Genomic DNA, 72,089 nt, shown 5'->3' with positions numbered 1-72,089 from the left:
CATGATGTGTATGTCCTCAAACACTTGGTTGGCAGTGTTCCCAAGAAACATTGAGCTGATAACAAAGGCGGGCACCACATCCACCATGTCCACACCAAGCTCTAGGAGCAGAGAAGAGCCGCTAACATTGGTGAGCACATCTTCGATAACTAGCTCAACAATAGGCTTTGTCATTTCACAGTCCATGTACCCTCTGCCCCATGCCAGTTGATGTAGTAAGTTGCCATGCATCTCAAGGTCAGATGGCATGTCCTCATCCCACACAACCTCACTAGGCATTTCATCAAACAACTCCCATGCATCGCCCTTTGTAGCCATCGGACCCCTGAATGTGATCGGCTTAGTCCGTGTTGCTGCATCATACTCAAGAGACATCTCATCAAACAACTTATCCATAGAATTCATGCCAAGCTCCAAGAGAATGGGAGTGCCTATGTCATAAGTGAGCTCGTCGTCAATGACTGGCTTGGCAATTGTTTTCCTCTCATCATCATACATGTACTCTCCACCCTCAGCTACTTGCTGTAGTAAACCATCAAGTGAGCCACGACTACACAAAAATTCATCATCTCACACCACATCCATTTGAGGCATTTCATCAAACATATTATGGGCGACATCATCAAACACCACCGATGTCATGGAAACCACCTGCTTGTGACATACCTGGGCTTCATGTGTATGGTGCTGGTGTGAGCACCGCCTCCTTGCCCCCCAGGTGGCAACAGTACTCCCTCCTCGCTATTCGTCGTCGACAGCAGCACCATCGCGAGCCTCACGACCACTTCAGTGGTCGCCTCTAGTTGTTTTGCCATCAGCCACTGGGCATGCCCCATCTGCTCTACTGCTTTCCCCGCCATCTTGACCTGCACCCAAAGATGCTGCTGTGTGGTGTCGATCTCCCCCACGCAGGCATACAACCGATCCAAGCCCTCTTGTAGTCGCGACCACCGATCATCAGACTGTGTCACCATCGCATCGGACTTGCCCCCAAGCCAAACACACTCAGACCCACGTCGAGGAACACTATCTCTGATATCAATTGTCATATCTCGTGACCACCGACGATTGTCGGGATGTGAGATGGATAGATAACTGCATAGGAGTTGCTAGTGGATAACAACCAGACCTTGGATCGCCAAGGCGTGAGAAGAAAATCGCCAAAGAGACCCTTGGAGAAGAAGAACATCAAAGGGCAATTTCTATTTTATTTCATCCATTTGTTGCTCGTTTTGGGTTGAGCACTTTGTAGACTTGTCCTGGATTTTCACTTGGGTCCCATGGTTGATGGACCCACTTGTCAGTCAAAGTAGTTGACATCTTGCTCTCCATCACGAGTGTTACAGACAGGTACACGAATGGATGGATGTTTTTGGGGAAAATTTATTTCCAAAAGTTATGTGATTTCCTCCTAAATCTATTACAAGAGTCTATTCTTAAACTCTATTTAACAGAGCTTCAGCTTCAATATCTATGTAGGATAAAATAAAATAATTTAAATATTTATTTTAGTTCAAAATAAGAACAAAAAATCTAAATCAAAGACCTCGCTCTACTCATAGCTTTAGCTCTAAAATTTTTTATATCTAGGAATTTTTAGAGCTAGTTCTGCTAAACAATCCTTTGTCATATAAGTGCATGCGCTGTGACAGGTACAAGTAGGCTACCAGATAACAGACCAGAACGATTGGCTATGAGCTCAGGTGCAGGATTGGGCACAAGACAAACAAGGGAACATACTAAACAGCAACCTCAACAACTCTGCCTCCAATGATCCACAAAGAAAACGAATTTGCAAACAAAACCAAGGACTCTCGAACCCTTCTCCACCATTTCCTCCACTGCCGAGCGCCTGATGGAAGCAGCAGTGGCTACTACCTCATCTCTGGTGCTCTTCTCTAGCCCCAGAAGGTCACCACATGCCTCCCGTTCTTCCCTCGTGTTGCCACGGCTTCCCTGCAATGGCTCCTCCTCCTCCGGTGGAAAGCAGCGACAGCTGATTTGCCTCGCTGTACTAAGGCTGAACAGCAAGAAGAGCAGCATCCTGAGGTGTTCGTCCAGTGTCACTGGCGGCTCATCAACTTTTGTATCTTCAGAAAGATGGCTTCTTGATCCTGCAGGTTTGCCACAACCTATATGATTGTCCAATTCTTCTGAAATTATGTTGTGTCCTATTCAATTGATGCTGTCTGCAATTTAGCACTACTACAGCTCTAAATATTTTTCTGCTATACTGTGCCTGCCTTGTCAGATTATTGTTCGAAAAAACGACATTGTTAGTAGCTCTGCGTTCTTCATCCCGGTTGTGGTATACGAAGTATTCCTAGCTACAATACAAGTTGAGAAAAATGTGCAAGAACCCTTCTTGCATGCCTCTTGCAAGACAGAACTTAGCATCATTCTGGTTCTTGCATTCTCAATTTCAGGTGACGGCGATTGGCGTCATATCGGCTACAAAGTTCCACGCCCCGGCGCGTTCGAGATAGCCTCTGTATGTACTGTCAATATCTGTTCATCGTCATCCTCTTTTTGTGCATTACCAACAACTAATATTTAGCAGCTTAGCAGCCAGAACATATGCACTGTAACTGCAAAATGTTGCTAGTCACCTTGACAAAAGGAATTGTGGTGTCCACTCCAGGATGCGGTCACCGTTGGTCGGGTTGCTGACAAGGCTGACATCGTCCTCCCCGTCGCCACAGGTCAGTTCTTGCAAAATTCAGTCACTGACTATGTCTACACTCTGCCCACTTATCCATGGAACAAATAAGAAACCGTGAATGTAATGGAATGCTTTGGCAAATTCAGGAACCAGGATTGAATGAACTTGTTCGACAATAATCGGATGTTTGCATTTCCTGCCCGCATATATGTAGTTTCTGGCGCGCACGCTCGGCTGGAGAAGAAGGACGGGAGCCTGCTGGTGACGGACCTGGACAGCACCAACGGCACCTACATCAACGAGCGGCGGCTCGTCCCTGGCTTCCCCGTGCCCATTGACTCCGGCAGCCTCCTCATCTTTGGTTGGCACTAGCAGCAACAACTGAAATCTCTACTCGTTAGCCAAGAAAAAACTCTTGGTTGTGAACTGTGATTGATGGCATAAGGAGACTCTGGCACTCTGTGTATGATGCATTTGTTTCTTGCATCGCAGGTGACATCCACTTGGCCATGTTTCGTGTCAGGAAGATGCTGGTTGAGGCGCCCAGCGAGGCCGATGCAGCCGAACAAGAAACCAAGACCGAGGCAGTATCAACTGCAGTTGAAGATACTGCAAGTTAGCAAGTCCTGAAGCGTTCCGCGGTGCCCAACAGCAGTAGATCGTTCCAAATAAGCACAGATGCTATGCGTCGTCTCTCAGGATCCAGGAGCTCGACAAGAGTGTCAGTCATCTGTATTCTGTAACAAGAAGAAAAGCCCCAAAGCAACAACTACGGATGTAATAAAAATGTACACAGTGGATTCGGTTTCACCTGGAAATGCAACACCAACTACAAGTAACAAAGGCATCACAACATCAATAAGTATATTGAAAAACCGACAGAAGGTAACTACGATGTATCACGTCATGTTTAATAAAAGGCAGAATGTCTGAAATAAGAATGTGGGATCCTAAATGGAAAACACTGTTTGTTCTGAAGAGTAGAACCTAACAAATTCGCTGAATCTGATAACAACACAGAGTTGTGTAATTGATACAATCAAATGGTCCACGGAGCATAACAGCGGCACAGGGCAATTCAGCAAATTGCTTCATAGTAACAAATAGTGAAGAAAATTTTGCAACAGCTCGCTTGAGTTAAGGCAATATGAAAGTAGTAATGCATTTCTTCATGCCAACGTTGTACTGGGAATCACCTTTGACTTGCATTCTCACAGCAATTAATGGCCACCCGGGACTACTCCGGCACTACGAGGGCCGCGGCGTGACTTTCAGCCTTCTTATGCCGGCGGCAATTAATGCCGGTCGCGATAGGGGGAGGGGTCGTGCGTGGGGACTTTGGCATGCCCCAGGGCAACACATATGTGTTGGCTAATCCGGGGGCGGCGCAGCAGCAGACCCAGGTGATCAAGGAGAAAGGAGAAAGGAGAAATGAGAGGGCTTCTCTGACGATCGGACAGGCGGACGTTGTGTACGTGGTGCGTAATTCTATTATTTCTATTAAGAACATACAAATAGATAACTTATCTGTTACTCCTAAGCAATCTAACAACAAGTATATCAGGAAACCTAGCGACAAATCTTCTGAGCTTGATATGCATGAGAATGAGGAAGATATGAATGGAATTGATAACCACCTCAGTCACATATGTCATAGACTTAACGGAGGTCATCAATGAAGAGTATTTTGATCAAATGTGTTGTGATCTTAATGCTGTCCCACGAAAGAAAAAAATCCAATCCCAAAGGTAGAGGTAATCGCCTACCTAAGAAACCCAACACGCCATCCAAAATTAGTCTTTAATGAAAGAGATATTTTGGAATAGTAGAGGTCCGGGGACTTGGCTAAATACAACTACATTTCAGACTTGGTAAAGAAAAGACGGTTGGATTTTGTGGCTCTCATAGAAACATGAAGAAGCTCATGCCCTGATTCGCTTTTAAGACACCTAGGTGGTGGTTTAAATTTTCTAAGCACATCATGCCACCTCATGGGAGATCAGGTGGGATAATCCTCAGTGCGAACATGGCCATATTTCATATTGGGTCAAACATAGAAGGTGATTTTTATACAAATTTCCTTCTTAAAAATAAGGATGATGGCTTTGTTTGGGCATTATACGCAGTCTATGGCCCAGCTCAAAATGAACACAAAGCTACATTCCTGACCGAAATGACCAATGTCTGCAATAGTGAAGAGAAGCACTGTTAATGGGTGGAGACTTTAACATCATGAGAAAGCCCGAGGACAAGAGCAATGGACCCTTTGACTACAGATGACCTCGTCTGTTCAATGATATCATAGAGACATTGGACCTTCGAGAAATTGATATATCCGGTCGCCAATGCACATGGGCAAGTGCAAGGGATCCACCCACCTTTGAAAAGCTTGACAGTGTACTGCTGAGCACAGAGTGGGACTTAAAATATCCTAAAACATCTATTGAAGTCTTAGATAGGTTGAGATCAGACCATACCCCTCTTCTCCTAAGTACCGATACATCATCCAATCATGGTACACCACCATTATTCAAATTCGAATTAGGTTGGCTCATTCAAGATGGGTTCTATGACATGGTTGCAAATATATGACAACAAGAGCAGCGAGGTAACAATGCCATTCAAAGATGGCAGAACAAAATTTGGGCCCTCCGTCAATATTTAAGGGGATGGGCCAAACATGTTAGTGGTATGAACAGAAAAGAAAAGAAGCTACTTATCTCCAAAATTGATATCCTAGACAAGAAGATTGAACATACCCATCTATCAGTTTTTGAAATAGGATTCAAGCATTATCTCAATGAGCGATTAGCCCACCTCTTGACGGAAGAAGAACTTAAATTTGACCAAAGGGCTAAAGTGGAAGATCTACTAGAAGAAGATAATAATACCAAATATGTTCATCTAGTAGCAAATAGAAAACATAGGAAACAACAAATATATAAGCTGAAAGAGATGGAAGGTACCATTATCAAAGACCAAGAACTAAAAAAATATTACCAAATACTATAAAGGCCTCTTTGGGCCACCGGACAATAATCATTTTTCAATGGATGAGACAATTCGAGATGATATCCCTCAAGTGAGTGAGCAAGAAAATGAATTCTTGATTGCTCCTTTTTTAGAAGAAGAAGTCCGGCGTGCGATTTTTCAGTTGGAACATAACAAAGCACCTGGTCAAGATGGGTTCCCAGCGGAATTCTATCAGGTGTTTTGGGAAATTATCAAGGTCAATTTAATAGCCTTGTTTACGGAGTTCCATCGAGGTTTTTTTTACCTCTTTTTAGTCTTAACTTTGGAGTGATCACACTATTACAAAAGTTGAGAATGCCACTAGAATACAAGAGTACAAACCCATATTTTTGCTTAATGTTAGTTTTAAGATATTTACTAAAGTTGACATTAATAGAATTGAGGAGGTGGTTGACCAAGTGGTTCGAACGACTTAGACGACATTCATGCTGGGTCGAAATATTATGGAAGGAGTTATAATCCTACATGAGACCATTCATGAGCTGCATAAGAAACATTTGAATGGTGTGATTTTAAAGATTGACTTTGAAAAGGCATATGATAAAGTGGAATGACCTTTTCTGCAACAGAGTCTAAGAATGAAGGGGTTCTTAGATAACTGGTGCCAATGGATGCAGAATTTTGTATCTGGCAGGAGTGTAGGTATCAAAATCAATGATGATATTAGACCTTACTTTCAAACCCACAAAGGACTAAGGCAGGGTGATCCTATGTCCCCCATTCTCTTCAATATAGTGGTTAATATGCTGGCCATAATGATTGTCAGAGCAAAATAGAATGGACTGATTACGGGAGTTGTACCACATTTAGTGGATGACGGACTATCAATCTTGCAATATGTAGATGACACTATCATTTTCATGGACTACAATATGGAGCAAGCTAAAAATATGAAACTTCTATTATGTGTCTTTGAGCGGCTCTCTAGGCTTAAGATTAACTTTCACGAGGAAATTCTATGTTATGGGGAGGCAAAGGAAATGGAAGATCAATACATACATCTTTTTGGGTGCAATATAGGGTCTTACCCTTTCATATATTTGGGCATTCCCATGCATCATCACAAACTTTGCAATTGTGATTGGAGGAAGGTTGAAGAACGTTTCCAACAATGACTGAGTAGTTAAAAAGGCAAACATATGTCAGCAGGGGGTAGACTAGTATTGATTAACTCTGTCCTATCCAGTTTGCCAATATTCATGATGTCTTTCTTTGAAATTCCGCGCAGCGTTCTCAAAAGACTGGATTATTTAAGGTCTAGGTCCTTTTGGCAGTACGACAATCACAAAAAGAAATATATACTCGTCAAGTGGAATATCTTGTGTCAACCTAAAGACCAAGGAGGGTTAGGAATAATTGATCTGTCAACCTAAAATAAATACCTCTTAAGTAAATGGTTATTCAAACTCCTCACTGAAGACAGAGTTTGGCAGCAAATACTCAGGAACAAATACTTAAAGAGCAAAAACCTCACACAGGTGGATGGTCAACCGGGAGATTCCCATTTCTAGAGTGGACTAATGAAAGTCAAACATGAGTTCTTACAGTGATGAACATTCCAAATACGGGATGGAACCCAAATAAGATTCTAGAAAGATAAATGGTTTCCACAATTCTTAGTGAACAATACAACTTACTGATTGTGAGGAACAAAAATGCTACAATAGCGGATGTTATGAGCACTTTACCGCTCCACATATCATTTCGCAGACTGGTTATAGGAGACAAATTGGTAGCTTGATATGATTTAGTGTCTAAGCTAGTCAATATATAACTTACTGATGAAAGTGATGTTTTTAAATAGGACTTACATACTAGTGGACAATTTTCTGCCCGCTCTATGTATCGACGAATGATAAATACTGGCATTTACTTTCCCAATAGCTTTTTGTGGCATCTGAAACTCCACCTTTATAGATCAAGATTTTTTTTTTTGTATATACAACAAGGAGTAATCTTGACTAAAGATAATTTAGCAAAATGCAATTGGAATGGGGATCTGAAATATGGCTTTTGTAATCAATGTGAAAGCATACACCACTTGTTCTTTGATTACCATTTTACTAAATCTATTTGGCGTGTTATCAAAATTGCTCTTAATATTGACATACCTAGGAGTATCAGTGAAATGATAGGTGAATGGCTCAAAGATATTGGGCAAAAGCATAAGAATGTCATTTTGTCGGGGTAGCTGCCCTATTTTGGGCAATATGGCTATGTCAAAATGATATCACCTTTAACAAAAAAATCAATCATAACTTTTTTGCAGGGTATTTTCAGAGGAACCTATTGGCTAAGGTACTACAGTCTGTTGCAGAAGGAGGAGTACAGGAGCGCTATACGCATGTCATGCCAAAGATTGGAAGTAGTTGTGATGGATATCTTTGTCAAAAATCGGTGACGATTTAGTAATAGACTAGATGATGGCTGATTTGTTACCATGCAATTTATTTTCATATTTCCATTCCAAAAGCTATATTACTGCAGCAATGATATAATAATGAACCAGATTACATGCATTGAACAATGCAGAGACCGAAAACTATTTTCTTTATCGCAAAGAAGGTACACACTTTGGTTTTGGAAGATGAAGTACTACCAAGCTCCTCCTCCGGCCCCTCATCTAACAATCCGTAGATGAGGGATGTGGGAGATGAGGTACCAGTCCTCCTCAATCAAGCTGGGCAGAGCAGCCACTTATGTTCAGGGTTTGGAGGGAGGTGAGGCACTGCGTTAATGGAGGAAGGTTGGGTAGCCTATCGTGGTGAGCAATGGTTATGTATTGCAAAAACCGGAGTTTCCCTAGCCACTCGGGCAGCTTGCGGAGAGCAGAGCATTGCTCGATACATAGGGAATCGGGAGGGATGGGAGGCTTCGCATGCTCTCTAGCAACTCTACTAGGCCATGGCAGGAGAAAATCTTCAATGACTTAAGTGCCGTCAAATGTTGCAGAAGCTCCAACCCGCATCAATATCCAGATGATGACGATGGTGATGATGCAAATATCAATCTCATATCACGTAGACTTAACAACAGCAACTTAAAATCCACTTTTCATTAGATACAGACTCTTGCACATGAGACTTCACGGTCAATACCAGGTAGACTTCATTTGTGCGTGTAGGATTAGAAGGCGTATTTCCTATGTAGTCTGTAACATCCCGAGTTTTAGCATATAGATTATAGAAAAATTCATTTATTTCTATTTTTTAATTATTTTAAACAACTTAAAAGCAAGAATATATATATATTTGAATATATATATATATATATATATATATATATATATATACTTGTATGTGTATATTCAAATATATTAATTTGGCTATATATTACAAAGAGCACCAAATTAAATTCTAAATTAATCCCAGCAATAAATTGAGTCATATGCATTTTGGTTTATTTATTTTTATGGTTCTTCTAGTGGAGATTTGAATTTGAATGTCTTTCAAATTCAAATCTATTCTTAGATTCTTTTTCAGCTCAAATCTAAATTGAATTTAAATATTTTGAATTCAAATCCTCTCCCAAAATCAGAGCTTCAAATTCAAACCCCTAATTCAAATACTCTTATTTGAATTGATACCAAAACCATATCCAAATACATTTTAAAATTCAATTTAATTTAATCCAAATCAATTCCTTTTCTTTTTATCCTTCTCGTGCCACCTCATTCTCTTTCTCTGCTCTGCATAGCGAAACGACCCAGCGGCATGGCTCTGCCCACCCCCCCCCCCCCCCCCGCGCGCGCTCTCCTCCACCACGCGGCCCACCAGCATCTGCGCTCGCCAGCCCATGCACACATGTCACCCACGCGTCAGCCATCTGATCGCCCTCACGCATGCGTTAGCCCTCGCTGACGTGTGAACCCGCCGCCGCCACACTCGTCTCCCTCCTCCGGCGCACCCGTCACGCTGTCTCACCACCACGGTCGGTGCATTCAATGCGGCGGTGACTTTCTCGCTCGCCCACTTCTCTCTTTGTTCCATCCCCTCTCTCTGCTCACTCGCGCGCAGGCCGAACCGTCTCTGACACACATGACTTTGCCGACTGCACGTGCGCTTGGCCAGGACAGAGCCGCCATCGCCATGCAATTTCTGGTAGACGCTACCACCGAGAAGCCGCGCCACACCCTCTTGTCATCATCCTCTCTGTTCCACACCCTCTCTCTACAAATGGAGCTCTCGGCCTCATCCCCCCCCCCCTTTCTCCCCATCTGCACCATCGCCTCCCATTTCTTCACTGCCGTCGCAGTACCGTCACTGTCTCTTCCCCGCAACCAGCTGAGGAGCACCAATAGCTTCCCACCTTCCCTGTGCCACCCTTCTTTGTCCCATCGCCTTGCCCTTCACTATTTTTGAGCTCGGTGAGCTTCCCCCACCCCTTCCTGCTGAAGGATCAAGATAACAGCCTAGAGAGGGGGCGGTGAATAGGTGTTTTTCAAAAAAAAAAAAGAAATGCAAAAGCAAGTCGGATATTCTAATATATGATTGGATGTTCCGACTGACACTGGAAGTTCTGATTGATAGATCGGAACTTCCAATTTAACTGATTTTAAACCTTGGCTAGATCTACGGGCAAAGATGAGTTAAACTACAAATTGCAAGATGAAGCCGGGAATGATGGTACTCAATTTAAAGTAGAACAAGCAAACACAAAGTATAACTCAAGATAGTTAATGAATTGCTCAAGATCACATAAAATGTAAGAAATAACCGAAAGCAGAGAAAAGTTGATTTATTCCCGAAGTTCAGATCCTTGAGGGGATCCTACATCTCTGTTGAGGGGCTCGGTCACATTTAAGTTGGATCTCTTTCAACCATTTTCCTCCTGAGGTTGCACAAAGCACTCATCGGCTTCCTTTGGTATTTCTTTCCTTGCGGAGGTGAAATCCATCCTTCAAAAACTTCTCATGATGTACCACAAGTGAATCAGTGGCTCGTGAGCGTCTCCTAGCCGTCTAGAAGACCTCAATCTTTAAGAGTAACAAATGCTCATGAAGAATGCTTGGAGATGAACCCTAGTGCCTAAAGATTACAAAGCTTCTCACTAGCACTCAAATCCTCCTCTCAAATCTCTCACCCAAGATTGAAGCACTTAGAAGGGAGAGAGGAGAGGTGAAAAGTTGCTCAAGATGTATTTCACATGAGAACGGGAGCAGCAACTAGTTTGGAGAGAGGTGGAGGGGTATAAATAGAGAACCCCCAAAACTAATTGTTATGTGTATTTCCAGCCCACATCGGAACTTCTGATATCCCGATTGTAACTTCCGATATATGTAAAGTAACAGCATCGACCTACTCCACCCCAAACCAGATCTAGAAGAATGAACACATCAGAGCTTCCAACATCACAAATCGGAACTTCCGATTCATAAAATAATTCCAACCCGAGAACTCAAGGTTTGAGAAAATCGAATAGTTCGACCACATCGGAATTTCTGATCTTTGAATCAGAATGTTCGATCCAAATAAAAATAGAGAACCTAAGAACCCTATGTTTCAGAAAATCGAACATTCCGACCACATCGGAACTTCCAACCTCTAGACCGGAACTTTCGATCCCATTAAATCCAGGAACTTGAGAACCCCATGGTTGAGAAAATCAGACATTCCGATCCCATCACATCGGAACTTCTAATTTTACAGACTTTTTCCACCCAAGTGTCCATATTGTGAGTGGTTTCTCTCATTCCAACGTTGCATCTCTCTTAGTAGTACGATATTTCTATACTCAATTTAAAATAAAAAAGCTATAATTGTAGGAGTTACCAAACGTTGTCTTCTTTCTCAAATTTGGGGTCACCAACGTCATTTAGCTTTTATCATTGGGACTTTTACCTATTCAAATACTCATTGAATATATTAGTCCCTTAATCGCTTGTTGTCAATCATCAAAACCCACATAGGGGAACTAAATGCACTTTCAATCTTCCCTGTTTTAGTGTTTGATGACAACACAATTAAAGCTTACAAGAGATTTTAAATGAATTTGTTTTTGAATGCTAAGATATATAGTGAGCTCCCCCGAAAGGTGTGCATTGTGATAAATTTGATTTGTAAAAATTAATGCACAATTGGAATTTTGAGAGAGAGCTCTCCCTATATCTTGGCATTCGTGGGGTGCAAGTGTGTTAACATGTGCGATGTTGTGGCATAAAAGAATATGGATTCATAAAACATGTCAACTTACATATATTAAATAAAATTGTATATAACATGGCAGCACTTATTATGAAACATAAATAAACATACGACATAGCATCTACAAGAAAGAAAGGTAGCACATTACATCACACTAGCACAATAGAGTTCTTGCACTGATTAAACAAGGTTCAACAATTAAACACCAAATAAAACACATCCAACATCGACAGATCACGATGGAAAGGAAATGAAGATAACCTAAGATATGTCACTTAAGCTTTTCTCTCCCCCTTTGACATCAAGACACCAAAAAAGGAAGAAAAAAACTAAGAGAGTCAACTACTTGTCGATGTCCTCCTCTTCATCGCCCTCCTCTTCATCAGACTCAGATGCGTGAGCAGGAGTGAGATCTTAATGGAAAGGATCCTCAATCACGTCCTCCTCGCTGTCTTCTACCTTAGAGCCATCGGGAGAGCAAGGTGACTGAATGTCAAGATGCATGTGAATCTCCTTGACTCTCCTGGTGAGCTTCTTCCTTACTGCCCTCTCTTTCTGATCCCAAGATGGCTAAGCTCATGTTATAAGTAGAGAAGAATGCAAGTGCAGAAGACTGAAGATCAACCCACCAGAATGTCCAGTGCTTGGTTTATGCACACCGAATTATAGCACCGGAGCATTTCTTGCAGAGGTGACTGTAGGTGTTGAAGAATGAAGAACAACCCACCGGAAGGTCTGGTAATCTGAAGATGAATGCATCGGAGTATTTTACACGGAGAGGCTGCAAAGGCTCGGATGGCTCAAGATAACTCACTGGAAGGTCCAGTGATAAATTTGAAAGTACACCAGAGTGTCCGGTATTCACAGAGGCATTAAGTGGAGTTCCAACGGCTAGTTTATGAAGATATACTTACCAGATGATCCGGTGTTAGTACTACTATTCTCACCGGATCATCCGGTGTTAACAGCTTTTCTGAGCCATTGGGAAAATGGCTAGTTGGCAGGTTTGAGGCTATAAATACCCCTTTACTCAGTCATTTAAAGGCGTGGCATGCTGCTGGAGTCTAGAGAAAGCTCATACACACTTGAGAAGACATCCAAACCACCAAAGTTCTTAAAATGATCATCCAAGACAATTAAGCACAAGATTAGTGTGTGATTAGTGCTTATTGGCCTAGAGAGAGTATTACTAGGTGATGCCTGCCTAGAGAGTGGATCAAGGAGTGATCCTAGCTTGTACCGAGAGGTACGCTGACACCTTGAAGTCTTGGTAAGTCGCAGCATCTTTGGCCTTGGTGGCTCAAGCTTGTTGACCCTCCGACTTGGTGTGAAGCGGCGGCATTGCCTTGGTGGCTCAAGCTCCGAAGTGATCACGGCGAGGCTAGTGGTGAGATCTTGCCTTGGTGGCTTGGTGGCTCATCCGGCTTGAGGTCTTGCCTTGGTGGCTTGATGGCTCAAGAGTCGTGATCGGGTGCCGACCGAGAGTATATCCTTGATGGAGCTCCAACGTGGACTAGAGGTGGCATTCATGCCATCGATATCACGGGATAAAAATCCCTTATACCGAGTTTAGTCTCTCTACCGTATTTACGTTTTCGTATTTACTCTGTTGCAATTTACCTTGTTAGAGTAGATTACAATCCTCTTGAGCGGTAGAGTAGACACACTAGATAAACCTAGAGCATATTTAGATAGAAATTAAGATAGTTTTATCTTGTAAAGTTTTCGGAGCCAATTAGGTTTTAAGTGTCCTAATTACCTCCCCCCTATTAGGACGTCATCGTTCCTCACAACCCTCATTGAAGTACTTCTGCACAGGCAAAAGATGGACTTTAAAATCCGTAGGGTGGAGGAAAAAGAAGACTCAGCTGGTGGTGACTCCTCTCTCCTAAAGGAATGAACACGCTTAACCATCCTCACTTGCAACTTTGTGTGCTTCTGCTCCTTGTGAAAAGTGAGGTTGGTAACCTTCTCAATCATAAATATAATGTAAGGAGCATATCCACAACATCTCTTTAGATCAATGAGGTGAGGCAGATCTATTCCTAAATGAAGTCAAGCACATCAAATTGCCTTGTGTTCTCTTTCATCCGGGCAAGCAAGTTCCTTGTGAAAGAGAGAATGATGTTGGTATCTCCATCCTTCGGAGCTATGGTCTTCTTGAACATCCTATTAAGATAGGTATAGAAAGGAAGAAGACCTTTTTTGTTTTTCCAAGCTCATATTCCTCATTATGGATCCGCTCTTTCTTGCGACGATCATTTGCTGTGAAGCCAAGAGTCTGACAAAAGTTGAATACTTGATTTTGTACCATGTGTCGTTGGTCATCTAATGAATAGTTCTTGCTACATCTTTCCTAACATACAAAGTAGCATAAAACTGAGCTATCACCACATTGCTCCAAGGGTATTCAAAATCAATTATCCTCTTGAGGTTCTGATGAGCAAAAGCATTGATTACTTCATTGAAGATGGGGTCATCTTGACTCTCCTTGTATGACCAATCAATCTACTGCATGAGAGAGGTGGAAAACTTACTGGGAAGATTCATTGACTCATAGAAGTCCTGCTGGAAGAAGTTCCAAAAACTATTGTCAGTGGAGAATCTCTCATACTCCTGAGGATCATATTCCCTCCCCTTGTTTACAGTCGATGCCCTGCCCTTATAGCTGATCACATGCCTAGCGTGATCATTGGATCTGTCGGGCCTCTGCATCCTCAAATGGAGTTCCATCTATTGTTCTTCCATCTCCACATCTGCCTCAATTTCAGCTTGGGCACTTGAGCTACTTTCTCTTCTAGGTGGTAGAGGACCACCTCTTCCAACATTTCCAGTTTGAGCGATCCACTCAGAGCCATGAGTGGACAAAGGATTTAGATTCCTGCCCCTGCCAGTTGTCCTCTTCACACGGACTCCGCTTGAGCTTCCCGGCAAACTTGGATTGGTCCTAGCCTTGATCCTCCTCTCATAGTAACCACCTTCATCCATTATCACTGATCCTGAGATGATGAAGATATGACAACACTTAGGATCAAGCGAAAAGGAAATTGACACAAAGATCTGACTCGAGTGCTGAAATCGGTGAACATCGGAAGTTTTGATTGGTTCGATCAGAAGTTCCGATATGATCGGAACCTCCCATTATCCCGATCGGATGTTTCGATTTTCATGACCTAGAACCAAAATCAAGATTTCCACAAGATTTGCCAATAACCTTTGGAGGGATCTTAGATATTATAACAAGGAAACACAAGCTAGAGTTCCACCAAAGGGATTTGCAAGATATCCACGATATTAAAAGAACCCTAGATGTAGATGAAGATATCTTGGAGGAGTTCAAACACGGGAGTTGGACTTCGACCCAAAGAGCGGAGTTTCTAAACCGAGGGACAACCAGATCAGAGGAAGGTCAAAATTTTCGGTCGCTCGGAAGATCTGATCGTCGGTGGAGTCGTGAGAGGTGATGAGAGGTCGACGTTGAGAAGGAATGAGGACAAAAACGGTTCACCGAGGATAAAGATGCTATAAAAATTCTCACATACGAAGTTTCGGTCCATGGATCAGAAGTTTCGATATGTGGAAATGTTCAGAAAAACTAAAGATCGTAAGTTCCGATTGGAATACCGGAAGTTCTAATGAAAGGATTTTTCCAGGGATAAGTCCGGGAATTTCAACAGATCGGATGTTCTATTCCGAAATACCGGATGTTCCAATATGTGAAAATTTCCAGTAGATTAGTAGCTTGAGAGATTTAATACTTGAGATTCGGATGGATTTTCAGAGAGATTGATCAGTCGAACACTTAGGATATTTTTCCACTTGTGATCAGCAAACAAACAAGCAATCAAGTTCATGATCTCAAGCGAATCAACATGATTCGAAGATCAAAATGGATAAATTGGTATGAGAATAGACCAATAAATTCCACAAGTGATTAAAAATGCAAATGGAACCAACAATGGTGAATTAACTAAGAGATTAAAATTGTATGAATCCAATTATTTTACTAGAACCAAAATTCATTTAGAATGAGATACCTTAGCACTTAGATTCACATTTTACACATGAGTCATCCAAGGGTCACTTAATTGAAAAAATATTAATTTATTCACATCATGTGGTTGGTGTTTGCTCATTTAGAGAGCAACACATTGCTAAGACATGTTCACCATGTTAGTTCAAACACCTAGGCAAATGCAAACATTGTATACAAGGAGTCAAGCCATGTTTCGAGAATCTAGGATATTTAGTACATTTCTCACTCGCAAAACCTATACTCATCTAGAGATCTGGTGAAGATATCCGCTAATTATTTTGCCGTCCTTACGTGTTATATGTCTATTTCTCCCTTTGTAGAATGATCTCTAAGGAAGTGGTGTCGGATATCAATGTGCTTGGTTCGGGAGTATTGGTAGGGTTATTGGCTATCTTGATTGCACTTTTATTGTCATATAAGAGAGACACTTTGTTCATATGAATTTCATAATCTTTCAAAGTTTGCCTCATCTAAAGCAACTGAGCGCAACTATCCGTGGAAATATATTCCGCTTCGGCGGTAGATAGGGCTACGGAGTTTTGTTTCTTAGAAGACCATAACACTATAGACCTACCCAAGAATTGGCATATACCCGCATAATCCACATCGGAATATCCAATAATATCAAAGCTCGAACCTTTGGGATACCAAAGCCCTAGGTCTGGTGTATTAATAAGATATCTAAGAATTCTCTTAACGTCCACTAAGTGGCACTCTTTCGGAGCGGCTTGAAATCTTGCACAAATGCATACACTAAGCATAATATCGGGTCTATATGCACAAAGATAAAGCAAAGAGCCTATCATGGAGCAGTATACATTTTGATCAACGACTTTACCTTCATTATTAGGGTCAAGATGATCATTTGCTTGCATGGGATGTAAATGGGTTTGCCATTTTCTATGTCAAACTTCTTGAGCATATTCTTGATATACTTTGTTTAATATATGAACGTCACTTTCTTGAGTTGATGGACAACCATGTTTAGCACATAATTAAGATGCCAAATTTGCATCCCATGTAGCATGCACAATGGTAAACGAAAAATTACTGCTGCTAGCTAGGCTCTTGGATTTCTTCCAAGAGAGGTAAGATGATGCTCAATGCAGTACACGCGAGGTATTCCACATTGTCACTAGAGGAAGCCTCTACACATCTTTTTGCTAGGCATGACAAATTGACGATACATTGTGTGCTTCATGCTCCAGAACAAGAGATCGATATGCTGTTTTCTCGGTTGGGCATAGGTGAATTGTGCAGGATCATGGTCTGAGTAGACTTGAGCAGGGCAAAGAGTCGTTAAAAATGTTTAGGAGTGCAACTACAAGAGTATTTGGCCGAAATATGAGCATATTTACCTATTAATCCTATTAAATACTTGTGGTTTTCCTAAAAACAAATTGATGGTGCAAAAGTATCTCATGTACCAATGTGCCAGGATCCCTCAGCCACAGAGTGTCCGTGCAACAATAATCAAGCATATTGGGGTGTATCAAGCTAGGTTGTGCATTCAACATCTTATTTATTCGTAAATACACAATTCTTGTATTGTCTCACTGATTATCCCTAAAAAGAAGATACCATGCACCATTTCCTCTTAACGTAGCATGGTGGGATAACCAGATCTTTACGGTTAAGCATAAGTAGGCAAGAAAAATGCCAGAACAGTGTGAAAAAGAAACATACACGGACGGCGACTATCTAACACATCCCCGTTTGCCTCCCAATTTCGGTCTGACTTCCTCAGCGATCTTCACGATAGCAAAGAACATCATCCTGTATATCACCATCATTCCGAATAGGATGGCAAGGTTCACCCATTTGGAGTACCCCATCTCCACCTGCAACTTGTCCTTCAGGACCTGAATCCCACTGATGGTGACATTGGACTCGACGAGCTGATCACTTGGGAATGACAGTCCCATGAACTCATTCTTGTAGAACCCTTGTACCGCGTACTTGTGGAAGGAGATGTAGTAGCAAGGGTACTTCCATACGGGCTTCGGGAGCTCGTTGGGAAGGCGAAAAAAGCCGCCATTGAGCATCATCACTCCCTGCAACCCAGCTCCGACGATGATGCCCATGAGGAAGTCCGGAACAATGGCGGCAATGACCATCATCATGCTCTCAACCAGCAGGCAACACATGCAAAGGTTGATGACGAAGTAAGTGAAGTGATCCACGCCTTTTGTTAGCCCGGTGAGGTAGTACAGCATAGCGCCGGGCAATATGGCGATGACGGCCAAGTATGGGGTAGCTGAGAGGGTGTTTGAGATCACAAATTCTGCCACGCCGTAGTGTCCACTCAGCCTCTCCCTTCTGAATACCTGAAATAAGGGCGAAAATAGTGGTACAATAAGGTCATGATTTTGGAGATAAGATTTATGTGTCAAGTACTACGTGAAAAACAGATAAAATGGACACAAAATTAGTGACAAATCGTAATATGATCCGTCACTTATATTAAAGTGACGGGTCGTAATATGATCCATCACTGATAGCGACAGGTCATCCTAGACCATTCATAAGTGACGGGTTAAATTATGACTCGTCACTAATGACTAACTTATCAGTGACGGGTTATCCAAAAGAGTCATTAGTGATGGATAAATTTTGATCCGCCACTAATGACAAGTTTAGACCCATAAGAACAGATAAAGGAATCTTAGTTAGCCGATCATTAGATGTATTAGTTAATCAGTTTGATGAAATATTAGATGTATTAGCTCATCAACTCTTTAGTTTTTTACGTAGTTGTGACATGTCTAATATATCCTTCATAATGTATCAATTATAAATCTACATAGTATTAATTAAAAATAATAACTATATAATTTCATGTATCCAATAGTGAAATTTGCATTGATTTGCAAACCATAAAATGTGTAGTAAAATGGTAAAAGCAAATATCATTTTTCTAAATCAATTTGATTTATAGTAGTGTATTCACAAATATTTTTATTTTTATTTATTTTTTCTCTTATTTTTTCTCACCTCACAAACATTAGAATAGGAACCATTATATATTTTTGCTCAAGTTTGATGTAAGGAATGGCGGCTATAGACACAAATGTGTGTTTCAAAAATGGTGCAAAAACTTTCGGAGGCGAGAACTCAATCTTCCAAACCGTTTTTAGCCTCAAAAAATTCGCCAAACCTAACAAAGTCGGGAGGAAATAGATGTAATTTTTTCTGTAGATGTTTGTAGAATCAAAAAACGTCAAAATCAAAATCCGTATACAAAAGTTATGCCCGTTTAACCGAAAACACTTCGAATCAACTGGTTTATGTGTCTATTGTACAAAGGTCAAAAGTGACGGGTCATAACTGTGACCCGTCACTTTTTGACTAAGTTACAAGTCAAAAAGGTTAAAAAGATAAAATATCCTACTTCCTTTAATATCTAAGTGAGGGTGAAGTGGTAAAGTGGAGACGTGCGTGAGGGTAGGTCGTGAGTTCGATTTTCACGGTATGCTTATTATGAAAACAACTTAAAAATAGCAAGAAACATGTGACGAGTGGTGATGGCTCTGAGATGGGTTGATACGGATGAAATTTTTTTTTTTGACTTTTTTCGTATCAAAAAGCGCGAAAATTGTTCATCAGTTGTAAGTGACGGGTCACAGTTATGACCTGTCACTTATGAAGGTTATAAGTGACAGGTTAAGTTTTGACTCGTCACCAATAACCTCATTGGTGACGATGGGTCCTTACCTATCACTTATGACTGGTCATCAGTGACACGTTCGGAGTAACAGGTACAGGACCCGTCACCAATGGTAATTATGCCTGTCACTTTTGAGTTTTTTTCACGTAGTGAAGAACACAATAGTAAAAGATATAAATTTTATTTTTTTCCCTTTGGTCATTAAAAAAATACCGTTTTGGTTAAAGTTTGTTCAAACTTTTAAAACTTTGACTAATAATAGATTTTTAAATATTGAGGTTGTAAACCTTAAAATAATATATGTAGATTTATTTTTAAAATGCTTTCATAGTATCACAAATTTATTAGATTTTATAAACATATCTTAATAGAAAATAGTTCAAAACTATACATGGAAGACCATGTCTTGTTAAAAAGTCGTGTATTTATGACAAAAAGAATATTTAGCTTAACTAAGTACTCATGAAAGATAAAATATAGCATTTCATATTGCAAAATAGATCTCGTAGGTTTATATGTTGGCTCCTCCAACTAGAATTTTCTTCCAAATCTTAAAAAGGAAAAACATTAACTAATATTGTTTGTTTATTCATATATAATGCCACAATAATATTGCCATGAAATCTTGAGTAAAACTATATTCAGCAATATTAAAGCCACTTTCAACAGAGACAAGTCAACCTTTATGTCCTCTACAAAAGAAGGGAATCCTCCAATGGTCATGAACGTTAAAAGCGCAGTAGTATACATTATTACTTCACATCGAGTCTGCAAAAATTAGCAGAAATTATCAGTGTTACAGATATATATTTCCTCCGTCTCAAAATGAATGATGTTTTAGCCTCTTCTCCTGTAATGAATATTATCAATAGTAGATAAGATGATCATTTTATCTTTCATCTTAATACTCATACTTAACCCTAAAACATCGTCTATTTTAAGACGGAATGAGTATAAGTTACTGCAGTCTTATATTTCACTACATAAATCACGTTGATCAGTTTACCTGGATAGAACTATAACCATAACCAACTTTGTAGAAGATAGTGCCGAGACAAATGCCAATGCCCATATAGACCGCCAAGCGCATCCAGTAGTATCCGATGTCCCTGTGCATATTCAAGAATGACCTTCTCGTGAGCACAAGGAGCTTTGTAGAAAAGCTTGCTTGCCCTCTCCTTTTAAATAAAGCTCCATCCTGTTATATAGCACATATCATGTTACAAGTATTTTACCATCACCGTATGTCCGTAATGATACTTGTTTATCCACATTATTTTTTTCATTTACAAAATATTCTAACCAAATTACTCCCTCTAGTTGCAAATATAGATTGTTTTAGTCTCCTCAACTATTCTATAAATATAAGCCATTCTCGAACTTCTATGTATTTGTTTCTCTTTTGTTCTCGTCTTGCTCTTGTTTAATAAATGCTACCGCTTTCACAAATGAATGAGTTATCTTTTTTAATATAAAATAAATGAAGGGTAACAAGATCATTTGATCTACTTTTTTAATTCTTGTGCACAAGTCTAAAACGATCTACATTTGCAATCAGAGGGAGTGTCATCTTATTTGGTCATGGAAGTGAATTCGACTTACTATGTGTTTCATCTCAACTATTTGGCCTGTTGTTTTTTCTGAATAATTGGACGATTTATATGCACTTGTGAGAATGTCTATTGCTTCAGCCGCCATTTTTCTGTTAGCTTTAGAACTTCCGACAGTTTCCTACATATAAGATCATATTAGATAGCAAGTAGAAAACGAAATCATATTGAGTATGTAAAAAGTTACAGGAATATATACCTCATCAAAATCTTTGTTGATTGTTCTCAGAAAGTGGTCAGATGGGCTTCTCAGATGTGGACATGGGAAGCCGTTCGAAGTGAAGAACTGCAACGAATGAATTAAGCACTTGTGACTAGAAGCTTCTGTAATCACATTTCCAGATTGAATTCATAAACTTCAAACCATGATCTTATATACGGTGGCAGGATAAACATTAGATATAGGAACCATATAATTTGAATATACCTTAACCTCCTATTACAAGTAAATTACTCTTTACTGTAATTTTTAAAACTATTGTTTACAAACTTCATGATGCTCTCCTATTCTTTCATATTTTTATGTTCTTCTATTTTCCTGCCAAGTCCAAAATATTGAAAAACTTTTCACGACAAATTAATCCAACACTAAGTAAATTATAAAATCATCTAACGGCAAGGCTTGATTCAGATAATAGTCCACTGGTAGATTGGACGATGGCTCTGTTCTGACAAGAGTTTGGTTCGTTTTCGAGACGAAACAGTGGGTCATACTGCAGAACTAGAGAAACGAAATAAAAATTCACACACCAACAATGCTGCAATACATTTGCCTTAATTCATGCAAAAGCAAAAAATTGAATTGAGAAAAGAGTGAAGAAATTAATGGCCACAGGAAGATGAAAGGGTCACCTCGGTGGCATCAGAGAGTGTCCCAAAGAACACGGTCCTCCCAGAGGCGAGCAAGCAGAGCCTGTGGAAGAGCTCGAAGACGTCGCCGCTGGGCTGGTGCACGGCAGCGACGACCGTCATGCCCTCCTGGGTGGCGATCCGCGCGATGTGGCTCATGACGTGGTAGGAGGCGGCGCTGTCCAGCCCGCTGGTGGGCTCGTCGAGGAAGAGCAGCCGCGGCCGCGTGAGCATCTCGATGCAGATGCTCACCCGCTTCCTCTGCCCGCCACTGATGCCCTTGGTGATCCGCCCGCCGATGCGCGTGTCGATGGCGTCGCCGAGCCCCATCTCCCTGATCACCCGCTCCGCGTGCGCTCGCTTCTCCGACGCCGGCATCGTGTCCGGCAGCTGCAGCTGCGCCGAATAGCACACGGCCTCGCGCACCGACAGCGTCGACATGAGCACGTTGTCTTGGGTCACGTATGCCTTGAGGAGTTGCATGCATGCATGCATGCATGGGCAGCTTGTAAGGTCCAAATTACCACAGGAATTTCGATCTCAGTAAAGAAAATTTTCCGGTGGCCTTGGTTACCGTACCGGATGAAGTTTCAGATTTTCCGGATGAGATTATCAAACAATTTTTTAAGTTTGGAGCAAATTTAGAGCAAACTGGCTATATTTGACCAGATAATTTTAACCTGTGGTGAACTTGAGAAACCAGATTTGCAGGTGGTAACCAGCCAAGAACGAAATCCATGGATTACCATATATACTATCTTTGGTCCATTATTATGTAGAGTTCGTCCAGTTAAACATTTTAAGTTTGAGCATCAAAAGCTATATTAACTGGTCAGATGAAAATCCACATAACTAGTTTAGTTGTTTAAAGTACTTGATAATATAATAATAATTGAACTTCTAATATTAATAAAGGTTACGAAAAGTAACGTTCAAAATTTTATCTAGAAGATCATGAGGAGTTTAAAATAATGTCAAATAAAACAGAACAAATAGAGTGTCGGAGAGACGACTAAGAATTACTAGACACATTGGAGAGGGTGCCTCTTTTTTTCTTTTTATTATTGAAGCATATATAGGAGAGGTGGTGAAAACCACCATTAATTGTTATGAAAACGTAGCTACCGGATTTTGAGATAGATAATTTTTGTCTTACTGAGGTTCCGTAGGCAAGCTTCTCCTGCCGGCCATTGATTAAAATCAACCCGGTTTTATTCATGCCGGGCCCTAACCTTCCTGCAGTGCAACAGAAACGTCAATGTGGTCAAAACCTGGGACAGTACCAGTTCACTAGATGATTTAGCATCAACACTAAAAGCTGGAGAAAAGAATTCGCAATGTCTAACAGCCACTTACTTTCAATTTTGAAGAAATCAAAATGAAGGAGACAGATCCATGTATTCTAAGTACACAGAGGTTAAGATTAGAGTTTTAAGCTCATCCCTCACTATATTCCATATTTCTGAAGAATAATGTTAGGCTTGGAAAGAGACTTCCATGTGTTTTTGACAAGTAGTTAATGCTCTCAAATTTTCTTTTGCTTCTATATATGCTATTGCACAACGAGAAAAAGGTTCATAAATAATTTGCTTTGAGGATATTGCCGACAACGATGGATCATCCACCACTAAAAAAAATGTCATCACACCGGTTTTAGAACCAACATTAATAAAATTATCACTGCTAGTTTGTGTTATAAATCGGCAGTGATAATCGGTCCAAAATTCGATGTTTTTGAAACCAATTTTTTTAAAAAATAATTTTGACCCCCGACCAGCCCCTCTAGACTATGCACAGTCGTAACTCACAAGTCACGCAGTCGTAACTCGCAAGTCACAATTTTTTTGTGTGAATTATACATGCATGTGTGCAGTTCATCGGAGTCCAAAACGGGATATCTCACCTTAAGCGTAGCCTTCTTACCATCTCACCTATCTCTGATTGCTGAGAGCAATATGATATATTTTTCTTTTAACCCTTGTTAACTGAAAGTTATGACGATTATTTGGATAGCAAAATGACTTTATATGAAAAAGTTGTCAACTACAGAGTTGTAGATCTCATCGAAAACTACAATATTCATATAAAGTTTGTCTCCATCTGACAATTATTTAGACATCAAAATAACTTGTTATGTAATATTCAGTAAAACAGTCGTAACTTTTACATACTGACAAGGATATCGCTCATTCGAATACATACAAGATGAATTCGTTCCTCACTATTCATACTTTATTCGTAAATAATAGGATGCTACTAAATTTTTGTGTTATTTTGTTGCTTAGGAACATAGGAGAAGCATCGTAACCTCACTTGGACGTCATCCCTCGAAGTACAAGTCTATTCGGACTCAAATTGAGTCATAGTCGGATTCCAAAGTCTACTCAGAGTTTTAGGATAATACGTTAATAAAATAGGTATAACTTTCACATACGAAGTTCAATTGAGATGTTCTTGAATTTACTGGAAAGCTTATGATGAGACCTTTTCAATGAATCTAGTCGCATCCTTAGATTCGTTAGGAATTAGAGTCCTTGAAATAATCTATGTCACCATTTTACACCTTATCGGGTCTTGTAAGTATGTTAAGGTCAAAGTTCAGATTGTGTACGCCTCTCTCCATAGTCGTATAACCATAGGTCAACCTCCTCACGTCATATATATAGTAGTCGTCATAGTTTAGGTGTGAGTTTTGCTTAGATTATTCTGTTTTCAACAGTTTCGTATTATATCAGTTTGTGGAACCTCAACTTCGAGCTCTTCATTAGTAATTAGCAATATTCAGATTGTATTGACTATGTTATTGCTTGTGTTCTCGATTCAATTGCAAGAAAAGACTTCTTAGTGAAGTCAACTGCGTTTTAACATAGTTGATAAACATTGAGTAGTAGTATAGCAGTTGAGAGTATTCTCGATCTATTCTGGTTAAAGCATTTGGATCTTCAACGTTGAAACTCCACCAAATCGACTTATCATATTATATTTTGAAAGATTGGGTAATACTCCCAACACATACGGAGTCCAATTTCGATGTGCGACCTCTACTTTTGAAGCTAATGAGTAAGCGCATCTAAAACAATACAAGTTGGTACCTTTCTTGATCCCAGAAAAGGCTCAGAAAATTATCGACAAGACCTCTAAAGTTTTTGTCAAAAATTTAACTTCTCCAATTTGCTTGAATTTTTTGAGACATAGTGCTACATCTAAAAGTTTGTGTTGCGCATATGTTTCATCAATCCACGCTGCAAAACTCGTGATAAAATATTTAAAGTTACAGTTTTCAACTCTGTGACCTTATGTGTAGCTTTTTCAATCATTCCTACGAGTGTTACACCAGATCTAACAATTTATTTTGTGGTTCACTGCGTGATTTTTCTGACTTTTTCTGCATAAATCTTTGGACGATTATTTGGGATATTATATGGCTTCAAATGAAAACGTTATCAACTACAAAGTTATAGATCTTAATTGAGAGCTATAAAAAGTTTATCTTCATTCAACTCTGTATGAAGAAGTTATGACTTTTTGAAGATGTGTTGATTTTATTATCACTGCCGGTGCATGATTCAAACCGACAGATAATCAAATATCACAGCCGATTCATATAATCAAGTATATAATGAACCAATAGTGATAGTATCACCGTCGGTTTTTTAATTAAACTAGCAATGATAAAAAAAATCAGCAGTGATACTTTATCACTACTGGTTATTTCCAAATCAACAGTGAAAATAGGACACGGATAATCCTTTTTTTAGTAGTAATCTGGAAAAAAAAAATCCATAGATGTGTCCCACCAGCAACAGCCAACAAGGTTGCCTGAAGGGACAATTTGAAACAAGAATGCGGCAAAGTTTCTTCTAGTCGGCCTTGGCGCAGAACAGGTTGCAATCAGGATTAACATGACAACTTTTTTTCTTAGCACATGTTTTGCGTTGAGGCTATCATTCATGAGATGCCTGGGGAACCATTCAGTTTTGGCATGAACATTTGCCTTTACAACCCCAAAGCAAGGGTTCGTTAACTTCTACGCCCTGGAAGATCAACTAATAAAAGCGAATGGATGGTTATATCTAATCCCTTGGAATTATCGCATGATGTTGAGCTTAATTCATAGCTTTGTCTGGTATTATTAGTGGACTATGTAATAATCTCATTTCACTTTGGAACCGATTTCACGTGTTTTTGGTGTTTGGCTATTTCTAAACCAAGTTGAAAAATGAAGATATTGTTGCGTTCCAGGTAACATGACCGATGAAATTTCTTAGACTGTTTTCAAACAGAATACTACGAGGCACGTGCCCTTTTTATTACTTAGAGGCTCGCAAAAGACATGATCAACTTGTCGACTATCAACGCCGCATTAGCCATGCATGACCTTATAATGCACCCACCGTATCAGCATCGTTGGGAGAAAATAAGTTGAGATGTACCTTGTTTTATTTGGTATGATAAGTGATTGATTTATATGTTGATTTGGTTTGTTATTTTGCTCGAGTTTATATTTATAGCTAACTAAAATTGGAGTGGAGTTATTGTCTCGGGTGCAGGCAATTTTCACTCACCGGATAGTCCGGTGTGAGGATCTTTTGACTTCACCGGATATTCTAGTGTTTGGTAGATATGAGCACCGGAACATTTTTGGCTCTGAGGCATAAATGAAGTTGAGCACCGGATTGTTCAGTGCTTGGGTCAGAGAGCGCCAGACTAACCGCTGCAGAAGTAAAGTTTTTTGGCCAGAATTAGATGAATACGTCGGATGATCCGGTGTTGGCAATGGGTGCACACTGGACTAATATTTTTAGAAAGGTTGCAAACTGAGTTTCAGTGGAGATGTATTCACCGGATGGTCCGGTGATGAGAATGGTTGAACACCAAAGGATTCACCAGAGTATATTTTCTAGAGAGCAGTTTTTCTAGAGCAGAAAAGAAGTTGAAGGCGTCGAATGGTCCGGTGCTGGCAGTGTGAGCACTGGGTGTGGTCGTCGGACTAATGTTTCCAGAGAGGTATGCAAACCGGACTCCAATGAAATTGTACTCACCGGATGGTCCGGTGTTGCACTAGTGTGAACGCCGGACCATTCGGTGTTCATATTTTTGTTACGTCTTGTCACATCCTAAATTCTTAATCACGCATTTAAGAAAAACCATGCTTCTTAATCATTATGCTTAAATTTTGTATAATGGTAATCCAGAGCGCTAATGCACTTCGTTAAAAATCATTTGGATAAGAGAAAGAAAATTAGGGGAGAAAATAATTGAAGTTGCATTGGAAATACCCATTTTCTCTAACATGTGGGCCCCACATGTGGCCCCACACCTCACCCACTCCCTCTCTCAAGTGGGCAGCACCCCACCTGCCCTCTCTCTCTCCTCCCCTCACTCCACACGCCCACCCAAGCTGTTGTAGCAGCAGCTCTCCTCCCTCTCTCCCTCTCCCACTCAAGCACTCTCTCTTTTCTTCTAAAATCCGAGCTCAAGTCGAGGATTCAAGGTATGCATGTGGTACCATTGCATTATCTAGCTCATGAGCTACTTGTCTATCCAATCCATTTTCGTTTTTGTGAAAGAATCGAGTAGTTCTTGAAGTTCTTGGCGTTCTTGAGCTTTTTGGAGCAAAAATGGAGTTTTAGTCGAATCTGAGCTCTAGAGTCATGTTGGTAGTTGATAAGCAAGTTCTATTACCCTTGGACTATCCCTAACATGCCCCCTTTAGGCTTGAAAAAGATCACAACTCGAATCAACCAAAAATCCACTCGAGAACAACTTTTCTGGGCTGACTCGGATACTCTGGACTCACCCGGATACTCCAGGTTCAACAGACTTTGTCTGTTGGATTGTGTTCAAAATTGGTTAGGGTTTAGGGTGAGAGATTGATTTAGAACCTTTTCGATAGGGCATATGCACGTTTGTGTAGCACAGATTTGTAAAATGTGTCAAATCACCCGAAGGAAAAATCGTGAAGAACCTAAGTCTGTATCACTCGAATAATCCAGACAAACCCGGAGACTCCGGGTAGTTATGTGATCGTGTAGCCGAGAGCTTCGTTCGGAACCTCACTCGAAGTGTCCGGTACATCCTGGATAGTCCGGACCAACCTGGAGGTTCCGAGTCAAGTTAGAATAATGCTAACCGAGAGCCTTCACCAGAGGATGAGCCGGATACTCCGAAACCCGGATATTTCGGATTCACCCGGATACTCTGGGCCAGTCAAATAAAATGTAGTAACCAAGCACCTCTTCCGGAGGGTCACCCAGAGGGTCACCCGGAGGGTCCGAGCCCGGATACTCCAGATGGCTGGTAATTTTCGGATTTCATTTAGATCGTTTGGTATTACATTGATTCGCATATCTTGTACTTCTAGCATGTTGTTAAGCTTTGTGGCATACCCTTTTGCACTTCATTCATACTCATTTGCATTACACGCGTTGATACTTTTTAGAGATCACCAATCCATCAATCCCGGAGGCCGAGGGCGATCCCGAGCCGTCCCACCTGTTTGAACCAGTGCATCCAGGCAAGCAACTAAGTATATTGATCCCTCTTGTGTAATTGGATAAGTTTAAAATTGATGAAATATGCTTATGTATGTATGCATATTTAGTGAGTCAGTGTCGGGTAACAATTGGTAAAATCTATGCCGATTGCATTCTTCTACCTTGAATACTTGTGTATTACATTCCTGGTAACCTTGAGATGTTGTCAATGTCTAGATATGAGTTGGACTTATATGCTTAGCCATGCTTAGGTCATTCGGTAGAAGTCAAATGACGGCGCATCTTGTTATTCGCGAGCATAGGACCTTCTTATGATTACATACATTTGTTGAGGTTGAGATGGTTGTATGAGTGGTGAGTATGAGACGAGGTGTGGGCGGTGCTAGGATGGTGTTTTGTCTTGCCCGGATGTGGAGTTCCCCTAGGTAGGTCGGTAGAGGAAAACCGGACACCGTAGACCGCTTTGCGCCGGTTAAGCACTGATCGTCGGTGTTGCTGGCTTTAGCACTTACCTTACTCACCACATGCCGATCTAATGGTAAGGCGAGCTGAATACCTTCGCAGCTGTGGCTTTTTGGGCTTGGACATCGACGATGTGAGCGGGTGGGCTTGTAGCGGTACTAGTTTGCTCCGGGAGTAGTTCTAATACCGCCGCGCCGAGCAATGCATGATACAAATGGTTAGGGCTGTTTAGAAAAGGTTGTCACGAGTACCCCTGTGTGCACTTTGGCCAGTGGCACAAGACGAATGGTCCTCGTGTTGTGTGAGTCCAGAAGTATCCCTCTGCAGGGTGTATAAACAGTTTGAATTGCCGCGCTCTCGATCATTAGCATGCTTCTGTCCATCTGCATCGGTCGTAGAGTTCCAAGTATGATTTGTGGTTCAATATGTGGGAGATGGTGATGTTGGTTCTTGTTACTTATTGATATACATATTGTTTACAGTTACACTTGTTCAGTTATCAGTTGCAGGGTAGTTTTTATATGTTTTGGTTAAAGTTCAGTCGCTCACACATATGTCTAGGATGCTTAGTGCATATGTTTTACCTAACCTATGGCTCATCCTAGCTGATGATCAATGCATAATCTTTGAAGTCGAGCTATGTATATGTGCTCTATATGGTTTAAGTCTTGCGAGTACCTTCGTACTCATGCTTGCGCTTTCAGATACTCCTGTTGTTGGAGAAGAAGCTGTTTGACTACTTTGTGCCTGCCGATCAGGGTAGCGGGCAAGAGTAGTGCATCCTACTCTGAAGGTGGCGTTTTGAGACGGTGCCTAAGGGCATGTGGCGCCATCGTCTTTTATTGTTCATAAGTTTATCTTTCTGCTGGGTAGTTCTTTTGTGGTTATGAGTTGAGGGGTTTTGTCTCCTCCTAACTCGCTTTTGTTATAAATTGTTGAAATCGATTGCATGCTTAATACTTGTAATATAAATTTTTATTACTCGCTCTTTATTAAGCTATGTTGTGGTGTACATATTGGAAGGCATGTGTTTCGATCCTTGGGCACAAAACACGTGTCGGGACTACCGGATGATATTCTGGTTAATCATCGAGGTTGTGATTATGAATAATGATCCTCCTAGTGATTAATTAGAATATTATTTGGACGGTTCCCCCACATGCCTAATTTTTTTCAACTTGATTTTGATTTGTACTAACATGTGATGAAGTTATATGATTCTGGATATGCATGTTTGCTTGTCTCATGGTGTACAGGTGATAGATACAACTTGGTGGTCGATAGTGGGTGATCGAGGCTAAGAGGAGTGCTTGGTGCTGGACGATCAAGGAGGCCAGGAAGAGTCAAGAATGATCCTAGCGATATACGTGGATGTTAAGCAAGGCAAGAGATGAATATCGATGAAGGCGGTGTGTTGACAAAGTCAAGCGAAGGGGATACCGGTGTAAGTGACAAGGCGGCCCGAGGGAGCGGAAGAGACTTTGCCAGCGGTCAAGATCACAAGACGGAGGACACATGTTACCATCGGAAGACTTGCTTGAGGTCGAAGCAAGCAGTTGTGAATCACACCTTAAGAAGTATGCGGGTCGGTTTCTCGGTTTGGCCACAAAACCGTTGGCGGATGGAGTGCACGTGGCATCATCGCGAAGCTTGCATCGAGGCGAAGCTACGTTATGAAGGCCCCATGGTCGTCTGATAGATGGAGGAGAAAATGAACTAAAATACCTCCGATGGTAGGTAGAAATGTACTTTAAAAGAGAGGTATTTTGAAAATAATTAAGAAAACTTAGAGTCAAAATTCCTAAACTATAAATAGAGAGGTTTTGCTGGTTGGAAAATAACCCCTTTGAGCCATCCATATGATAGACTTGTGCTAGTGTTTTAGATGAGAGGGAGAAGAGTGCTTAGTATTTGTAATATGTGAGAGTTTTGAAAGATAAATCTGTGTAAGCCATCTAAAATAAAGCTAACATATTTGAGTAATAAAGTTTAAGTTTTTACATATACTTAAATTCTCTTCCTTCTAATGTTTTTCTATTATTTCCCTTGCAAGTTTGCAAGCCCTTGTATTTTATTATTGATTTTCACTCTTCTTTTTAGCTGAAATTTTAACACTTTGGTAAGTTGTTTTTCTCGATGCTAGAAGCATAGAATTCACATACACATGCATATGTAATGGGGTCTTAAATTTCCTTACTTTTAGACTGTCATCTCGTCTTTGTTTCGTTCATTTTTAAAGTTGCGAGCATTTGAGCACAAAGATATATGAAATGGTTTTGAATCAAACATATAGTTTATATCTCATTCGTTGAGTCATATTACTTTGAAACTTTTTATCTTATTTTGTTTCTCTAAGTATTTTACTTCGGCTAAAGATTTATGATACGTTAAGTTATTAAAAATAAGAAAAAATTATCTATTTCACGAGAAATGGTTGAGCATCTACTTTCGGTGAAACTAGTTGCTGAAAGACATTCTGATGTGTGTTGTATATGTACTGTAGCAAATCGGAGTACGATTTCGGCCTACATCCATGAGAGGGCCAGCACGTAGCAAAAGAAATGACACGCAAACACACAGAGTATGGGCACGGTATGGCCGTACTAATGCACTTCATCTTCGTTAGTTATTTGGACTTCAAGAAGATCTATGACATATATTATCGGGCCTAGATTTCTAGGGCTCTTATGGTCCTGGGTACTGTATTTAGACTTCAAGAAAATCTATGACATATATTATCGGGCCTAGATTTCTAGGGCTCTTATGTCCTTGGTACTGTGGCTACTGTAGCAGTGGGCTTCGCATATGTGTACATATAGATATACGGCTACATATATATACACGTATATATATGTATGTATATATGTATACATATATGTATATTTACATATATAATATCATTTTATTTTCGGGAAATTTAAAAAATATCGACAGGAATATTAGTTATATTGATAAATCGACTGAAATAATCTAAAATGCAAAGAAAAATATATAAAACTCAAAAAATATGAAACAAATTTTCTTAGTTTCGTATTACTGTTATCTACATGCTAAAATTATGTGCATGCATAAAAGTACTATTATTTTTTCTATAATTAAATGAATATATTAAATATTAATAAATTTATAAATAAATATTGAGATATTCTAAATTGATGAACCTAATTTTTTAATCTTTTTTTATTATACGCTATGAAAAAAAAATGTGGCGTAAGGGCATCAATCAGCCTAGTATATATTGGGGGGCCCTGGTGTGAATGGGAACGTGACGGTTTTAATTTTTGGAACTGTGCGCGCACAGAAGCTTTCTGCTGCAGCGTTCACGTACGCGCTTCTGCTTGGGAGATCGAGTAGGCACGATCGCAGCTTTAATGCAGGTCAAGCAAAAGTTGCTTCGGGACCATTAATTGGACGGCAGCACCAATGATATGATTCCATTAATGATTCTATGAATGATCAAATGATCTACACCATCTATTTTTTTAAGAAAAACAGTTGCACCGTAACCGTCCATCTATTGTTTCCAGAAAGAGTTACACCATGCAATATTTATTTAAATCGTATAAAGCTAGATACAAAATATCAGTACTATAGGTATGTACCAATACGTACATGTATATGAGTATATATCATGGTTAAAATACTCACATCACCATCCCTATAAAAAATTAATAAAAAAGTACCATTTCCAGCTTTTATACTAACTGGAAGTTAAGTCGTGAAGGATATATACAGGTTCCATAACCAGCCATCTAGCCAACTATAATGATGCATTCTCCTGTGCCGGTCTTAGTTGTGGACCCGAATTGAATCGGCTGCATTAACGAGGGATTAATGCATAGAACTACTATTTTAATAGTGAACAAGTTTACTACTACAATACTCTACATCAATCAAACACAAGTACTGTTACAACAGTAACTGGATACGCTGTGCGCTCGTTTGCTACTGTTGCATTTGTGCTGTGGCAGTCGCCTGGAGAACTGGTTTTGATGGTGCGGCGATAGTGTGATCCTACCATTTCACGATAGAGAAATCTCAATTCATCATTGTTAGGTAACGGGGACGGCGATGGCGTGATCCTATTATAAAGGCTGTTCATTCTCTATCGTTACCACTTCACTATAGAGAACCTTAATCTCTTAGTTGTAGGCATCATTCCCAGGCAACGGGGCATTGCCGTCCCAAAGTACATATATGCATCTATTTTTTTTTAAAAAAAAATAACTATATATCAAATGTAATTATTGTAGATATCGAGAATATACGAATAGAATAGTGAGACTACTAATTAGGAGTCGATCCTAATTCTCGCAAAAAATTACTGTAGATCTCAATAGTTGTTAAAATTTTAAATTACATGATGTATTCCTACTAAATAGATAATGTATATTTGATTAGTCTTTTCTCACCACCACGCTTCACATCATTATGATTATCAAATAAATGTTTGAGCTATGTATATTTATTGTTAAAATGTTGGATCCGTCATTGATTGAGTGGGCGCTTAACCGATCTTACGGTGTGTGTTGCTTAACTCTCGTCACAGTGTCAAAGTTTCGATTCCAAATTAGTTGCTGATCGTTTGCACGTCATCGTCCTAAAACGCATGGGCTAATTGCATGCATGCATGAGATGAGATTGGGAGTTGATGAGGCGACGAACCTGCGAGGGTGTCGAGGAGCGTCGTTTTGCCGCACCCGGACGGGCCCATAATCGCCAGCACCTCCCCAGGCTGCGCGTACCCGCTGATCCCGTCCAGGATCTCTACCGCCGGCGCACCGCCGGCCACCGTCACGCGCACGTCCTCCCACGTCAGGAACACCATGGGGTCCGTGTCAACGTCCGCGCCGCCCACCGCCATGCCCGCGGCCGGCACCAGCTCACATCCCGACCCGTGAGTACAGGCGCCGCTGTCGCCGGCTGCTCCTGCTCCGTTTGACGTCGGAGTAGCGTGCCTGCCGCCGCTAGCCCACGAGAAGATGCTTCCGAACGACCAGCCAGTGCCAGTTGCGCTGCCGCGGCCGGTCCGTGCGTCCGGGGTGCCGCCGCTGGCCCCCCAGCGCCAGAGCGGCCGCGACGGGCTCGGCGTCGGCGCCCACCGCGGCAACGGCGACGTGGCCGCCATGGCTAGCTCTACGTTTGTGTCTGTGCTTGGCGACGAGCTTTGCAGTCTTCACCACCCAGGAGTGTCGACCTTGGCCTGGCGCGGTTTAATAGCCACGGCAATGGGCAGGCGACACGTAGGAGACGTTGCTGTGCCTTACGGAAAACCCCAAAAAAATCAAGCGACACGTACCAAACTCTCGTTATGGTCCACGAGTAACAATGGGGGTCAAGAAAATTTGTTGTTAGATGGGGCTCGGAGCTTCTGCATTAAATCGGTCAGAATCGAGATAGGATCGTCAGGATCGGGGAGACAACGGCAGCGCACATGCAGGCGCTACCCGTCGGAGACGCGGGACGGGAGAGCGTTGCTATCGAGCTCATAGTGAATGCGATTCAGCAGAGCTCATAGTGGATATGCATTCTGTGCCGACCGCCCGCCGAATTAGGTCCATGTAACAATTGAATAACCATGACTCCGAAAACTCTGAAATAAGTAGAGTATAATTGTGAAGAATTGTTGAGAGATTCGATTCAAAATTTGAAAAGCCAATATACAAAGTAAACCAAAACAGTGATAGACGAAGTGTTTGCCTTTTGAGAAGGTGTAATCCTCAAAATTAACTTTGAGAAGGCATACATCAAAGTAAAATAGCTTTTCTTGCTATAGTCTCTTCGAATGAAAGACTTTTCGATTAAATGATGCACATTGGTGGAAAGCTCCATTTTTGGAGTAGCATGACTATAAAAATCAACCAAAAAACTGATCATTACTTAAAAAAAGGGTCTACATCAAGGTGATTTGCTCTCTCCGATTATGTTTAATATTGTCGTAGATATGTTAGCAATACTGATTGAGAGGGCTACAAAAGTCATCCAAGTAGAAGGAGTTGTACCTCACTTGGTAGAAAGTGGGCTATCAATCCTTCAATATGCCAACGACATGATCATATTTATGGATGATGACCTGAAAAAAAAAGCCAAAACTATAAAGCTTTTACTTTGTGCACTCGAGAAACTTTTAGGGTTAAAGATAAACTTATATAAAAATAAATTATTTTTCTTTGGAGCGGCTCAAGACCAGGTGTCACGTCCCGAAACCGTAATCATATAATTAAACATAACCATATATCATAAGCATCGTGTTTAACTTTGAGAAATTTTATTTTGGAGCGCTAGAGTACCTCGTTTTGGATTAATAAAAAGAGATAAAGAAATTCGAGAGAGAAAGAATAGATTTTTTTTCTATTAAAACGGACTAGTTTTTCTAACACATGAGACCCACCTAGCTGGCCCTACCACCAAACCCACTCTTTCCCACTCTCACCAGCAGCCCTCTCTCTCACCCCCACCCACTCCCTCTCGCTCATGTGCTCTCTCTTTCTCTCTTGCTCTCCCAACCGACCAAGATAAAAATGAGAGGGGGAGGAGAAGAAAGGAGAGGAGAAGAAAAGGGAGGCCAAGGAGGGGTCCCCGGCGAGCTCCCCCACCGTAGCCTGCCGAAGGTCGTCCTCCCTATTGAGCTCAAGCACCTCGGCCACCTCTTCTTCCTCCTCTAGCCACCACTTCCCCAGCTTCATCTCAAGCTCTGGCCCTTCCCCAACCACGAAGAGCGATCCACAAGCTTGCTAGAATGTGATGAGCACCCCAACCCCCTCTCATTTTATTTCCAAAGCCGAATCTAGCGGTATCGAGCTCAAAAGAGCTCAACAATGGGCACCGCCACTATTGGAGGCAATAACCGAGTTTCGGCCGTTTTCGGCTTATGCATGTTATTCTACATGGTAGAGGAAGTCAAAATGATGCTCTAGGTCCAAAATCTCTACCCCAAAAGCTACCGTAATCATTGCCGGAGAGATTCCAACGAAAATCAGCATTTTTGACCTCACCCGAAGGTTCCGGGTCACAACCCGGAGGTTTCGGGTGATCCTAGCCAAAAAATACCTAGGTACCCTCACCCGGAGATTCCAGAACCCGGAGGGTCCGAGTTCAAACTGGAGTATCGGATTATACTATTTATCAAGTGTTTTTTTCTTTGCTGAAACTTATAAAACCAATTTTTTGGTTTCATAATAACCTCCTCTACCTATTAAAAATATCCCCATATATGAAATAATCAATTAACTTTCTAAGATAAATTAATTAGGTTATAATTTATTAATTCACCATTAATTCTTTACAAGTCCAATATTTGTGAAACCAATTTTTCTAGTCTTCTTATGACTTGTTCTAACTAGAAAAAATATTTTTATGCATTATAAAGCATATTTTATAGTATTTTATCATATGCTTATCGTGGTGCATTATTTTCTTTAGTGATCATCGAACCGGAGTGTAACGGGTTTTCGTGAAGGGGTTTGACATTTGATCTCGAATTGAAGAAAAGCAGTAAGGCAACCATCTAAGTATATTGCACCCTTTAGTTCAAACCGAATGAAGTCTAAATTGATAAATTACTGCTTATGTATGGTTGCATGTTCAGTGAGTCGATGTCAGGCTTATATGTGTAGAGCCTATGTTAATTGTATTAACTTTACCTTGAGTTGTTGTTTATTCATATCCATATAGCCTTAATATTTTGTTCATATCTAATTATAAGTCTATTCGATAAACTTAGCCATGCATAGGTCATCGGTAGAAGTCGAGCAATGGTCCAATCATTGTTCGCGAGCTTAGGAATTACGTATTGTTCACAAATACAATGATGATATTGAGATGTATGAGATGTGAGGATGAGACGAGATGTGAGCGGTGCTAGGGGTAGTTCAGGAGAGGAGCCTGGATGTCATAGATCACTTGCACCAGTTAAGCACTGTCTGTGCCGTTGATTTTGGTACTTTTCTGTACTTACCACATACCTGAATATGTGACGGGTAAGTCAAGTACCGTAAGTTATCGTGTTCATTTGACCTTTGCATCGAGATATGAGCGGGAATGTTGTTAGGGGTGCCTGAAATTGTACCGGTAAGTCATGGTACGCACGGGATGTAGGTAGCCTTCATATTACTCGACATGGGAACAAAGGTTCGAGATGCGCACATGAACGGTTGATATGTGAATCATCACTCGCAACTTGCGGGTTGTGTGGGTGGTGGTATCGTTTCGTGTGGGTCCAGAAGTATCTCCCTGCAGGGTGTAAAATCAATTTGAATTACCGTGCTCTCAGTTATGAGCATACTTCCTTCCATCCGTATCGGTCATAGAGTCATGAATGAGGGGTGGGTATGGTATGTGGGTTGCGGTTGAGATGGTTCTGTTTTCATATATATATATATATATATATATATATATATATGTTTATTATGTTTCCAGTTTACATCACGGTATGAAGGCCGACCTCACACACAACACATATGCACGCCGGCGATGAGCGATTGCCCGGTGGCGGACATAAGAGCACGGCGGCTCATGGCTACGTGCTAAGAGGGAGAGCTCAGGAAGCTACACGCTACCTAGGCAGATGCGCGAGGGGACTGGGAGGCTCACTAAGCGTAATAACGGTGACAGGCGGGGTGGCGGCCGGTGACTCATCGCAGAGGCGGTGACGGCGCTGCTTGGCTGCTGGCTCAAGCGGGCTCCCGTCGGGCTTTTGGTGAACGAACGGTGGCACAGGGATGGCGGCAAGGGCCTGAGGCTCCTCGGCAGCACGTGGTCGGTGGATCGACGGCGATGAGCTACAGTGGCGTACAATGGCGGCGGCAGTGGTGGAATAGGGAAAAGGGGGAAAAGGAGAGGCCGGGGCTACGCTATTTATAGCTGGGGAGGGAGCTGCAGAGAGGCGGTGTGCGCGCGTGACATCTGTGGGCATCAGCAGGCCGCGCAACGGCGAGGTGGCGAGGTGGCGCCCACCGTGAGGGCGGGGTGCGAAATTCACGCGGCATGGGCGGAGAGAGAGCGAGAGAGAAAGGAGAGAGCGGGAGAAACGGAGGATGGTCTGGCGCGCGGGGATATTTCCTGGAGGAGGTGGCTGCCGCGGTAGTGAGCAGCATGGCGTCGTGCTGGAGCAGGAAGGAGAAGGCACGGGCGAGCAGCGGATGCGCGACACGCATATGGTGTAGCTCGCGCACGAGCGAGCGCCGGCAGCAAGCCGGCGCGCGTGAGAGTGGGCTGTGAACACGGGAGCTGGGTCGCGCGAGGCTACAGAGGCATGCGCGTGTGGGGGAAGGGGGAAAGGAGGCTGGGCCGATTGGCTCGGCCGCGCGATGGAGAAAGATCCGGCCCGGGGAAAAAAGGAAAAGGAAATGGGTTTTGGAATTAAATTCAAATGAGAGATTTGAATTTGACTTTGACTTTGGATTAGGATCATTTCAAATAAATATATTTGAATTATGATTTGAACTTGAATCTTGAGCTTTCTAAGATGATTTGAATCAAGGGATTTGAATTTGAATTGGATTTGAGCCGAATAGAATCTAAAAGTAGATTTGAATTTGAGAGACATTCAAATTCAAATCTCCACAAAAGGAACCATAAGGATCTCAAACCAAAGTATATGAACCAATTTAAAATAGGGATTAATTCAGAAATTGTCTTGGTGCTATTTGAAATACTTAGCCCAAATAATATATTTGAATATATACATACGAGTATATATACTTCAAATGTATATTTCTTGGTTTTATATTGGTTTAAGTAATTAGAAAAATTTTAACTTGGAGTGAAATTTGTTATAAATTTACATGCTAAAACTCATGATATTACAATCATCATATAGATGGGATCTAAACCTAATCGAGGGCTTCTTGTGTGCAGTCTCGATGAGATGTTGATGTAGATTGCGATTATAGAAGGCTCGAGGCTCATGGTGTGCTCGATTCTTCTGTAAGCTTGGGCGATGGACTTGTGTCTCTATAGTTGCTTATCACTCGCAGGGTTCTCTGCCTCTATATACATATGGAGTTGACATGTAGCCTCTGAATTCCTTCCCTAGTTGGATTTTGTTATTCATAGAAATAAAGTTATCTGTTTATATGATATTCTGATACATGTAGGTAATTTCTATATATCTAAAGATTCTTTTCTCAGACACGGACGCATGCTCAAGAATGAAAAAAAACCGCTAAGAAACTGGATACGTATAAGATATCCGTAAACTTAGTTTTATATTACCCATCGTGGAAAAGGGAGAATTATTCAAAAACATATGTTGGCCCTACAGGGTACACACAAAGGGAAGGAAGGTAAGATCTGCCAAGCCAAGTGCAACGACTCCATCCTCCATTACGGCGGCAGCAATGGCCTTTTCATCAGCGACGACAACGGTCAAGAGTTCGGCCGCCACAAGGTCACCTACGACTGCACGTTTGGCTCCCGTGGTGACCCGTGGCTGTAACAACGGCCTAATGTTGGGTTTCCACTGCATAGGAATTAAACGGCCGGGAGTGCCACATTCTCGTCGGCGGCGACAGTTCCTTAACTACGGGCAGTGGTACCTGTGCAAGTACTCCCTCCGCTAGCCAGATTAGCTAGGGCTGCACAAGCAGCAAGTGCAGCGACAGGAGGACCCCCAGCGGTGTGACTTGTTCTCCTCAGTACTATGCTCCTCCATCAATTCTGAGGTCCCGATGAGCTCCAATCAGCCCCCATCCCGTGCCCAGATGTGCCTCTCGGTGGGTCTACAGGAAGGACTCAAGGTGCTAATCGGGTGGTTTGTCATGAGACCAAAATGCAATGTGATCGAACGTGGCCCTCATGGATTCTCATCGCTGGTGGGACACAGGGAAAGGTACTGATCCACTACCTGTTAGAACAGTACGGCTCCGGTGACTTCTGCCAGACTTACTGCCACTTACAACAACATCGACGTCAGAACCTTCACCGACATCGACAACTTCTGTTAGCTGTCAAGTAATTTTGTTGTTTTTTTAGTTATTAGTACATTATGAATCTTGCAGTCTGTTAGTATTTTCAGTGCATTCTTTGTTCTGTGCTGGACTTGTTCCAATCTTTTGTTTAGCTCCTGGTGTATGTCTTTGTGCCATCGACGCTGGCTAGCTGCCGCCCGTCTCCCATTCCTTTGCTTCTCAACTTCCCCATGCTTCTATACTCCCTTGTTGCTTGTTGACTCTCTGACAAGCACATCTATTCTAAAGTCACGTTCTATAGTTAACCATAGCTCTACTCTGATACTCTCCTGCAAGACTCTATTCTCAAGATCTCATATATCAATCTTTAGATCGAGTAACTGATATACATAGTACAATAATAGTAAAATCACAGTCATACAACATATATAAAATCATTAAGGTTATAACAATACAAAAGTCTTAAACAGTAGAGTATTACAAGTCTGACCAATAAGTAAAAAAAAATATAGCGGAACAACAAACCAAAACTATAGGCAGCTAGGGTGCGAACGCGACCACTAATCTACTCATCTTCTGCGTCTTCGTCTCCAGCGAAGTCGACATCTGCTTCCTTATCTGAATAATAGCAAGAATGAGTACAAAAGATACTCAATAAGTCATAAACTATTGCAAGAAGTTGATAGATGCATAAATGATGACTCAAAGATAAAGTTTTCAGATTTATTTTTAAGCGCAAAGTAGTTTTTATATAAATATCCAGTTATATTCTCTACTGTTAACTTTGAAACAATGTAAATAAGGTAACAATGTATATCGAAGGGTTTTGGTCCTAAGAGGGGTTACACCTCGCTCTGCAATCTCTATCATTGTATCTGGTGTACCTCTAGTACCTCACAGCTCCTAAGGGACTGAGCTAGCAACATCATCACACAGACATCTAGTCCACACACTCACTCATCAAAGATACACACGCCCTGAGTCTAACCAAGTGAGGATATTTCTTTACATGTTCATGATCGTAGACATGACTATTCAAATAGATTTACACTCTGCATATAGTGTATACAGTACCCACACGATATGCTCAGCCTCTAACTGTGGTAAGCGGATGAGCGAATCATACCGAGATCCTGTACCCATCGAGCATGTTGGTACACGATCCAGCCATAGGAAAAACATGGGTCTGGAGCATTGGATTAATCACGACTCGACGACCATTGCAATGTCACCCGTCATCTCTTGTAATGCGCATAATAACGAGTCTTTTTTTGAGTTCTCGTTGTACCTCTACCTCCAGGGTGGGTAATAAGCTCAGCTAATGGGGTGTGAGATCAAATCCTGCTCATACAGGACGTATTGTTGCACTAAAGTGGCTTAGCATGACGATGTAATGATTCGGTACTTATACAGCCGAGGTAGACATCTTCAGTTGATAATGAATACCACAAAAGAGCGTCCTCTATAGGAGGACTCCTTTACTTGCCCCGCCAAAACAGTTTTCACCTATTTGACACACCACTCGCCATATCCCACAGCATATCAAGGATTCCACAATCACCAAAGATTCATGGTTTATGAGTTGAATTGATTAAACAGTGAAGCGACATCTCTGAAGGGATCTATTCCATCCTAAGCATGCTAAATATCACGGCATCGTCCGACGTTAATATAGATAACAACAGTTAAATCCTAAGGTGATATGTATCCTAGATAAGACATTTAAGACATAACAATTGTTTGATAGGATTAAGCTACTGCAAGCAATTGAAATTATCACAATACATAGCACATGCGATAATATGTCATATTTTAAGTTATCAACTTAGATTATAGAAAACATGGGCACAACATGATCAAGGAGATAGGACTAGTCTTCTCTAAAGTCTTCTTGTAACCCAAGGTCAAAGTTAGGATCCTCCGGGTTCTCCGCAAAATCCTCCGGTTCTGCAAACGTGATTACGGTTAACAACTACCTAAGCTAGAAGAATCAATTGACACCTAATGGAAAATCAAAAGAGCCCTGAAGTATATCTCACTGTGATAAGAAGGGTAGATCTCAATTTTAGATAAATTTAGGTGAAATAATTGCCAGAATCAGAGTGAGAACATAGAAGTTATAACTCCCAAAAGATTTAATTTAAAATTAAATCAAGAAATTATAAAATGACACTATTTATGGATGAGGCCTAAGGGGGATCTGCTGAACAATGTTGGGCCCACTATACAGTGCACTGATGGAGCCCATTGCATAGTATTGAGGTTTAGGTAGGATCTGGGCCTAGATATGGGCATGAGCTTGGGCCTAGGTCAGGCTTGCACAGTGGCTGACCCAGAGGGGTCGAACCAACTTGCTTCGTGAGCTACAACAGTTGGACCAGCCCACGGGGCATGGCCTTTGGCCACTGGGCTGGACAGCAGGTTGGTCGCACATAGGCCGAGCCTCGGACTACTTGGCCGGACCGCGCAAGCAAGGCTGGAGCCCAGCCACACGCGCGACGCATGGGCTCATAGACGAAACCGAACAGTGATGCGCAACGACACCGAAGGCTCGCCAAAATCATGCTCTCGCTGGGGATTCGTGACGATGAAAGGGTGTCGGGCATCTACTTGGGCACGTGAACTCGCTTTGGGGGTTAACTATGATAGGCAGTAGCGGGAGCGACATCAGATAGTGGCTGGAGTAGGTCAAGGTGACAGCAACGGAACTGGGCAGCACAATCCCACGATTGGCATGCTCCACGTACATGCGAGCTACCCTAGGTGCTTGTACAACTACACAACACGGTGACGGGCTCAACAGAGGGCAAAGCGAGCACCGACAGCGTGCTCAGCACGGCGGCGAAGAAGAATCCCACGGCTGAATGTCATCGCACGAAAGCAAAGCTAACGGGGGATGACACGCTAGCTAGGAGGGAGCAGGAGGGGATGGAAAAGCTCATCAAGCTCAGAGAAGGCAAAGGATAGGGCAGCAACTGGCGTGCGACGCTTCAACGGTAACAGCGTCTGCTCAGCCTCGGTCTCAGGCGTGCTCCCTTCGGGCTCCTGGACGAGGAATGTCACGTCCCAAAATGCTAATCACGTAATTAAATATGTATAATCATCACAACGTTATGCCTTATGTGATTAATTATTATTTTGGATATTTTTGGGAGTGGAAAGGGTTTAGGAAGAGGTAGGAAGACCCTAAATACCTTGGAGAAAGGAAGAAAAGAAAGAAGAAAGAAAAGATGGGCAAATTTATGAAAACTTAGCAAAAGATCCATCTCACAGTCTAACTAGGATTCCCCGCGGTCTGACCGCCAGGAGACAGCCACATGGACTTGCCATGTGGGCTTACCACGGCCTAACCGCCACAGTGCAGAGGCTCCACTTAAGGAAATTGGCCAACTCTCTCACACTCTCACTCTCACTCCTTCACACACACCAAGAGAGAGGGAGAGACCACCTCAACGTCCACCACGATCAGAGATCGACGGAGGGAACTTCATTGAGCTCCCTGAAGATTTCCTCGAGCTCATCCCCTTCATCCTCTTGGTCAGGGGAGTTCCTATACGCATTCATCCACCTCAAGCTCCTACACCATCCCGGAGCCTGATCTCCAAATCAAAGCTTCTCCAAAGTAGATTAATCTGTTAGAAAGCTTCCCTACACTAAGGTGAGCCATCCCCTACCCTTTTTTCGTTATTCCCGAGCTCGAGTTGATTCCCATGTCGTTTAGACTCAAGTTCAACCTAGCCTAGATCCAATCCATGTAGATTTCCAAGTTTAGCTCGGTGAATATTGTCCAAACTACCCTAGAAACATCCCTCTAGTCTCCTAAAGCATTTTGGTAGCCTTCTTAGTTGAAGGCCTCGACAGAGCCTTTGCTGGCGACCCCTCCAAGTGCTACCAGCAAGGTCTCGCAGTCTGACTACCGACTAGCCACTCTGACCACCGGTTAAGAAAATCGAAACCCCAGTCGAACCTATAGTCAAGAGTCAGACCACCGTTTTACTGGTCTGACCGCAGAACCTCGTGGTCTGACCGATGATCAGTCCGGTCTGACCGCCAGACGCCAAAAATCTCTACTAGCTGCCGGTCAGACCACCACTTTCACGTCGGTCTAACCGCCAGCCATTCAAGGTTGTATGTAGTTAAGTTACCTTATCTGAGATTTCAAATTTTAAAACCCTAATGTTTTGGTAATCTTTTGCAAAAAAATTAATAACATGACGCTCTATTGTTATCCAAGAATGCATCATTTGCACATTTGTTCATCATTCATTTGTTAATACAATGCATTCTTGATTCGTTTAGAGAGTGTTGCATCGATGGTCCAAGTGAGCGAAGGCGACGTTAATCTACCTGAGTTCTGTGAGTGTTGCACCGGGAATATAAGGCAACCACCAGAACAGCAAGGTAAGCATCTAAGTATATTGCACCCTTGTTTGAATTAAATAGAGTCTAAATGGATAAGTTGTCACTTATGTACCATTATATGGTTAGCGAGTCGATGTCAGATTTATATAGGTAGAACCTATATTGAATTGCATTACCTCTACCTTGAGTTGTTGATTATTCATATCCTTATAGTCTTGATAACATTGCTAGTGTCTAACTTAAGAGTTATACGAAATGCTTAGCAACGCATAGGTCCTCGGTATAAGTCGAGCAATAGTGCCACCATTATTCATGAGCTTAGGGTTTACTTGTTGTTTACAAACACAATGGCAATGATGTGGGTTGTATGAGATACGAGAATGAAGCGAGATGTGGACGGTGCTAAGGGTATCTTCTGCACCAGAGGGGTTCCTCGGTGTAATTCGGAAGAGGAACCCGGATGTCATAAACCGCTTGCATCGTTTAAGTATTGTTCATTGTTGTAGTTAGCTCTAACACTTTCTGTACTAACCACATGTTGATCTAATGGTAAGATGAGCCAAATACCTATATAGCTGTGATCATTTGGGTTTACACATCAACGGTGTGAGCAGGCGGACTTGTCGAGACTTATGGTTGCTCTGGGAGTTAATCTAAGTGGGCTCCGCACCGAACGATGCCTGATTCAGATGGTTGTGGCTAATTGAGAAAGGTTGGCACGAGTACCCTTGGATGGGTCTATGTGATCATTCAAGTCGTATGGTCATCGAGTCGTATGGATAAAGTTATACCCCCTGCAGGATGTAAGAATAATTTAAATTGCTGTGCTCTCGGTTACGAGCATGCTTCTATCCATTTGCAGCAGTTGTAGAGTTACGAATGTGGGATGTGTTATATGGTTAGATGAGATGGGTTTGAGATGTGGGATGTGTTATATGGTTAGATGAGATGGGTTTGAGATGGTTCGTTTTACAGTTATATTTATGAGATGGTTCCATTTACGTTTATATGCCAGTCGATGGTTACAGAGTAGAAGGGTATATGTGGTTATATTTAGGTGCTCACACATAGGTGTTATGGTTGCCTTCGCATGTGAATTTACTTAAGTTGTGTCCTACTACTTGCTAATGACCCAATGCATAATATTTAGAGTCGGGTTATTATATGTACCTATTATGGATTAAGTCTTATAAGTACGAAGATAATCATGTTACTCTTTTAGGTTCTATCAGTGAGGAAGAGTTTGTGTTTAACTACTTCACGTCCGTCAATGTAGCTAACAAAAATGAGTAGTGTAAATTACTCGTGTGGCGAGATTTTTAGGTAAAACCTAAGGGCATATAACTTCACCTAGGTTTTATTGGTTCATAGATGTTAACGGGCTGCGCGTGAGAGAGCAAAGAGAGGGGAGAGAGAAGAGAGAGTGGACAGACGAGAAAGTCACCGACGCATTCAATATGCCGGCCATGACGTTGTTGCGTGACCAGTGTGACAGCGTGCGTTAAGGATGAAGAAGGGCGGCAATGACGAGGGTTACATGTCAACAAGGTCGATTGTGAGCAGCCTACGTGCCTGAAGAAGTGTTCTGCGACCTACGTGCGCGAGGTGAAGAGCGAGTGAGCCAGGCCACGCAAGCAGGCTGCACAGAGAGAAAAGGAGAGAGACGGCCCGAGAAGAATAAAATGATTTTGTTTTTTATTTTGGTAAATTCAAATGAAAACATTTAAATTTGGTTTTGAATTTAGATTTGGGTTTAGCATAAATTCAAATAAGAGTATTTGTATCAAGAATTTGGATGTGAAGCTCTGAGATTTGGAGGAGAATTTGAATTCAAAAGATTTAAATTCAATTTAGATGAGTTGAAAAGAATCTAAATATATATTTAAATTTGAAAGATATTCAAATTCAAATCTTCACTCAAAGAACCATAAAAACAAATAATCAAAATACCTATGATTTAAATTATTGCCATGGTTAATTTAGAATTTAATTTGATGATCTTTGGAATATTTAATCAAAATAATATATTTGAATATATTCATACCAGTATATATATTTAAATATATATTTACTTGCTTTTAAGTTATTTTAATAATTGATATAATAAAAAATAAATTTTGCTACCCGCCGCACGGCTTCACCAGGCCACTATCGCCCTCGCCGGCCTAGCCTCCTCCCCGGCATGGCTTGTCGCGCAACACGCTCGCCAGCGTCCGTCGTCACTCAGAGGGAATGGGGAATTGGCTGTGCCTGTTTTGTCCTCCAAATTTCTTGTTTTATTGTCAATTTTTTCATGCACAAAAGATAACGAAATGACAAACCAATGGCAAACAGATTGGATGTTGGGGAGACTCAGTGGCAGTTTTGCAGTTTGGGTTTTTTTTAATGCCAAATCTGCAGTTGGTTGTGGCACTGGTGACAAATGTGCAATTTGCCCAAAGAGGTACTGCTAATTTCAATGCCATCTATCCAAACAGAAGCCAGCTTTACCTCCAGCACAAGCAGCGCGCCCCACCCTCAAACAAGCAAGACAGAATACACTTAAATTATCATCAAGCTAACCAAGCAGCGTGCACATTGAAATCCTGACGCTAACTGTCTTGCAACAACCACAAATTAACCAAATCGATTACCAGTCATACTATCGATTCAACAACACATGATCAAACAAAGCAAGTCAACAATCACTGAACCCAATAGACGAAACAGCCGGAGCAACACCACATACAAGTACCATCAGCTATTATAACTGACACAAGGACCAAGCAAAACAATTGGTCTGGAAACAATTCTAATTCTACTGAGAGTACTCTATAATTCTAGTGACAACCTCCGACACCTGATTTGAGTATTTTCCCATCCAAAAAACACTTTCTATATATATTGCAAAAGGAACAAAAACCTAACTGCCCTTCTGTCCACCTCTAATACTGTAATATAAAAATAATCCTAACTACGAAGACAGAAGTGTAATGATAGAGCAATTCAAACAAAATAAGGGATTGGAAAATGATAGAGCAATTCCAACCAAAACAATGCACATAACGATGCATAAATTATAAAGATTGGTAACAAAGGAAACAAAACAACATACACATCAACGTTTCTCAAAGCATCTCAGCGGAGTTATAAGAAAAGGAAACTTTGCTATGCTTAAACATGACTAAATCAGTACAAAGCTACAGATAGATAGAATCAAAGAACCAGATGGGCAGATCAATAAATTTTGATGAATTGAGGATTTGCTGCTCCGCTGTCACATTGACATGTGGTACAAGACCCACATATCACTTAGACGAGAGTGACAAACACTGGAACGCAAATGAATTGAGGCAAATAGATAAAATTCAAATCATGGATAACTAGTAACCGCAGCTACCCTTAACACTGGATAAGTGGCCAGAGTAAATACCAGATGGACTTCACTTGTATCTGTAGGACTGGAAAAATCATTTCCTAAGCATCCTCTAGTTGATCTTACCGTCAACAAGTTGGGAGTCACTAAAGCCTACCAACAGCTAACTACGCCCCAGTGAGCCACCAGCCAATTACAAATCAAACCATCACAAGTTCTCTACAGGCATAAACAACTGAGCTAACACAAAGATAGCACAACTTGGCAGCTCAAGAGAACATAAGCAGGAAACAGAAACTCGAGTAACAAAAGAAATTGAAGGTCTACACTTACATAGCATAAATTTAAGGCAAGCATATTATAAGTCCTCGACATAGGTAACAAGCAAAACCATACTTGAGAGACTAGCCAATAGTCTTCAAAATCTCCTCACATTCGTATCACAATGCTAAAATGGTTCAAGACTAGGCTTAAAAGTCTACATTTGAAGGTAAAGTGGCAGCTAGATATAGAACCAGATAAGCAGTTCCATTGATATGGAACGAGGCCAAGAACACCCACAACGATCCGACAAGCGCCGCTCAACGGTACGACTTCTGGAACCTCGCACGGGCACCGCGACCACCGAACTTCTTGGGCTCGCAGCGCCTGGGGTCGGCGACGAGGAGGGTGCGGTCGTAGCGGGCGAAGATGTCCTTGACCTCCTTCTTGGAGGCCTCGTCGACGTACTTCTGGAAGTAGGCCACGAGCGCCTTGGCGATGGCCTGCCGGATCGCGTAGATCTGCGACGTCTTCCCTCCGCCGCGGACGCGGATGCGCATGTCGATGTCCTTGAAGCGGGTGCGGCCGGCGAGCATGATGGGCTCGAAGGCCTTGAGGCGGAGCATCTCGGGGCGGATCAGCTCGATGGGGACGCCGTTCACCTTGATCAGACCCCGCCCCGGCTTAGTGTAGGCTACGGCAACCGCCGTCTTCTTGCGGCCGAAGCACTGGACCGTGCCGGCCGGCGGGCGGGTGAGCACAGCAGCCATGGATGCGGTGTCGATTGCTGGGATCGCGGCGGCGGCGGCAGCGGCGGCGCTAGGTCTTTGGCTGCTTGGGGAGGTGGCGGCTACGAAGGGGAAGCGAAAGGAGGTGGCCATTTTATAGCTGGGGAGCGCTAGGGTTTTGTGTGAACGCTGCTGCGGCTTTGTGCATGACATGTGGGACCCGATTAGTGGTTCGAGGCCCACAAGACAGACAAATGAAGTTACTGGGCCGGTGGACTTGATTTGGGCCGTCACCCTATTACACTGGGCCTCAGATTGGGCCGATAAAAGGCCATGGGGAAAGAGGAGTAAGCTAGGGTTTCAGCCCTCACAAACAATGCTTGATCTTATCCGAGTGCACGGTCGAGCGGCCGGACCTGTGATATTGTATGGTGTATAATATTGGTTAACTAAAAGATGATATATCTTAACTGTTAATATAGTGGAGATATATATATGTTATGATAGATTTGTGATCATATAAGAAAGGATCAGATACGAAACAATAATTTACGTGGTAGGACAGAGATAGTACCAATTGAAAAAAACTTGTCTAATATCGATTGAGATGGTTTGGACATATCCAATGGAGGCTTCTAGAGTTACTTGTTCATAGCGAGATACAAAGGCATGTTGATGATGTGAAGAGAGCCAGGGGTTGACCAAATCTGATATGAGAAAAGTCTGTAAAGAAATACTTGAAAAAATAGATTATTCCTAAAGAATTATCCCTAGATAGAAGCATGTAAAAGTTAATAATCCATATGCTATAATCATAACTTATGCGTTGGTTATCTTGTACCATTATTACTTTTATTATATTTTACTATTATTAGTATATTTATTATTATTATTTTCTCATCATCTTTTTAATTGAATCTTGTGAGTTTTATTCCTAACTTATGTTAACTTGTTTGAGACTAAAATACTTCGTTATTATTGTAGAGATTAAAATGATGGCTCGAGCATATGCCAGCAGCAAAATGGCAGTAATGACTGAATACGAAAGACAAATTGAAATGTGCTGCATGACATACCTTAACTTTGATCCCACAATGTTCAGAAACAGCAAAACCACGTCCCCTTTTCATATTTACGTTGAGCACATGTTACAAAAACAACAAACCTTTGCCTTACCAGTAGAGGTGAAAACGGTCCAGATAGTTTTCGGTCATCCGAGTTGAAATTGGAAATGGATAGATTGTTTGGAATCAGTATCGGATATTTTCGGCTCAGAATCGATATCGGATATTTTTTTCGGAGACGTAGCATTTTCTGACGGAATCGATATAGGCATCGGATATCCAGAATACCTGAGTTCGGATATTATCCGAAGTCAGTTCCAATGCTCTCAAAACTCAAAATATTATTAAAATAATCATGAAACATTATATATATATATATATATATATATATATGGTATAGAGGATCCTATAATCTAGCTCTTAAAAAAATTCAATTCAAAATATGATATGTACAATGAGAAAAAAAAGGGACAAATTTTATTGTACATTTTTTGTGACGGTTAGATCATAGTGTCCTCTACATAAAAAAAAAATCAGAATTTTTTATGATAATTTTGATAGTGTTTTGGATTTTGAGACTAAGAGAATGAAGTATTTTAAAAAAAAATTAACGTGTCGCCTATTCTCTCTTGATCGTTAGCTGTCGTACGAGATATCGATCAAGGGCAAGGACTTGGTCATATGTCAGTTTCCACCCAACCCGATGGTGATGCCGGGGGCGTTGTACATGCTTGTCGCCGCATGCGGTATGGGGTTGTGCACCCTCGCCGTTTTATTCCCTACATCGTCTTCTCCTTTCCATTTGTGTATATATTATCTTTAATATTTTACTAGCTTTATGAATTTGTGATAAACTAAGTTTAAATATGTGTACTAAGTCTAAGTACTGTATGAACTTGTATCAATCATAATGTGTGAGCTTGTGAAGTTACCATAAACTAAGTTATGTTATTTACTATCTAAGTGACCAAGTATATAGATTGTATTATCTCAGCTATTGCATCGTAACTTTCTAGTATGAATATGTATTTGCTTTTGTTATGGTCTTATCTATAATTTGAGTGGTCTTTCATGTTCCGATAAATATTCGTTGTTCGTATTCGTTTTCGATCCATATTTGTTTTGTATTCATTTCTGATATTATTTGTGGTCATATTTGTATCCGAACTATTCGTATTTGAATCCATTTTCAACAAAAAAAATGTGGTTTCAAATACGGTGGAAGTTTGTTCCGACTGATTCCAAGCCGTTTTCATCCCTACTTGCCAATATACACCTTCAACTGGAAGAACAAATTCCAAGTTATTGAGCTTTTGTATGGAATGACTAAATAACTAATAGACAATCTGAATGATGTTAGCTTATAGTCTTACACAATTCTTTTGTTCCAATCTATATGTTTTTGTGCAACCGAGAAGAACAGAGAGCCTGTGTCGGTGAAATGCTGTGTTAGATTAGCCAACAGATGCACCCCTTTCTGTTTATTTCCCTCGGTCAGATATTGCAAATCTACTAGATCTATGCACGTTCAGCCAGATTGTTGGCACCCCTCTAGCCAATGCATGCCAGATCATCTGGACTGCATCATCCTTCTGGGATGGATATTGATACTCGAAGTATTTATCCACCTCTTTGAGCCTCTTCCACATCATTGTCCATTTTTGCTTGCTTACACCGTTAATCAGTCTCATCAAGTAACCCTTTTTAACAGCATCAGATGAACAAACAAAGATGGAGAACTTTGAATAATCTAATACATCCTCGTAAGGTAGCTCGATGTCGTCACTGATGATAGCAGGGACACTGTGGCTTACTGTCGCGTCAAACAGTCGATTGGAAGAAGGGGTGTCCCTAGAAATGTTTAGGCAAAACTTTGATGAGTGCATTCGCTGGCTGGCTTTGCTGGCCCCATGGACCTGGACGCTTCCAAAGGAAAACTTTGATGACGCATATTTGGTTCACATATGGTTAACAAATTATTAACCACAATTGTAGTAAAGTTAGTGAATGAATTGAGTATATGACGTGTGGATCAGATGAATAATAAAGTGTGACTTATCACAATCGGGTTTGCGATCGTCTCTGAATTAATGCTAGGGTTTAGGGTTCTACATTGAAGTGTGGGGCTTCGTGACTGGATTGCCGCCGAACCTAGAGGGAATACCTTGGGAGACTGTCAGCCTAATGGTGGCAGCGGGAGGTTGGATGAGCGATGAGGCAGCGGGGCGTCACCAGCCGTAGGTGGCGAAGAATGGCTAGTGGGCGGTAGCAACATCGGGGAGGCAAGAAAATGCCCCAACAAAGCACACGGCGATAAGCACAAATCTAGCGGTGGGGACACGACAGAGATAGAGGAGGAGGGCGGTGTGGGAGAGCGAGGCTCACAAAGAAGAGCGAGGGTGTGCGACCGGGGGCTATAGATAGCACATGGAGCTCTAGAGTAGCGTAGTCGTACATAAGACAGGATTAGGACAGTGATACACACATAGCTTTAATAAAGAAAATATTCTCTCCTCATAAAGCTCTATCTAATTAGATTGATCAATAAGGGATTATGATAAACCCTCTTCGATAAAGTGGCTAAAAAATTCTTTAACCCGGCTCTTAATGAGACGAAGGTACTGGTCCCATTCCACACTGCACAACCTGAATATGCAGAAAACAAACAAACCACTGAAATAAAATGTCACCTCGTCTAAAGAATCAAAGCTGACTGACGGCTTATTCCGTCATCATAAACCGAAAGATTTACATGAACAAGATGAAGCCATCAAATTAGAGATGTAGGTGTACTATAACCTGTAGCGGCGATCTTCCAAAGGTTGCTGAGTCTATTCCTGAAGAGGACTTTTACAGTACACCTAAATGAATGCATACCGTCCATTTTCTTCATCCAGTGGTTTAGATTAGCCTAATGATACTCTATCGCCCATCAGTATCATGGATATCATTAAAGAGTATCATAGGTATCATAAGGGTAGGATTGGAAAAAAAAACTATGATAAACTTGTAAATTATATGTTTAATTAGGGAAGATCAAAATGTTAGTTTATTCTTCGGATAAGCTTTCACTTATTCTGTTCATTTCATTTATTAGGGTTTTCACCCTCCGTCGGTCGGTCGATGATGGGTGGCGAAGGTCCGAAGTCCGGTCAGTCAATGACGTAATTACTCATAAGGGTATCAAGATAATTACAATAATACTTACTAAAATAGACGGTTGGATCACAACAATGATACCCTTCATCATCTAGTATCATGGTGTACTTTAATGCCTCCTGAAGACCAAATGAGTTCAGCGAGAGTAGACTAGTTTGCCTTGCCATACGCCATTGCTGGAGCAGCTCAGCTCTCTGAACAATCCTACAGCACAACATCGTACAGACAGTAAGTTAAACAGCAGTAGAACGTATGAGCTGCTGCTTATCCCTAACCATACTACTACTCTTCTGCACCGAATCATGGGACGCGAACAGCTAGCTGAAGCTCTCGCTTCAGCACGACCGTGTTTGGCGTTCCACGCTTCAACACTGTGTTCCTTTTGATTTGGTTTTGCTTGCACCATTCAAAAGCTCCATCGCCAAGCTTCTTCCTACATCTATGATAAGTAGTATTTGAGAAGTGGCGCCAAGATGTTTTAATTCTGCTTCCTTTCCTTGTTTCGCTCTAGTACTACTCGATTTGATTTGGTTTGACAAAAGGAGGTCCAAAGAGAAGCACATCAGTTGTCCTAGAGCCCAGCAACCATGACATACGAAAGCAGCGGCCTTTCACCACTGCTCGTGATTGCGTGAGGTCCTGAACTGAAACCGCGACCTTGTGTCCTGTGCAGGACAGCAGGAGAGCTGCATGCTCATGTAGCTCAGACCACCACATGCTACCTCTGAACCGATTGATCCCGGCGAGTACCAGACCAGTGCATCTTGTCTTCTCTGTGTGCCTCTCTCTCATCACTCACCTTTGTATACGAGGCTGCAACTGCAATAATGCCTGTACTGTACCGGTTGTATTCCTCTCGTGTTGATACATGAGTTAGGAACTTGCAGGCATGCAAGCAATCGTTGCAGATAGAGGATAGGAAATCAAATACAGTACAAGGGAATTGATCAGCCTGCCACTATTCCTGGTGCGTCACGACAGCGATGCCAAATCCGATACGGTGGTGGAGTAGAGGGCGACACGGACTCTACCGTACGGGCTCGTGCACGGCACAAGCGGGGAAATCCTTCCTTCTCTAACCAACTCCTATATATCGGATCTCTTATGACTTCTTCTTCTTCTTCTTCTTCTTCTTCTTACCCTCAGCTCTTCCTTATAGTCCATACAATCGTTAGAACTTTGCCTGAAGTTGAGATCCAGGAGATAGGTGTTGGCATGGCCAAGCCACTGGCGTTGCTCCTCTGCATCCTCTTCCTACTCGCATTGGTCTCCGGCGAGGTACGTCGCTGATCGTTCGACTCTCTTCTTCTCCCAACCGATTCTTTCTTGGCTTGTATTTACATATTTGTGTTTCCTCTTCTTGTGCTGTCAATATCTGAAGATCGCGGTTGACGAAGAGCTGAAGAATGGTGCCCACAAGGGCCAGAACGACAAGGTAACCATCACTGTGCCCAAGCTTTGCGATCGAGCACAACAGAAAACACGAAAGTAGATAAGGGAACACTGACCGTAATTGTGACATACTACTCTTTGGCTTGGGATTTGGTCTGTGCAGGGTAGCAATGATGGCAAGGGAAATCTGAAGCCCTCTCGTAAGTCCTGCTCTTTTGAGTTTCCTATCTATCATCTGTTTTTTTTTAACGAAAGTGGTAGGAGAACTGCCTGTTATATTGAAGAGAGAGTTTCCGATCTATCATCGACAGTTTAATTTGGTTCTACAGTGAGTATTCTATGTCAAACATAAATCCTTGCCTTACGGTGTGTGATCGAGATCAAATGCAAATGTAGAGTGCGCGGGGGAGTGCAGTCGGAGGTGCTCGCGGACGCATCACAAGAAGCCGTGCCTCTTCTTCTGCAACAAGTGCTGCGCCAAGTGCCTCTGCGTGCCGCCCGGCTACTACGGCAACAAGGAGACCTGCCCCTGCTACAACAACTGGAAGACCAAGAAAGGTGGGCCCAAGTGCCCTTGATTAGTTTTTGGGAGAATAACTTGTCATGTTTTTAAAAAACTTGTCACGATGTTCTTTATATACCATCGTTGTGTTAATGACATACGGATCTAGGTTCCACATGTCATTCTCACAATGAATATCATACTAATGATTATGTTGTTATTCGGTGGTATATTATGAATTTATCCTTAGGTTTTTTAGAGACCTTGTTTAGTTAGGGCATGTTTTAACTCGAGATTGTGAGAATCTAGTCTATTTCATAGAATCTATGAAAGCTTATTCTCACCAGATTGTGAATTATGAAATTTTATAGTATATTTTGATTTGTGAGTTATGAAAATCAACTTTTATATTTTGACCGTTTAATTTTGCTTTTGCTTTTAAGGCTAGAATCTATTTTTAGAATAAAAAAACAAACAGGGCCTTAGAGGTAGAGCAGGTAGAGCCAGCTTATAATTGTAGGCCCAGTGCCTCTTTTTTACTGGGCCTCTCTACCAGTGGATGTTTTTGGGCTTTGTTAGGTGCGGCCTCGTTTGATGTCAGCAGCTGTCCTGTTCTGGACCCTATTTGACTCTTTTTTCATGGACAAAGAAAGCTCTCTATCAATCAGTTTTCAGTGCGTGAACAAGCACTAGATGTGTACATGCATGTGCTTGGTTTTGCTCGTCTTGCTGCAACCAACATGACGAACTGAATGAGACGTTGTTCTGCAAATGTATAGCTTAATCTACCGAGACACGGGTTGCTTTCTTGTCAGTAAAGAGTAAGACCGATCACTTGGGTTTGTTCCCAAGACCTGCACACGATCAAATCAATGATTGATCGCTACGATCGATTGACCGATCAGGATTTGAGTAACAGTTGACTTGTGAAATCAGGCACAGATGCAAGATGATACTCCACTACTTCATATTGCTATAGCTAGGCCAGGCACTACGAGCAGAGATGCAGATAAACGATGCCTTCTGTCCAATAATCTCCCTTCCTTGATTCCTTCCGTTTCTAGTCTATGCTGCCCAATCAATTCATCTATATCTTTCCTTCAGTCCATCTGTTTCTTGGTGTCGCTGCTTCCAACGGCCGATTGGACGCGAACCAGAAAAACGAAAAGATCCGTTCAGAAATGGCAGACACGCTGTCCCTGGCTCCCAGTTACCACCTTCCCCTCCGGTCGATCGCTAGCTAGTTGTATGGATGGATCGATTTGATGGCTGCAGATCCTCAGCTCGTCACAAATATATGCCCTACAAGGTTCTGAATTCTGATGATTTTGCTTTCTTCTCAGAATCGTATCGCTCTTCTTCTTTACACCACAAGTCGCTGTTGCAAAGCTGTTCTCTTCTTTTTCAGATGAACAGCCGCATATCCGGTTGGAAGACATACGTGCACTTGTCTTCGATCTGTCAAACGAGAAGAGAAGAGCACACCTCGAATCCAACCGAATTTGCGGTGTTTGCAACCAAGATGTCCGAAAAGAAAATGCCTTGAATTGCACGCAACCCCTTCACGTGCAAATTCACATCCGTCGCAAAGGATGCCAGCCAATTCATCAAACACTGTTCCCTTCCCCACATGAAGCAAGCCATACAATAACAACAGCAATTGGTAGGGCACCTTCCTTTCACATCCTCCTCTGAAATAGTGTGTGATTTGTTTGCTGCTGGCTAAGGTGAGAGCAGAAATGATAAGCATCAGAAGCTGAATTATTCCACTGACGGCAACAGAAAAACTGTACGTCTGATCTTCGATGGCAGTGACATGAAAAACAAACATTCTGCTGGCCAGAGGACAGGGAAATGGCAGAGCAGAATTGATGAGCCTTCAGTGGCAGTGTGCCCTAATATCACATTATCCACCAACTAGTAGGTCGCTTCCCTTCTCTGCAACTTCATAAGGTCAAATAAATCGAGCCCCTGTCCTTACTGAAGAGTAGTAACACTTGGCAATTGCCAGTCCATTTAATCCGATGTGCTTCTCTAGCTTGTCCAAGATTTGGTTTAGTGCAGGTCGTGGGGTCCTAGTACTAGTAATATAATTGTCATTGTTCATTCTAGTTGCTTGTGATGATGAAAAGTAGCATTTTCCTCAAGTCAAAGTTGGATTTCAGTAATTAAGGGTAATTATTAAAAAAATGATTGAAGTACATTTTGTTAGGTTAGCGAAAGTATATCAACTTGTCAAGTGCATTTGTTCTTTAAGTGCTGTACTGCACCTCCTGAGAAGATTATCACTCTCATAAAGTGCTTATTTTAATCCATAAAGCCAAGCAGAATTATTATGGAACAGTGATAATGACATCTAGCAAACATTATCGTACACAAACAATCGAATTTTAGAAGACAAATGCAATTTTGACTAATTTCTCTTATATGCTAGTTTCAGTCAATGGAGGGAGGCAGGGAGCAAAACTGCCACTGTATTTTCAGGATAAGGGTTTCAGGTGTTACTAGTATCTAATTCGCCATTCTGTTTTCCAGTGATGTGTATTCTAAAAAACAAAGTTTTTGCAATGTTGTCTTACAAAATCCTGATAAACATTTGCCGCTGTTCATTCCCCGCGATATTAATATACCTCAACGTACAGGTGTAAACTTAACAAATTAAGTTCAGTTTTTCAAATTGAAACTTGTTTAACTTTTTATTTTACAACTATAACAAGACTAACAATTGAAGACCAACAATGACGTTTCCTGCCGGGAATATGCAAGACTAAGAAAAAATGTTAAGCAGAGTAAGAATATGTACCAATTTTTGTCACTACAGAACCAGTGATGTGAATATATTTTTCAGATAATGAAATCATGATGTCTACTCTACTAGTCTAGCTGATTCTACCACTATACTATAAATCCTTTTTCTTGTTTCCTGAAGAGACTTCTCAAACTTGACAAGCAAATGTCATGGTATCTTTCATGTATCCAGCCTTAATCTGGGACGATCTCCACCCTGCACTGCATTTGATGCTTGTTTTCTTACCGACTATGGAAGAATCTGCCTAAAGTTCCTAGCTGCGTTGGCTAAGGTTTGGACAAATCAGCTGCACATATCGTCAGTGTTACCTGGACACCCGTGTTCAAATTTATTTGCCGAATTGGACATCCCAAATCCGAGTCGGATTCCGAGTTGTATTTCACATGTCTAATTTTTCTTCGCTGAATCGGACACATGAGTCCGAGTCGGATTCCGACACCTATGTTCGTGTCTAGGTAACACTGCATATCGTAAGGTTTGAACAAAATTGTGCTCAAATGTGGCCAAATAGGCACATATATATTATGAAGTTTTTTTCTTCTAAAATACGCAGGAGAGCTGCATATCTTTGTATTAAGAAGAAGAAGAGCTCGAGTGTAAACACAACGATCCTTAGTGGGTCACATTTTCGAGAACTGAACACAAAGTGATTACACAAGAAGAAAGCAACAAGATGGTCCCAAAGCCGGCACTAAATTAGATAACCGAGCCGAAACTACACAGCCGCTCCATGAGGATGAATAAATTCTTTGCCTTGGCTTCACACCAGCTATCGACGTCCACCCGAATGAGGGCCAACAAGGAACCATAAGAGATGATGTGGTTGTTGAAGATGATATCATTGCACGACAGCTAAATTCTCCAGCAGGTGAGAAGGATTAGAGAGTCCAGACCTTTGCGGTGTTCTTTGGCCACATGCACCCGGAGGTCAAGCCACCAGTCTAGGATAGAAATCACCACCTCAAGAGTATGAATTCCCAGAATCCACCACCATATCTCTCTCTCGCCAAGGTGCAGTGAAGGAGCAGAAGATCGGTGGTTTCCGGTAGCTATGCATAATGCATGCAGGAATCATTAGATTGGAGCCCATGACGTCGCCTTCAGGCTGCCGTCCATTGACGCTCATTGAGCTCCAGCCAACCAAAGAATTTTACATTCAAGGGAGCCCATGATCTCCACACCAACCTAGCACCCTCAATTCGGACGCAGCCCTACCACAATGCTATGGTAATGCTGCCACACCACAATGCTGTAGTCCATGAAGAAATGCGTTGGGACTTTCATTCAATTTTAAGCTGTTATATCAATATATCATACATCTACACATCATAATATCATTATTGACCATTGGTGACCTGATGAATTGGAGCACATGAGCAATCAAATAGTTCAATAGGTCAGATGTCTATCACAAAAAAGAAACAGAGGGAAGGTGCCACAAGCATGGGGCAAACAGAGAAGCAGGAGGACGAAGAGTCAATTGGAGAGGAGTGCTTCTCTATCCAACCTCCTATGTGAATCCAAAGAAATTTCTTTTCATGCCTAATTTTTCTTCTTTTGCTCTGTGCTGCTACACACGTCGCTGAATATACCAATTTTGACCAAATTGGGTCTGTTCTTTTCCCTTTCTGTTTCATTTTTCTTCGCCAAGATGTCATTGTCAGTAAACGAAAACCTGTCGCAAATGCAACTCTACGAGTCTCAATCTCCCTGAGACGCCTAAGACGTTTTGTCAAGTCAATTCAGATCTAATCTTGTCCACTAACGGACCTACTAGAAATGTTGGTTAGTTGGTCATGCTGGTCTTTATTCTTTAACCAAAAAAATAATAATAATAACACACTGCCATTCTAGTGGCCGGCCCTCTTGAGAGCAACACTGCAAGATAGGATGTAGCTTTTTGTTAGTGCAAATAATTTAGCACTGCCAACAGAAATAACGACCAAACTCGTTCATGCATAATGTGCCAACGTGCTCAGCTAAATCAATTCAAAATAAACATGTATAAAAACAGTATATTAGTGCAAGTTCATATAGTCTCTTTGGCAATACAAGTCCGATACCGCTCCCACCCCAACATATCGGATTGCGTCGTCTCCCCCTCGACGTTTTTGTCCAGTCCGTGCCCTCCAACGTTGGCGCCACCCATCCCCATTGTCTCCTCCCTTCCCCGCCTCCTCCACTCCCAGCCTCCGCTGTCGTTTCCCACTCACGACAGCCGCCGCCTCGAAAAAGCAAGGGATCTGATCGCCGTCTCCTTTGGCTAGCAAGATCACCTTATGCGGCTGCTTCGTACCCCACGACGCCACTCACCCTGGTCTCATCAGCGCTATCTGCATGAGGTTCTCGACCCTGATTCTTGTATCAACATGTCCGATCCCTAGGTCTATTTGCAGTTGCGCCTTTGTTGGAAACGGAAGGAGCCCCATGGGATTCCTGTATCAACATGTCCGATCTCCGGTGTTGAAGGAGATCGGTGACTTTCTAACAGGGGTGAATTAGAATATTTAAAACTATTCGACTTTAAAAAATGGGATTCCTGTATCAACATGTCCGATCTCCGGCGTTGAAGGAGATCGGTGACTTCCTAACAGAGGTGAATTAGAATATTTAAAACTATTCAACTTTAAAAAATTTATAAGATAAATCTATATCAATTTTTATCTGAATGTGTTTTAGATTTATCTAATTTGACTAATCTACCATTTGCCCACGTTAGAGCAGCCACCTAAACTATAGCTCCTGGATAGCATCTGTTCACGATCTTTTAGCCACCTAGGCTTTAAGTAGATTGAGCCACCAAGCTACAAAGGTAAGATTTCACCATAAATCTCTCTTCTGATCACTTGCTGTCGTCTTCATTTTGAAGCTTGGGCCACCAAAACAAAGTTCTCTATATCTCTATACAAGAGTCTTGCCGCCACCCCACATCAAGTCGGAGGGTCAACAAGCATGAGCTACTAAAGCTCACAGTGTCGGTGAGTCACTACAACTTCAAGGTGCTGACGTACCACTTGGTATAATATAGGATCGCTCCTTAATCCATTCTCTAGGCAATAACACCAAGCAACAACTCTCTATAGGGCTATTAACACTAATCACTCTCTAATCTTATGCTTAATTATCTTGGATGATCTCTTTTAACATTTTGGTGGCTTGTGTCTTCTCAAGTGTCTATGAGCTTCCCTAGACTCCAACATACTCAAATAGCCGAGTGGAGGAGCATTTATAGCATCAACCCATGGACTAATCGTTGCCCCAATAGCTCAAACAAATTGTGAACACCGGATGATCCAACATCAACAGTAGTACTAATACCGAACCATCCGATGTGTATAGTAGTAGCAACTAGCCATTGGAATCTCACTCAACCTATTTGTGAACACAGGATATTCTAGTGTAACTTTGAATTCCATCACCAGACTATCCGGTGTGTAGACTTGAGTCGACCGAGCCACTTCTTACTGTGTATTTGTCCGACGTGAATATCCTCTGATCACCAAACCATTCGGTGTGTACAACAACATCCAACAACATCAGACAAGCCGTTACAACATCTCCTGAAAAATGCTCCGGTGTAGCCAACTTCTCATCGCCGGACCATTCGGCATGTATAGCATTTTCACCATCTAAGAATGCTCCGGCATGCACAACCTCTTCAAGCGCCGAACCAACCGGTATGTACAAGTGTCATGAGTCGAATGCTCTGATGTGTACAACTCATCTATCACCGGGTCATCCGGTGTGTACAACTTTCCTTTAAAGATTTACACTTCTCTTAGAAAATACTCTGGTGAGCACATTACTCCAACATCATATCACTATGATATACCATATAAATGAACCAAACACTACTTAAGGGTTAGCTTAGAGTGACTTTGTGTAAAATGATTGGTTGGTGGTGATTTACTGTGACTGAGATGAATTATACCTTATCATATATATATATATATATAGGAAAACTAGTCTATACTCTCGGGAGTACATACTCGCTACTATGATATACTATATAAATGAACTGGATATACTCATTTATCACTATGAGTACACTTATATACTCATTCTAAGATACTCCAATGTGAATTACATGAAAAAAATTGAAAAGAAGTCCATCAATTTTAATAGATTTTGATAATACCTTCATATTTGTACATAAAATGTAATATACTAAAAAAATATGTACAAACCACTAAAAAGCATACATACCTAATATATATATATATATATATATATATATATATATATATATATATATATATGAAGCATATTTGATACTCCCAGGAGTAGGTACTCCCACATACATACCTCAATACATATAGAGTATCTCATGTGATAAATGATATGTACATGAAACGTGTGAGTATATAAGATCATCCAAATGGTATGCATAGTTTTTTAGGTAGTTTGTACATATTTTATTGAGTGTATTACATTTTATGTACAAATACATAGGTATTGTCAAAATTAAATAAAATTGATAGACTTCTTTTCTATTTTTTCATGTAGTTTATATTGGAGTATCTTAGAATGAGTATATAAGTATACTTATAGTGATAAAGAAGTATATCTAATTTATTTATATGGTATATTATAGTAGTGAGTATATACTCCCGAGAGTGTATATATATATATACACACATATATATACATATATATACACACACTCCAGAATGCACTTCTTGACCACATGGGTCACTCCGAACTGTTGAGTGTGTTGAGGCATAAAAAATAATCGGGAGAAGAGTGCACAACTATTCATGAAACAGAAGGTTGAGCCAAGATAATTAGTTGCCCTAATGCGAGATTCATAAAGTAGTACGAGACTACACATAGTCCATTTAGCCAAGTAAATTACATGTAACGAAAAAATAATAATAGACAAAGAGTACAAGCATTACTATTCTGAAAAATAGATGGCTGCGCCAAGACAAACAATTAATTTAGTGCATGATTTGTAAAGTGGCACCGGATTACTATATGACACACACCATGTGGAAAGGTTAAATTGCGTGTAACTGAATAAAAAGAGTGCACACATTTCTTTTTTGAAAACAAATGGCCGGCCTCAGACCCAGCGTGGTTCATAAGTAGCATCCGATTGTGCTTTGTTACTCATGATACATTCGGAAAAGAAAATTGTTCGTAAAAAAGACAGAAAAAATACAATATAAAACAAGGTGTGCACGCATTACTATTTTATGAAACAGATTACCAGAATAGTATCCTAATGTGTGAAAATTATACGATGCGCTACATTATTTATGTGATTAGTGATCACCTTTGTAAAGATTTTGAAGCAAATATTTGATAAGTAAATTGGTCTATATTTCGCACTGCGACATGCTTCTTTACCTTATGGTAAAAAAATAATCATCATGAACTTGAGACTGTAGTGGAAGGTTTCTAGAATGCAACTCATAGAACAATGTCATCAAATCATCTTTAATAACGACTCAAAATATCTGATAAAATTCTACAAGAAAACTATCAGAATAGAGTGCTTTATTATGTTCTATATGAAACACGACATCTCGTACTTCCTTTTATGTGAAAGGAGTAGTGAGTATGTCATTTTTCATGTGGGTTACTTGAGGGATATCCTTAGTGCATGATCTCCTCATGGAGAACTCATTCACCTCACACTACCACATAACAGGTCATATGTCGGTTTAAAATCGTCATCAATGACTGATTTTGAATCAACACTGATTACTCGACACTAATAGTCGGTTCCAAAAATTGATGTTCTGAAGACAAAAAAAATGATTTTTTTTCAACCAACCAGTGACCGAGGCCCGAGATACCCCACACGCACACATTATCGTCGCGTTTTTTCGCGCATGTGTGTTCCGTTGTATTCGAAGCCGCAACCTCCTCCCTCGTGCGTACATTTCTTACCATCTCACTTATCTCTTATTGTTGATAGCACTACGAGATATTTTCCTTTTGACTCCTCATGCTGAAAGTTTGTCATGATTATTTTAGCATCTAAATTACTTCAAATGAAAAAGTTTTCAACTATAAAGTTATAGATCTCATCGAAATCTAGAATTTTCATATAGAGTTTATCTCCATCCGACATCGTATGAAAAAGTTATGAATTTTGGAAATTTTGTTTTAATCAAATATCAGTGTTGGTTCGTATCTATAGTCCATTCATTATTAGTGCCAATTGTGGTACGAAGCGGTACTAAAAAGTCACTATCGGTACCGATTCCAGCCACGAACCGACACTGATAGTGACTTTTCAGTGCCGATTTTTAGCGTCTCAGTTATTGTTCACGCGTGAGAGTTTAACAACCGGCACTGATACATCTTTAGTGTCAGTTTTTTACAACCGACACTGATAAGACGCTACTTATGATATATTCTGTAGTAGTGTCATGTGGCCTGAAAAGATCTTTCCAGTATTTTGTTACGTATGTCTTTAACTGAGTTTCTCTCTCTATTTTTCCTTCATTTTGTTCTATATAGAAAATTCGTTGTTTCCCGTGTTTGCCATTTGCAACCATTTGAAAATAGCATATGTTATTATCTCCATGCATAATTTGATTGGCTTTGGCATATTGATACCATTTCGTTTCCTCTTCACATAGGACTTTGACTAACTTTTTATTGGCTTGATTTTTTAGCAAATATCTGATTCATTTAAGTTTCGTATTTATGATGTTTTGCCAAGAGCATATATTATATCCATGAGTTCTTTCTTTTAATTTGTTTTTATACATATTTATTTTAAAATCAATTCAAAATAAACATGTATAAAAATAGTATATTCATGCAAGTTCGTATAGTCTTTTTGAAAAAGACAAATTGCCTGCAAATTAACGAGACAATAGGAACGACTAAGGGTTAGCTTAGAGTGACTTTGTGTAAAGGGTTAGTTGGTGGTGATTTATTGTGACTGAGATGAATTATACCCTAGTATATATGTCACTCCACAATACACTGACCACATGTCACTCTGAACTGGTAGAGTGTGTTACTTGAGACATAAAAATAATAAGAAGAGTGCACACAACTATTCCATGAACCAGAAGGCCGCGCCAAGATAACTAGTTGCCGTAATGCGTGATTCATAAAGTAGTGCCAGATTTCTACGCGACTCTGAGTCCATTTAGCCAAGTAAATTATGTGTACCAAAAAAAATGAAAAAACAAAGAATACATGCATTACTATTATGAAAAACAGATGGCCACGCCAAGATAAAACAGTTAATTAATTTAGTACATGATTCATAAAGTGATACCGGATTACTATATGACTCACAACCCATATGAAAAGGTTAAATTACGTGTAATTGAATAAAAAGAGTGCACTCATTTCTTTTTGAAAACAAATGGCCGGCCTCAGACCCAGCGTGGTTCATGAAAGTAGCATCCGATTGTGCTTTGTGACTCATGATACGTTTGGAAAAGTAAATTGTTCGGAAAAAAAAGAAAGCAATAGTAAACTAGGGCTGAAAATAGAATATTATAAAGAAACTCACTTTTTCACTATATAACCTAGGACTAAAAATAATTTTAGAAAATCATTCTATCACATAAGAAGAATATTAGTGATTTTTTTTTCAAATTTTTGAAATTTTATTTGAGATTCTAGCAATTGTTGGAAGTTATAAATTTTTTTGAAGAATTTTAGTTTAAATTATACACAAGATTTTTTGGATGAATTCAATTAAAATATGTTGCACATGAATTATAGAACACGTACAAAAAGTTCAGCAGTACCGGTGAATAGTGAATTTCGATGGCAGAACAAATAGATAAGGAACTTAGAAGAAAAATGAAATCGATGGACATGACCGGTCAACGATGAATTTCGACAGTTAAACTGACCGATAAGGAACTTAGAATAGAAAATTAAAACCGATAGCAAATAATGAACTCCGTTTTTTACGGTGACATATAGCGAAGAGTTGATTTTTTTATGGCAAATAAAGAATTTACCCATAAAACAAGGTGTGCATGCATTGCTATTTTGTAAAACAGATTCTGGTACTTAGGATAGTGTCCTAATACATGATAATTATGGTATTGCATTATTTTGTGACTCGTGATATTTTTGAAAAAAAACAAATTACATGTAAAATAAAGGTTCACGTGAAGCGACAAAATAAAACAAAGGAGTGCACGCATTGCTTTTTCAGTATTTTGCGAAACAGAAAACCGCGCCAAGATAGCTGGTTGCTCTCTAAGGTTGGTATTGCTGGTTGCTCTCTAAGGTTGGTTGGTAACCCGTGATCTCGTCCACTCTCCGTACAAAAAGTCGCCCGCCCTCCAAGGTCCAAGCCGTGATAGCAACGGCGTCTTTCTACTCCTTTCATTTCAGCTCAGTTTTCCTCCCGGTGCTCCTCTCGATCATCTCCATCGAATCGTCTATGGGGCCTAAGCAAGACTGGTCCATGGCCAACGGCACGGCGGCGGCGAGGAAGGAGACCAAGGTGGTTCACTACAGGGAGTGCCAGCGCAACCACGCGGCGAGCTTCGGCGGGTACGCCGTGGACGGGTGCCGCGAGTTCATGGCGTCGGGCGCGGAGGGCACGGCCGCGGCGCTCATGTGCGCCGCCTGCGGGTGCCACCGCAGCTTCCACAGGCGCGAGGAGGAGGCCGAGTGCGACTGCTCCTCCACCGCCTCCGGCTGAGTCAGTGCTTGTGAGCTGACCGGTGAGCGAGGTGAGACCATAGGGGCATTGAAATGATTTGGTAGGTGCATTCAGCCATATATATATGCATGGACCGATATTTATTTTGTATCTTTTTCCTCTTGGTCTTGGATTCTCAGTGAAATCTATGTGTGATGTAACAATAATATTTGTGGATCGTTCGTATATGATGAGCATATAACTGGTTCGTGTCTGTGTATATAGTAGTACTGTGATTGTATGCCCTGTTATTTCCTCATAGAAATATATGAACATCTAATATTTTGTCGATACCTATGCTTCTTGTTTGGAGTTTGTGTCCCTGAATCGTACTATGAATTTCCCCGGGGGAGATGAACAGACGGTTCTGCATTGGTTGGTGGTTTCTGTTCGTGAGACTTTTTCGCTGTAATGTCTGCTTTGAAGGGGTTTTTTTTTTTTTTTGAAACGGTGGAAGAAAAAATAAGAAAACAATAGTGCCCTCCTAACAAAGACCAAAAAGCTCAGCTAAAAACTTCAACTACAGGGGCCTGAGGGGACTGCCCTGAGAGAAACTCCGCTCAAAGGAAGCTACTGGCATGCACCCAGGATCTACTTGAAACCTACACCTCAACACAATAACATAGCCCTGTGAAACTCTTTAAGCTGGCCCGACGTACTTGGAGAGCATATGTTGATTTGTTTTGAAAAGTTCTACGATTTCTCTCATTCTAAATATTCCATTAAAAGATTATGACCGCGTCTTTGAAAACTCATCTCAGTTGCTTATCAATTTTGTTTGATGCTGTCTTCCACCAACCGCTCAGAGTTTGGAACTAAGAGAACGACAGCATGCCGGTTAGACTTAGTCTTTGAGAGATAAACAACTAAACTTCTTTTGTGAAAATGCAATATTTGCACAGATGTATTGACGTTTCATCCTCTTGATCACATGGAGGGCATATTTGATTCCGGGGCCAACCTCTTTTCGTCAAATTATCTACAGTAAGAATTTTATTTTGCAGGAGAATCCATGAGAAAATTTTGTATTTTTGTTCGGTTCTTGCTTTCCATACTTGCTGCATGTTGTGCTTCCTTTTTAGCCCCACAAATTGAATTTTGTATACACTTTGGGCGGAGTATTTGCCATTTGATGTCCATCTCCAGGTTAAGGTGTCTTTTATACTTGGTTGTAGCATCACTTCGCGTCTTAGACACCCACGGGTACCAAGTTCCCCTCCAATAGTATGTCCCTTAGCAGATCCAGTAATATTTTGAAACTCTTGTCAATCCAACTATGGGTTGCCTTCGGCTGTAGAAGTTTTATATTTTCAAATATCCACATGTACTTTTCCTTACAGTTGGGATAAAGGGGCGTTTTAGAATCCCGCACAAATTCCTAGAATTTAGCAAACTCATCATTATTATACTCGTCGTGCCGCTCGACATCCCGCACCATCTGGTCCACATTCTTCACAAAATCCTCGAGGTCATTATCATTGAAACCTAATATGTTATTATCCATCAGATCATGATCCATATCACCGGGTGTAAGTCTTTGATCCACACTATTGGCATGGAGGCCACGATCCATCTCTCTCTCGTTAAGACCTTTCTCGTCATATTTGTTCCAACATGTATAATTCTCTTGAAATCTATGCATGATCAAGTGTGCATGTATATTATCTGGTTTCGAGAACTTCTTATCATTCCTGCAATCATGACATGGACAATACATTGTCGTTTTACCATGATCTTTCATATCCACCAAAGCAGCACTCATGAAGTACTTCACCCGCTTAGGTACTCCGGACAAGTCTGGGTCTCAAGGTACATCGAATTTATGTCCGCCATCTACAATATAAAAACATTCATTCTTCATTAACAATTACCTTAATTGCATGATTAAGCATGCGATTAAAATTTTTATACAATTACACTAGATCTATGGCATATCACGATAGATCGAGCAAAACTAGTATCAAATCTAATATAAATACAACTCACTTATACTAAGATTTTGAATAAAGATACAAAATGATCGATTATAACTCAAAACATAACAAATCTACCAAATAGGGGTTAGAAGAGGAGGAAAAGGGGAGATTCAAACCTTCAAAGACCTAGCAACAACTCAAACATCAAATCAATGAGATATTAGAGAGTCTCGGGTAGAACCGAAGAAAATCGCCACAGCTCGCTCGTAGTACTGTTGAGTAAATGTTGGGCGCATAGTATCCGCCTATATCTAATAACAGATCTAAGTCATAAGTGACGGGTCATAAGAGCACGATCTGCCACTTATGACTGATGTAGAGAGACACGTCACTTATGACTAGGTCATAAGTGATAGGTGTAGTTATGACACGTCAGTTATTGCTTTTGTAAGGAGATCCGTCATTTATAAAAGGGTCATAAGTGATAGGTATAGTTATGACCCATCACTAATGGGATAAGTGATGGGTAATATTATAACCCGCCACTGATGACCTGTTATCAGTGACGGGTCAAAGTCCGATCCCGACCTAAAGCTATATAAGTGGCAGGTCGTATAATGACTTGTTACTAAACCATATCTCCTTTATCTGTTTTTCACGTAGTGCCAAAGGATCCGGGCTTTGTAATCCAGGGCTCACTACCGGCAGGCTGCCATAGCCGTGGCAATGTCTACAGTAACAGGATCATCATGGGCGAGATTGTTCGTGATGATTAATATGCATGGGTTACACCATTTTGTACATGCTCACCTCTTTGTAATTCCACAAAAAAATTGTACCATGGCTCCATTTTTGTCCAGATCTTTCTTTTACCAGAGTTTACCAAATTTGTCAGAAGGTCTAGCTGAAATTAGGTAGGCTTTTTTTTTTGTATCAGTGCCCTCAGATCAGTGAAGATCATCAACATGTATTTTTGTCCATACTTTTATTGATGATCGATATTCAACTGTGCACTGATCGACATTTGTACAGAACAATGAATATCATCAACATGTTTACCAAATTTTGTAATGTTTTATTTGATTGATCTCTCAATTCTCTCTTGCTGGTGTCCTGTTTTCGCCTTTGTCTATTGCTGGTACCTGAGCCTGGAATATTTTTTTTTTGCTATTACTTTTGATATTGTTTTCCTATGATGTTATTAGTTTTTGTTTAGTGAAGTTCTGCTCTACAGTTGATCACAAGAAGTATTGTGCCAGATCAGTCACATGGCAGGAGAGCTGTCAAGAAATATGGTGTCATGCTTAGAGTCACACTTTGCTGGCCTTGTTCCACGGTGGTTTATGTATTTCCGTACTTTACAAATAAGCTATAAGTTGGATCGAATGAGAAACGTGCTAAATGATAAACAGGGCACCCAAGATAGATAAGGGTATTTCAGACTTTCAATATGCATAAACAGCAATCCAAACCATCCAGAATCCAGGTTGCCAAACATTCCATAGCTTTTGCACCCTTAGCTTTCACAATCCAGAATCCAAAAACTATTTTTCAGAATCCACAGCTAGAACACCTGACAAAAGGTGATCGACATACATGCACATATGTGGATACAACCTAGATGAACAAGAGGGCAACCAAGATGTTGCTGACGTGTTTGTTGTAGCAGATTGTAACTAATAAAAATCTCACCTTTTTCCTTAAATTAGGTTGGTTCTTTGAAATTGACCTTTTAATTAAGATCAAACATCAACCTTTGCCGGCTGAAGAAGGTGATGACGCCTTGACCTTGGTGCAGGACAGCCCGATCCCATGGCTCGAGGTGTCGCACTCCACCACAAAATCACTGGCAAAATCAGGAAGTTGCAGAATTACAGCCAATATGAGGGCCGCCTTGAGGGTGGTGAAGGCGATGTTGGCTTCTGGGGACCACAAGAGGCCTCCTTTTTTAGGAGACTGGTGAGGGGTGTTGATATTTAGTCGAAGCAGTGTATGTACTTGCGGTAGTAACCGGCCAAGCCAAAGAACACGTGCATGGTGCATGCAGAGTAAGGAGTCGGCCAATCCAGTATTGCGCGTACTTTTTGCTCAACCGTCGCCACACCCACCACTGAGATGGTGTGTCCTAGGTAACTGATCGATTGCTTACCAAAGGAGTACTTGGAACGCTTCTGGAAGAGGTGGTGCTGACGTAGGGCGGTAACGACTTGACGAACGTGTCGAAGGTGCTCGGACCACGAGGCGTTGTAGATGAGGATGTCGTCGAAGAAGACAAGGACGAAGCGGTGAAGGAAGTCGCTGAGTGTTTCGTTCATCAAAGCCTAGAATGTGGCTAGAGAGTTGGTTAAGCTAAAAGGCATAACCAAGAACTTGAACAACCCCTCATGTGTCCGAAACACCATCTTCCCGATGTCGTCGACGTGCATGAGCACCTGATGGTACCCGGAACGGAGGTCGAGCTTGGTGAAGAACTTGGCACCGCGTAGTTCATCGGTAGCTCATCGACCACCAGGATCGAGAACTTGTCCTTGATCGTGGCGTTGTTCAAGGCATGGTAGTCAATGCAAAAACGCCATGTCCCATCCTGTTTCTTGATGAGGAGGACAAGAACATTGAAGGCCGAGTCACTGCGCCTTATGGTCCCATGGCGCAACATGCCACGACACTAATGTTTGAGTTCGTCCTTCTGCAATTGGGCATACCTTTAGGGACGGACGGACACCGCGTTGATGCCCGCTTTGAGGTGGATGCGGTGGTTGTGGGTGCGAGCGGGTGGGAGACCAGTCGGCTCCTGGAATAAGTGTGCGGGTGGGTAGTCGTCCAAGAGCGTGGCATCAGATCAGTGTTGTTGGTCCTAATGGTGTGAAGGTGAGATGGCCAGCCAGGAAGACCATGCCATAGCATGTGGCGGCCGTTGCGGGTGAACATTATAGTCAGGGTGTTGAAGTCCAACACAATCGGTCCCAGCGAGCCCAACCACTGGACGCCCAGGACAGTGTCATATCCCTCGATCATAATTGCATAACAGGGAATGACGAAGCGCTTGGTGTCGATGTCGATGGTCAGTGCATGGCAGACGCCCATGCTTTGCACCTTGTCCCCATTGGCGATGATGACACACTAGCCGACACGATGGTGAAGTGTGACACTCGTGCGCCGGACCGCATCTTCCCTGATGAAGTTGTGCATGGAGCTCGAGTCGATCAGGGTGGTGAAGCATTCGGCGCCGATCGCGACGACCATCTTCATGGTCTGCCTAGCTCGGGACTCGATCCTAATCAAGGTGAGGGAGATGGTTGGACCATCATTGTGCCATCATCGTCGAGGTCAAGGTCGTAGGGTGCGAGCTCCATCACGAAGAGGCTTTTGCATTGACGGTTGTGGCCAGGAACGAACTTCTCATCATAGTTGAAGCAGAGGCCCTGGTCACATCGAGATTGCATCTCTCCAGGAGTGAGGGTACGTCGGGCAGACAGAACTCATGGTGTGATTGTAGGCTCGGCTCCCACGCCCGTGCTCCCTGGTGGTAGCGTGATCTGGTTGGTAGTATTTGTGCAGGCCCCCCGAGCGAGGAAGCATGGTGGCAGCGCGACGCTCGTATGCCCAGGTGATGCTCATGGCATCTTCCAGTGTGGAAGTGCCCTGGAGTTTGACGTCGGTCTGGAGGGGTTCCTAGTGGCCAGCCGTGAAGAGCTGGACATGTTGCCGTTCGAAGAGTGGGTTGGCATGGCACATGAGGCCCATGAATTGCTTGCAATAATCTGTGACCGATCCGAGCTGCTGGAGATGTGCCAACTCACCGAGGGGATTGCTGCGGGTGGATGGTCTGAAGTGGGTGTCGATGAGCTCGACGATGCGCTACCATGATGGGGTGTCGTTGTCACATTCGTAATGGTGGAACCACAGCTGGGCATCGACTGTGAGGTGGTAGGACATAAGCCACACCTTCTCGTGCTCCATCGTCTGTTGACCATGTAATAACTGCTCATAGCGGTTCAACCATGGTAGTGGATCACCCTCGCCGTCGA

At 41.5% G+C, this 72,089-nt stretch overlaps 5 protein-coding genes across 5 annotated transcripts; 3 read left to right on the top strand and 2 right to left on the bottom strand.

The window, feature by feature from the left end:
- Positions 1-1,700: 1,700 nt before the first annotated feature.
- LOC133906689 (uncharacterized) lies at positions 1,701-3,472 on the top strand. Its single transcript, XM_062348660.1, has 5 exons — positions 1,701-2,120; positions 2,427-2,491; positions 2,642-2,702; positions 2,877-3,023; positions 3,155-3,472. Exons 1-5 carry the CDS (start codon positions 1,856-1,858, stop codon positions 3,280-3,282), a joined length of 666 nt encoding a protein of 221 aa, XP_062204644.1. The 5' UTR covers positions 1,701-1,855; the 3' UTR covers positions 3,283-3,472.
- Positions 3,473-17,362: 13,890 nt separating this feature from the next.
- LOC133906178 (ABC transporter G family member 1-like) lies at positions 17,363-34,173 on the bottom strand. Its single transcript, XM_062347984.1, has 8 exons — positions 33,625-34,173; positions 23,157-23,236; positions 22,004-22,468; positions 21,351-21,437; positions 21,144-21,272; positions 20,548-20,739; positions 20,223-20,309; positions 17,363-18,201 (listed from the first exon to the last, which is right to left on the bottom strand). The coding sequence occupies exons 1-8, from the start codon at positions 34,085-34,087 to the stop codon at positions 17,572-17,574; spliced, it is 2,133 nt and encodes a 710-aa protein (XP_062203968.1). The 5' UTR covers positions 34,088-34,173; the 3' UTR covers positions 17,363-17,571.
- Positions 34,174-47,889: 13,716 nt separating this feature from the next.
- LOC133906522 (small ribosomal subunit protein uS9-like) lies at positions 47,890-48,732 on the bottom strand. Its single transcript, XM_062348447.1, has one exon. It carries the CDS (start codon positions 48,726-48,728, stop codon positions 48,168-48,170), a length of 561 nt encoding a protein of 186 aa, XP_062204431.1. The 5' UTR covers positions 48,729-48,732; the 3' UTR covers positions 47,890-48,167.
- Positions 48,733-53,915: 5,183 nt separating this feature from the next.
- LOC133906608 (gibberellin-regulated protein 5-like) lies at positions 53,916-54,768 on the top strand. Its single transcript, XM_062348560.1, has 4 exons — positions 53,916-54,076; positions 54,180-54,233; positions 54,354-54,390; positions 54,587-54,768. Exons 1-4 carry the CDS (start codon positions 54,014-54,016, stop codon positions 54,766-54,768), a joined length of 336 nt encoding a protein of 111 aa, XP_062204544.1. The 5' UTR covers positions 53,916-54,013.
- A 10,956-nt stretch (positions 54,769-65,724) lies between these two features.
- On the top strand, positions 65,725-66,438 carry LOC133906442 (mini zinc finger protein 1-like). The gene has a single exon (XM_062348351.1). It carries the CDS (start codon positions 65,882-65,884, stop codon positions 66,143-66,145), a length of 264 nt encoding a protein of 87 aa, XP_062204335.1. The 5' UTR covers positions 65,725-65,881; the 3' UTR covers positions 66,146-66,438.
- The last annotated feature ends 5,651 nt before the right edge of the window (positions 66,439-72,089 follow it).

Source organism: Phragmites australis, chromosome 23 (assembly GCF_958298935.1).
Source record: "Phragmites australis chromosome 23, lpPhrAust1.1, whole genome shotgun sequence".
NCBI lineage: Eukaryota > Viridiplantae > Streptophyta > Magnoliopsida > Poales > Poaceae > Phragmites > Phragmites australis.
The sequence above is the reverse complement of the archived record's forward strand: the minus strand, read 5'-3'. Positions and strand labels throughout refer to the sequence as shown.

What these genes read in the sequence shown, in the direction of transcription:
- LOC133906442 (XM_062348351.1), top strand. Translation starts at nt 65,882, where the DNA reads ATGGGGCCTAAGCAAGACTGGTCCATGGCCAACGGCACGGCGGCGGCG.
- LOC133906178 (XM_062347984.1), bottom strand. Translation starts at nt 34,087, where the DNA reads ATGGCGGCCACGTCGCCGTTGCCGCGGTGGGCGCCGACGCCGAGCCCG. An exon ending in GCTCCTCGACACCCTCGCAG is followed by an intron (nt 23,237 to 33,624) that starts GTTCGTCGCCTC and finishes GTTGCACTGCAG; the next exon opens with GAAGGTTAGGGCCCGGCATG. An exon ending in ATGGTTATAGTTCTATCCAG is followed by an intron (nt 20,310 to 20,547) that starts GTAAACTGATCA and finishes TAATTTTTGCAG; the next exon opens with ACTCGATGTGAAGTAATAAT.
- LOC133906608 (XM_062348560.1), top strand. Translation starts at nt 54,014, where the DNA reads ATGGCCAAGCCACTGGCGTTGCTCCTCTGCATCCTCTTCCTACTCGCA. An exon ending in TCGCATTGGTCTCCGGCGAG is followed by an intron (nt 54,077 to 54,179) that starts GTACGTCGCTGA and finishes CAATATCTGAAG; the next exon opens with ATCGCGGTTGACGAAGAGCT. An exon ending in GGGAAATCTGAAGCCCTCTC is followed by an intron (nt 54,391 to 54,586) that starts GTAAGTCCTGCT and finishes ATGCAAATGTAG; the next exon opens with AGTGCGCGGGGGAGTGCAGT.
- LOC133906522 (XM_062348447.1), bottom strand. Translation starts at nt 48,728, where the DNA reads ATGGCCACCTCCTTTCGCTTCCCCTTCGTAGCCGCCACCTCCCCAAGC.
- LOC133906689 (XM_062348660.1), top strand. Translation starts at nt 1,856, where the DNA reads ATGGAAGCAGCAGTGGCTACTACCTCATCTCTGGTGCTCTTCTCTAGC. An exon ending in GCGCGTTCGAGATAGCCTCT is followed by an intron (nt 2,492 to 2,641) that starts GTATGTACTGTC and finishes TGTCCACTCCAG; the next exon opens with GATGCGGTCACCGTTGGTCG. An exon ending in CGTCCTCCCCGTCGCCACAG is followed by an intron (nt 2,703 to 2,876) that starts GTCAGTTCTTGC and finishes GCATATATGTAG; the next exon opens with TTTCTGGCGCGCACGCTCGG.